Below are 72089 nucleotides of genomic sequence, written 5' to 3' on the forward strand. Positions count from 1 at the left end.
TTAGTAAAGATGGAAAAGGATCTGAGGATGGGGTGAGACCAGAGGGCAGAGAGGGGAAGGAGAAATAAAAATGATCAAGGTCCAGTATGTCTATGTACCAGTTCCTTAGGATGAATGTAATTATTATGCATTGGAAACATATAATAAAGATTTTTTAAAAATTAAAAAACGAAATAAAAAAGACAGGATTTGTGGATATTTGGTGTAGCTCATTTACAGGTGCTGCATTGACCTCCCATGTATGTGCGTAGTGTGTGTAAGTGTGGATATGTATAGTGGAACATATATAGAAATGTGTGGCGAACCTGGAAAGACCCACTGCAGTAACTGCCCCCATGTATGCAAATGTCACCCCCACCAGGTGATGGTTAATCTGCGTATCAGTTTGACTGGCCGTGGGTGTCCAGCTGGGTGAGGGTTATTTCTGCATGTGTCTGTAAGGGCTTCAGAACTGGGGAATGGAATGATGCCTCCCTGATATGGGCGGGCATCATTCAGTCCCCCAAAGGCCTGAATAGCAGAAAAAGGCAGAGGAAGGTTGTGTTCATTTCTTTCCTGTTTGAGCTGGGACCTGGTTCTTCTCCTGCTTTTGGATGCTTGGGCTGTCAGGTGTGGATGGGAACTGTCACCGTGAGCTCACCTGTCAGCCCTTCACACTGCACCCTGGCTGTCTTGTGGCTCCAGCTTGCAGGTGCAGTGCAGAGCACAGGACGCCTCAGCCTCCTTAGCTGGAGACTCCAGACCTTATAATAAATGTGTTACAGGGCCAGGATTTGGCTCAGTGCTTCGGCCACCTGCCTTGCAAGCACAGGGTCCGGAGTTTGATCGCCGGTACCAAACAAAACAAAACAACCCCAAAACAAAACAAAAAAAAATGTGTTACATCAATGTGTGTCCCGTCAGTTCTGTTGCTCTGGTGAATCCTGACTGGTGCACATTGTTTTTGGATACACAGGCTGAACTTTGAATATCCAGAGGGTATTTGACTGCAGTCGAGTGATATAGACATTTGTGGACAGAGGCATCTTTTCAAGTAATTATGAACGACTTTGTAGCTAATTTAAATTGTTCCATTATCTATTTATTGTAATCTACTTGACTTGTAGGGTCAATTAGTATGGAAATTAGATTCTCAGAATGGAAATAATAAAGAAATAAAAAACTTTCTTGAGATCACACCGTTCCCTTCTGAATTAATTCCATCTTAAATTCTGTCTCATTCTGGTTAAGGCCCCATGCAGTACACAGGTGTTGGTTGCAAACTGTGCCCCTTCCTTAGAAAGGGCCCCGTCACCTTTCCCCTAGCAACCTCTGGCCCACTTAACCTGGCTCTCAGTCCACCTGTTGGTCACTGATTAACTCTTGGAAGAGACTTCCAGGAGAGCAGGTGAGTTCTCTCGGGTGCGGTGGGGAGGCTGAGGATCACTGAGTTCAGAGTTCAGAGTGTGCTTGTCCCCACAGAAAGTGGTGACTGCATTTGCAGGCTTTTTCTAGGTGTTTTTTCCCAGCCGATATAATTTAATCCAGTAATGCAAAGCCACAGACCATCTGGGTAGCAGAAAATGCCTTTGGACTCCCCACTCCCCTCTCTCTTAGATTCTCTCTTCAGGAACTGTAGCCCTCAGATCCCAGGGAGGTAACAGAGCGTGGTCTGGGTGTTCTGGCCATGCATGCCATGGGCAGCTTCCCTCTTTATGGCCTGACATCGGCTCCTCTGAGGCTTCTTCCTCCTCCCCTAGACAGCTGTCTGGAGGTTGGTGTGCACATTGGCCTTGGTTTCCTCATCTCCCTTCACTGTGTGCACTCTTAGCCAACCAGACTTCTGGCCTCTCTTCAAAATCAGATCTCACGGTCATTCCTCAGCTGTTATTCTCCAAGAGGGAATGTCTGTACTATGCCCATTGAGTTGTTTTACCCCTTATCTTTGTTTGTTTGTTTTTTAGAGACAGGGCCTCCTTATGTAGTCCAGGCTGGCCTTAAACTCCCAGCAATCCTCCTGCCTGAGCCTCCGGAGTGCTGGGATTACAGGGTGCACCACCACGACTGGCCCCCTTGTCTTTTAATACTCAAGTTTTTAATTTTCTTTGCTGCCTGGCCTTTCTCCCTTCCCTCGCCTCATTTCTCACTTTGTTGAGAATGAACTTATAAATGAGGAGCTTTGCTAGACTCAGCTCCCACAGCTGTATCTTCCTCATCTAGACTATTTGGAGAACATCAACCAAGTATTTTCTGATATGCAGAGTAGAACTCACAGGTTAGTAAAAGAAAAAAATGAGAGACAGTCTAGGCTGTAAAATAAAACAAACACTATAAACTAGGGTGCATATTTGTAATCCTAGCACTCTATGGAAGGCTGAGACAAGAAGATCCAAGTTTGAATCCAGCCGGGGCAACTTAGTGACTTAGTGAGACTCTGTCTCAAAATTAAAAATAAAAAAAGGCTCAATGTGGAGGCCCTGGGTTTAATCCCTAGTACCACAATAAAAATAAACAACTCTAGGAGTTTATTGTTTTGGAATCAGCTCCTGTCCTGGACCCCAACCAACCAAGCTAAACATCCAAATGGAATCACACTAAACTTGCATATCACCAAGTGGAAACTACACTGCTTATCTGACCCTCTGAGAAATCAGGACCAGAGAGATGACAACTCAAATTTCAAGTTTCAATTGGCCTGATAACAGACAGCTCTCTAATCTGTATACGTAGGAAGTAACTTGATACAATCTGATGTTAATCAAATAGTTTTTACTCTTCTGTCTCCCAGTCTCCACCTTGCAAGAAAAGTCACTTGAAAGTGACCAAGCCATTTTTTTGTTCTTTTGTTCTGCTTTCATCAGCCTTTCTCTGTCTATATATTTTTCTGCTCAGCCCACTGTAACACTTACTTTATTTTATGGAATTTTCCTTACCCATTTCTAGAATTAAAAATTAAGCTTTTGAAATTAAATTGAAATTTTGTTCTCTGGAAGAGGTAATGGGCCAATGTTTAGAGGTTACACTCAAAGTGTAAAAACCCTTTTATTATGTCTTACAGACAAAATATATACTTTCGACGTGAACAACTTCATCAACTGGATTAAGGTCAAGGAAAGCGTTGGCACCGAGTCACGGCCACTGAATATTAGTCCTCAGCTCATGTGTTTAGCGGTGATACAGAACTGCTGTCTCATATTTCATCTCACGCACAGGTGCACACGTACACTTGGCTCTTCAGAGTCCACCAGGGGATGGGCAGCAGATGGTGTGAACCCCACTGAGTCCTGGTTCTTGGCTCCATATCTCCAGTTTCAGATTCTCTCTGCTTGAATAGGACAAGATTTACTGCTGAGTTTCTTTTGGAGCTTGCTGCCAGGGCTGGAGTCATTGCTACTCTGGCAGCAGGGGCACACTAGGGTCAGGCTAGTGTGGGCCCCATCCCTTCTCTTTGCAGGGAGCTGTCCCTTTTCTACTCCAGAGGCACCAGCTCCATCCATGCAGACTGTTGGTGCCTCCTGCCTGTAGACCCAGCCAAGGACGCTCTACTGCAAGCAGTACAGTGTTTCATCTCAGCCTTGCTCTTGCCTGGTTCACACTAGAGGGGCCGGAAACACAGGGTCGGTGTGGTGGTAGCACATGGGGGAAGGAAGTGTTCCCCGATCCTGTGACACAGTATCAGTGTCCTATTGAGCCTGTGCAGGTCTTAGACCCACCTTCCGGAGCACCTCCAGGTAAGTTTCTTCTGTCCTTAGGGCGGGGACAAGGCAGAGGGTGTCAGAGCTGGGGTTTACCTTCCCCTTTGTCAAGTTAGAGGAGTTAGCATTGATGTTTCCCTAGCTCCTGTCCAACAGGCTCAGGTAAAATGCCTTCCCTCAAGGGCAGGCTCTGCCTTGGGCACAGTTCAAAATGAGCTCACTTCCCCTCTGCCTGCAAGAAACACAAGGGGATTTACAGCCTGATTTGAGTCCATTTGGCCAGAGAACATGTTGGTACACCAGGAGGGCAAGCTCACAAGAGTGTGAGGGTCCCCTTACCTTAATGGAGTTTTAAGTCTCGAGATTGTTCACCTGAGGTTCCAATGGTTCATCGAGTGCAAGTCAAGTGATCCTTACCAGGGTCCTGGTTTCAGCACGAGGCTCTGCCCCTGTGAGATTTATCCTCTGTATTTGCCTGTCTTCTACTCTGAGAATGACAGCTTCTGTGAGTTCGAATTGATATAGGGGAAATATAATTCTCAACCTGTTAGATGTCAAGTGTGCTGAGGTTGTGGTCCCACAACATCAAGGAATGAAATCAGGAACCAAAAGAAGTTAGGAGGGTTTTACTGAACATAGGGAGAGAAGAACAGCTCCTGGATTTGGTACCCGAATGGGGTGGCCACCAAGGCCCTTTGGCAAGGATAATTTATACAGCAAAGTCACAACGTGGGTACAACATGGGTCAAACTACAGTAAACCTGTACGATGACAAGTATAGCTGCTTAGCTAGTATTGATCCGATAGGGAAATGAGTTACATAGCAAGGATACATAGAAAAATAGATGTTTTGGGGAAGGGATGGGACCAGATGCTCTGGTCACTCACCTGGGCCACTGATGCCTATCTGGGCTTACTGGACCAGGTGGTGCTAATTACAGAATAATTTGAGGTTACTGTTTATCCCTTGGGGAAGCATGTAGGCCTGGCCATTGCATTTTTATCTTGAGGCCTGGTCTTCAACAGATGAGCCTCCAGCCACGATTCTGATATTTTTATTTCTTTTCTGCTGACTTCCTCCAGTCAGTCAGTCCCTTTCTATCTAACTTAGCTGCCTATAATAAATCACACATGCTAATCTATGTTGAAAATCTAAGACACATGAGTTACAAAAGTTCATATATTGAAATCCGGTGCCTCGGAATGTGATGTTCTTTGGAAATAGCGTTGTTTGTGATTTGATTAGTTAAGGTGAGGTCATACTGGAGTTGGGTGAGCACTAAATCTAATCACTGTTTTCCTCATAAAAAGGGAGAATTTGGACACTTAAGATACAGGGAAAACACCTGCTGAAGAATAGGAAGCTAGCCACGTGTGAGCCCAAGAGGCAGGCCCAGACCCATTTCCTTAACGAGGAACCAACCCTGCTGGAACCTTCCACCTTCGCACTTCTAGAACAATACCTGTTTTTTTGGTACCCAGATCCAACTCAGCACCTTGTGCTTTTGAGGCAGGCGGCAGCACCACTGAGCTAAATCCCTGGCCCCAGAACAATACATTTTTGTTGTTTACACCACCAAGTTCCTGGAACTTTGCTAGGTAGCTCCTACAAAGCTAACACCCACACATTTCCTGAGTTCCGCCCCCCCCCCCCAGATCATCTTAGCAGGAAAAGGGACTTGTGTTGTTTCAAAATAGTATGAGGACATGACATTTTCTGAAAGTTAGCTTTTTCTGTTCTGTTTTCTCACTACGTAGTTCAGGCTGACCTCAAATCCACAGTGATCCTCCTGCCTCGGCATCCCAAGGGCTTGGATTACAGCGATGTGATTGATCTGTCACCACGCCAGGCTGAAGATTAGCTTTTGTAATTTATCTGTAAGAGCCTAAATTCTGGAAGTCATGTGACTCAGTGTGCTTTCTTTGTACAAATAGCAACACATGTCCTGGTTTTCAGCAGTCTTTGGTTTTCAGCATGATTCCTTCTCAGTTGCCGGTTTCTGCAGCATTTTCGGTTTTCTGTGTCATAAAAGTCAGCTCCCTGGATACTTTTATAGCAGCTGTTTATGAGACACCTAACACCGCTGTCTCCTGAAGAGGCGTTGGCATTGATGAATCGGAACCTGGATCTTCTGGAAGGAGCAATCGAATCAGCAGCCAGGCAGGTGGCATCTCTCCTATCTCTCCAGTGCTAAATTCTTTGGGAAAGATGGCGAGTCGGGGAACAGGGTCCTGGTGAGGGTCAGTAACATTTTTGGATGGTATATATGTATCAGGACAGCCAAGATCTTTGGTTACGATTAGAATCCAACTTTCTACTCACACTGTTATTAGAGCAAGGACACTGGTCTGCTGCCCTAACAGTGAGAACATGGTTAAGAGAAGAACATTTTGGTCAGCACTGAGAAGCAGCAGAACCTTGAGGAACTCACTGTCAACTCAGCATCGCTGGGAGGGTAGGGGACCAATGGGGCAGGGACCCGGTGCTGTTCTTGGAGTTTTAGTGGCCTGGTGTACTCTTGGCATCCTAAGAGTTGGTAGGTTTTCAGGTAAATTGACAAGTTGGGAACTATTACACCCAAGTTGCAAGTTACTTACTAGTGTGTATTATATACTTCATATTTGATTCTAATTACAAGATAAAAGTGTATATGTTAATTTATGGTAAGACCTTGAGTTGAATGATTAAGTTTAAAGCAAATCATACAGTCTAGGTGAGTGGTTTGGACAGCTATTATTTAAATAACAGTTGTAGATCAGGGATAAAACAGGGATGTAGAAGTGTGACAAAACTCATAGGTAGGTATGTGTGTCTGTATACATGTATGTATGTATGTATGTATTTACAGTACTGAGGCTTGCAGGGTTGAGCCCAGGTAGCACTGAGCTATACCCTAGCCCTTTTTAAAATTTTACTTTGAGACAAAGTCTCATCTAACTTGCAACCCTCATGCCTCAGCCTCCTTAGTAGCTGGAGTTACAAGTGTGCACAGCCACACACAATGAATATTCAATATATTGTCGTGCATATTAAAATTTAAAAGGTTACCAGGAGTTCTGAAGTTCTTTTTCATGTTTTGTCCAACTGTTTGCTTAAAGGCTACAGCAGCTTGTCAAGGTGGCTCTTCTAATCCGGAAGTACTTGTAGGTCAGGCAACCCATGAGAAGCCCTCCTTGTGAGGAGCAGGAATCATGTTTTCAGGGTACAGTGGCAGGGAAGCTGGGGTAGAAGAGGAAGTTAATAGAGCACTTGAGTTACAAATCACTCCTGACACAGCCAGGCACAATGACTGGTCAAAGTTCAAGAACAGGACAGGTCTGGGGAAGAGCTGGGCACACAGTTAATGATTGCAATGGCTGCCGGAGCCGTATGTGTCCTGGAAAACTGTCCATGTCTATGAAAGAAAGAAACAGTCATATAGAAACTACAGTGGCAGGATTAGACACTTAAAGTGTTTGGGAAAGGACAGGGAGTTATAAAAATACAGAAAACAAATGGTTAAGAGTTGTTGGCCTCCCAGTTTTTCCTGCAGCACCTGCCTCCTTTGATTTTTGTGTATTTGAGAAAAGTGTTCATTAGCTATGTATTTGACAGGGTGCACATATTATTGTGACTCCAGAAGATGGTATTTATGGCATCAATTTAACCAGGGAATTCATCTATCCATACTTGGAGGATATCCCAGACCCTCAAGTGAATTGGATCTCCTGTGATAATCCTAACAGATAAAGAAATAAAACATGAAAATTTCCATCATAATCATCACATTGTTTTATCTGGGAAAATGTTGTGATGGCCATTGTGCAGGTCCTGTGTTAGCTTTCTATCACTGAAATTTAAAGATAAGGAGGGGCTTCCTTGTGTCATTTTACCATTTGCTTTCTATGTGCCTCGTACCTGTTTGTCTCTCATTCTCTGCATTACTGTTTTCTTTTGTATTTAGTTGATTGGTTTTGTAGTGAGACATTTCGATTTGCCTTCTCATTTGCTTTTCTGTATATTATTTTATGAATGCAATAACTTTATTTACTTTTTCTATGTACACTAATTAGATTTTTAAAATTTTTTTCAGAACCGTAAATATATTTTAAATTCAACGGTGCATTTTAGATATACATAACGATCACATTTATTATAGGGAATCTGTACCTGTACATGAAATATCTTGCTTCTCCTTTTTTCTCATGCCCTTCCCCTCCTTTCAACCCCTTTCCCCTCCTTCTTTACAGAAGGTTTGTTTCCATTTTTCTTTCTATTCTCTTTTTCTCTTGTCCCTGGTCTATCTTTGTTTTGCCTTGTCATCCTCCTCACCTCCCCCTCCTTTGTTCCCCTTTCTATTTGAACACATTCTTCCCATTTCCCAATATCTATTTTACATTTTGGTCTTTATTTACACTTTTGGTTTCTTGCACCAGAGAAAGTGTATATTTAAACATGTGTAAGATGTATTTCCCTTAAGAGTGTGGTCTCAAGGTGCATCCATTTAGCTAGAAATGTCTCAAGCTTATTCTTTTTTATGGCAGAGTAGTACTTCATTATATAAAAAAACCTCATCTTCTTTATCCTCTCACCATCCGTTGATGGGCATTTGGGCTGTTTCCAAGATTTAGCTATTACAAACTGTGCCGCTATAAACATGGGTGTGCATATATCACTGTGGTATGATGCTTTTAATTCTTTTGGGAAGATAATAGAAAGGGAACAGCTGGGTCAAATCAAACCTCTAGTTTTAGGACTTTCTAGTTTAGGTTTCTCCATACTGATTTCCACAGTGGTTGCACCAGTCTACACTCCCTCCAACAGTGAAGAAGGGTTCCTTTTCTCCCACAGCTCCTCTAGCATTTGTTATTTGTTGATTTCTTGATAGCAGCCATTCTTTCTGAAGTAAGGTGGAATCTCAGCGTTGTTTTCATCTGCATCTCTAGAATGACCACTGAAGTTGAACATTTTTTTCATGTTTGTCATTTCTACTTCTTCATCTGAGAAATGTCTATTCATTTCAGATGCCCATTTTTGGACTGGGTCTTTAAATTTGGGGGTTCTGATTTTTTTGAGTTTTATATATTCTAGATATTAGTCCTTTGTCTGAGAAACAGCTGGCAAACATTTTTAACACAATGTGGGTTGTTTCTTCACTTGGTGCTTTCTTTTGCTGTGCAAAAGCTTTTTAATGAGATCCCAGGTGTTGATTTTTTGTAATAGTTCCTGTGCAATTGAGGTTTTAGTCATAAAGCCTTTGCCTACACCAATGTCTTTAAGAGTTCTTCCTATTCTATCTTCCTGCAGATTTAGTGTTTCTGTTTTAATATTTAGATCTTTGACCCATTTTGATTTTAGTTTAGTGCATGGTGAAAGATATGGGTCTAGTCTTAGTCTTCAGCATGTGGAAAACCAGTTTTTCTAGCACCATTTATTAAAGAGGCTATCTTTCCTCCAGCGAAGGTATTTGGCGCCTCTGTCAAAGATAAAGTGGTTGAGTGTGTCTGGAGTTGTTTCTGCATCCTCTAGCCTGTTCCATTGATCCTTGGGTCTGTTTTGTTTTGGTTTTTTGCTGTTTTTTTTAATCACAGTAGCTTTGTAGTATAATTTCAAGTCAGGTATTGTGATGTCCCCTACCTTGCTTTTGTTGCCCAGAATTGTCTTTGGTATTCTAGGTCCCTTCTGACTCCAAGTGAATTTTAGGATTGTTTTCTCTAATTCTGTGATATATGCTATTGGTATTTTGATTGGGATTGCATTAAGTCTGTATAACAATTTTGGAAGTATGGCCATTTTCACTGTTTTGGTTTTTTCCTACCCAAGAACAAATGGTATTTTTCCATTTTCTGATATCTTCTTAGATGCCCCTTTTCAGAATACTATAGTTTTCAATGTAGAGGTCTTTTACTTTCTTTGCTAGATTGATTCCTAAGTATTTCATTTTTTTTTTGGATGGTATTGTGAAAGGTGTTGTTTGCCTAATTTCTGTTTGTTATTTGTGTACAGTAATGCTATTGATTTTTTCATGTGGGTTATTTATTATACTAGAACTTGAAAATGAGTTGGCAGATGTCTGTAATCCCAGCATTCTAGGAGGCTGAGGCAGGAGGATTGAAAGCTGGGGCCTAGCCTGGGCAATTTAAGGAGAACCTGCCTCAAAAACTTAAAAGGGCGGATGGCCTAGCTCGGTGTGGAGCCCTGTAGTCCCTGCACCCAGGAAGCTAACCTGGGCTACCTGGTGAGACTCTCTTGAAAAAACAAAAAGAGAAAAATTTATAGCACGAAAAATGCACACAACGCACTCGTTAGGAGCGCCTTGGTAGCAATGTTCAGTCTATCTTCAGGAAAACTCCACCGGCGTTCTTAAGAGAATTACAATCACAAAGGCAAATCCTACCTTGTTAGAAAAGCCTGGATCTCAAGTTGTCCCTGCCACAGTCTCGGGGCAGAGACCATGCTTGGAGAATCGCTCTAGCCCGGATCCATGCTTGCCCGCCCTCGTCCCTGGTGCTGGACCCCTGTCTACCTCTCCAGCCCAGCTGCCGACCCGGCCGTGTCCTTCCTCTCCCGTGCCTCGCCTTCCCTGGGGCGCAGACCCAGCGGGCCTCGCCTCTCCCCTGTCTGCCGCGCGTCCTCCCGGGCTCACCACTGTCTCACTTAAGCGATCCTGCGCCACACCATCAAATGCTCGTCTCCCCTCGCGCCCGTGTTCTCGGCGGAACGTTTCGCTCCAGGTCAAGGCAGCGCCCGCCCGGCGCCGATTACTCGCAGAGCGCGGCCGGAAGCGGCAGGTCGTGAGGGAGTAAAGTTGTGGTCCAGTGCTTCCAAGCGGGTTTCTCTTTCATTCTACCCCTTCCTAAGCACAACGAATCTCTGGTCATCTCTGCTCCCTTCCCGTTACCCCGTCTCCCACACGTCTCAGGGACGGCGAGTCCCGTCGGAGCATCCCGCAGAGAGAGAGAGAGACCAAGGCTATGGATTTTTTGAGTGCTGACTTTGTATCCAGCTTGGCCACTGAATTTGGTTATCAAATCTAGCAGACTTTTGGTGGAGTTTTGGGAGTCTTCTATGTAGAGTATCATGTCATCTGTAAATAACGATACTTTAACTTCTTCCTTTCCTGTCCTTATTTTTTTAAAATTTCTTTCCTTCTCTTATCTAATTCCTCTGTCTAATGTTTGCAGAACTATATTGAATGAGAGTGATGATAGTGGGCATCCTTGTCTTGTTCCAGATTTTAGAGTGAAAGCCTTCAGTTTTTGCCCTTTTAATATGATGTTGGCTGTTGGTTTGTCACAGATGACTTTTATCACATTGAGATAAAGACCACCTATTCCAGTTTTCTATGAGGTTTTTTTTTTTTTTAATCATGAATGGGTATTGGACTTTGTGAATGCTTTTCCTGCATCTATTGAAATGATCATATGTTTTTTGTCTTTAGCTCTCTTAATATAGTGTATTACATTTATTGATTTGCATATGCTGAACCATCCTTGGATCCCTGGGATGAATTCTACTTGGTCATGCTATATAACCTTGATGATTTGCTGCATTGTTTTTGCCAGTTATCTTATTGAGGATTTTCACATCTATGTTCATTAGGGAGATTGGCCTGGTAGTTCTCTTTTTTGGTTGGATCCTTCTCTGGTTTTGGTATTAGGGTAGTGCTTGCTTTCAGGAATGAATTTGAGAGTATTGCTTCCCTTTCAATTTCATTAAAGAATTTGAGGAGTAGTGGTAATAAGTTTCCACATTTCTTGTAGAGTTCAGGAGTGAGTTCATCAGGACCTGGGGTTTTCTTTGTTGGTAGGTTAATTACATCTTCAATTTCATTAACTGACATTGGTTTATTTAGAATTTTTGAATCTTCTTGATTTCGCTTTGATAATTCATATGTATCTAGAAAACTGTCCATTTCTTCTGTGTTTTCCATCTTATTGGAATACAAGTTCTCACAGTAGGTATTGATGATCTGGATTTCTGCAGGATCTGTTTTGATTTCACCCTTTTCATTCCTAATTGCATGGATTTGAGTCTTTTCTTTCCTCTTTTTGATAATGTTGGCTAAGGGTTTGTCAATTTTATTTAGTCTTTCAAAGAACCAACTCTTTGATTAATTGATTCTTTGTATTGTTTTCTTAGTCTCCATTGCATTAATTTCTGTTCTGATTTTTATAATTTCCTCCCTGGTATGAGCTTTGGGCTTGACTTGCTCTTCTTTTTCTAGAAGACTTTGACGTTCAACATTAGGTTGTTTATTTGAGCTTGCTCTGATTTTCCAATATGGGAAATCACTGCTATAAATTTCCCTCGTAAGGCTGCTTTCATTTTATCCCATAAATTCCAGTATGTCATATTGGCATTATCATTTAATTGTAGAAACTGTCTAATTTCTTCTTTACTTTCACTTGTGACCCATTGGTTGTTCCGGAGGATGATATTTAATTTCCATATGTTTATGAAGTTTTTGTGGTTTCTTTTGCCATTGATTTTGAATTTCATTGCACTATGGTCTGATAATACGTATGGGATAATTTCAATTCCTTACTTTTCTGTACATTCTGTAACTATTTGCACCACAGTTCCTGTGACAATCAAAGTGGATTGAAGGATTAGTAAGACAGTTCTGGGTGTGTCTAGGTAGAGCATTGACGTGTGACCATGGGTTAGGGCTAGGATCAAGTTTAGGTTTTAACTTGAATAACATCAATTGTTTATATATGTCTCCTTTCAGTTATTAATTTCACAGTTTACATCTTCATTCATTGTATGCCCCAAAATATATAAATAATTGTAATGAACTGATCTCTTAAATTATATAGGAAACAAATTGTGGGGTACAATTGTAGTTGTAAGCTAATCATTTTTTCTTAAGATAGTATACTCTTTGTAAAAAACAAAAACTAGAGTTACAAATGGAAGTTACAAGTGTACTTGACTGTGTATCTGCTTATGTATACACCTTTACTGAGATTATTATTTCTTTAAACAGCTTTACTCTCTAATCACCTTTCATTTTACCCCAAAGAATTCCATTGCCCATTTCTTATAGAACAGGTTTAGTGGTAAAAAATTCCCTAGTTTTTATTTATCTGGAAATATCTTAATGCCACCCTCACTTTTAAAAGAGAGATTTTCTGGATATAGGATTCTTGGTTGGCAGTTACTTTTTTCCTTCAGCACATTAACTTTATATATACATTTGCTGCTTTCTCCAAAAGTTTCCAAAGTTTCTGATGAGAAATTTCCAGTAATCTTATTGAAGATTATGAGCATGTTATGAGTCATTTTTTTTCTTGCTGCTTTTGATATTCTCATTGTGTTTTTGGCTTTCAATTGAGTGTGGTACATTTCAGTGTGGATCTTTTGTGCTCATCCTGCTTGGAGGGTTGTAAGCTTGTTGGATTATTCATGTCCTCTTCAAATTGGGGAAGTTTTTGACCATTATCTTTTCAAATAATTACTGTTGTTTCTAGAACTCCCACAATGGATATTTTTGGTTCATTTGGTGTTCCACAGGTCGCTAAGGCTCTATTTCCATTTCCTCAATTTTGTTGTTGTTGTTATTTCTCAGACTTAATAATTTTACTTATCCTGTCTTCGTGACCATTGATTCTTTTGTCTGCCAAATCTTTGAATTCCTCTTATTTTGGACTTCAGTGGTAGTGATTTTTCAGCTCCAAAATTTCCTTTTGGTTTTCTTAGGCTTTTCTTTATTGATGTTTCTTTTTTCCTTTTTTTCAGTACCGGAGATCGAACTCAAGACCTTGTGCTTGCGAGGCAAGCATGGTGCCACTGAGCTAAATCCCAGGCCCGATATTTCAATTTTATTCACACATCCTTTTCTTGACTTTGTCCACATGTTCCTTGAGCATTTTTAAGACTGTTATTTTAAAGTCTGACTTGCAGAGCTACCTCTGGTCTTTCTCAGGAATAGTTTCTGATGGTTTGTGTTCCTCCTTCGTTGTTGTCGTCGTCGTTGTCCTCCTCCTCCTCCCCCCCTCCCTCTTTCCCCTCCTCTCCCCGTATTCTCTTCCCCCTTCCTCTTCCTCTTCCTCTTCCTCCTCCTCCTCCTCCTCGTCCACCTGGGAATTGAACCCAGCGCCTTCACACAGAGCTACATTCCCAGATGTTTTAAAATTTTAAATTTGGAGTCAGAATCTCTCTGGGTTACTAAGTTGCCCAGGCTGGGCTGAAACTTGTGATCTGCCTGCCTCAGCCTCCCCCAGCACTGGCATTATAAACATGTGCCAGTCTGCCCAGAGCGCTTCTCATCTTAATCTTTCTCTTCTACCTATTGTTATTTAGAATTTTGGGTAGTTTTTTTTTTTCTTTTTTGGTACCAGGAATCGAACTCAGGGTGTTGCACTTGCCAGGCAGGTGCTGTGCCCTAAACTACACCCCCAGCCCTGTTATTTAGAATGTATTTTTGTATATAGGAAAAAATCGGTTCAGGCCGTTATCATTCTGAATTAAGTTAAGAGCTAAGCTTGATTGAAAATGTTTGTCTTCCAATAAAATATACCAGATTTGGCCACACCCCGGTACAAGAAAGTTTCGGCTGCCTGGCCAAGGACAATGGTATCTATGTGGTGGCAAATATAGGGGACAAGAAGCCGTGCAATGCCAGTGACCCCCAGTGTCCTCCCGACGGGACGGCCATTACCAGTACAACACCAAGGTGGTGTTCGATTCTCAGGGAAAGCTGGTGGCCCGCTACCATAAGGTAAAAGGAGCGCACAATCAACAGGTGTTTGAAGGCTTAATGAGTTAGTGGGCAGGAGGGGAAAATTGTTATAATTGGTAATAAGGATGCTTTAGAAACAGAGCAGGAACAAAACACGAAAAGAAACGAGGAGGTGTGGTAAGACTCTTAGAGTGGGTGCCTAGGAACTCATTTACCAGCCTGGCTTGGCCTTGAGGCAAGAGAAGCACAGAAAGTTCTCTGCTTACAAGAAACAGTTAAGTATCCTGGGCAACAGAGGTTATGTGTTTCACTCCTTTATCTTTAAAGTTCCAGATGGTCTGTAGAGATAAGGGTGCCATGTGCATATCGGCAGGGTGCAGATTGAACTACAGGCTCCATCTGACTGTAGGGGCCTTTGGCTCCCCGTTTCCCTGTGAAGACAGGATTGTAGGTGAAACTGGCACTGCCTACCATTCATGAGCATCCACTCTTCCAGGCACAGTGATATCTAAATCAGCATCTTAAAAGGGTTTCTTTTCCTTTAATCTTCTGTTTATCCCAGCAAAACCTTTTCATGGGTGAAGAACAGTTCAATACACCCAGGGAGGTTGAGATGGTGACTTTTGATGCTGCCTTTGGAAAGCTTGGCATTTTCACGTGCTTTGATATTCTCTTCCATGGTCCTGCTGTCGCACTGGTGAAAGATTTCCATGTGAACACTGTACTGTTCCCCATGGCTTGGATGAATGTTCTGCCACATTTGTCAGCCATCGAATTCCATTCGGCCTGAGCTATGGGCATTGGGGTCAATTTCCTTGCCTCCAATTTACATAACCCTTTGAGGAGAATGACAGGTAAAGTGTGGCCTTTAAGACTCAGTTTTTAAAAATCATCTTTTAATGACTAACATGTACTCCTCAATACAATCACTTCTGACTTTTCTGACATTTTTTGTACTAGGGATTAAACCCCACCCTTTGCACTGAGCTACATCTGCAGGCACCCCCACCTTTGGAGTTTTTTTGTTATTGGTACATGCTTAATGATCATATTCATCATAGGGAATTTGTACCTGTACACAATATATTTTCTTTTTTCCCATTCCCCTCCCCTCCCTTCAACCTTTCTTTCCTTTCCCATTTACAAAAGCCTTGTTTCCATTTTTCCTCCCATTCGCTTTTTAAAATAATTTTCCCTTCCTTCCTTTTCCCCTTCCCTTGTGAAAATGTGATTTACATACAATGGAGTACTGCCTAAAGATGGATAAGCTTGAGACATTTCTAAGTAAATGGATGCACCTCAAGACCATAATTTTAAGTGCAAAATATTGGACACACAAGTTTAAATATTGCATTGTTTCTCTCGTGTGAGAAACCCAATGGATAAATAAGAAGCAAAATGGAGGATAGCTATTGGGAAGTAGAAAGAACATCCACAGCCCTTTATAAATTTTATTTTGAGTCAGGGACTTGCTAAATTGCCCAAGCTGGGCTCAAACTTATGATTCTCCTCCCTCAGCTCCTGGCGAGTTGAGATCGTAGTCATGTAGCTTTCTATCTAACTCTTGATTTTTAAACATCTAGCAAGTGACATGCTGTAGAATTAATCGCAATCTAAATTATTGTGTAGATTTAGTTTTATTCAACTTGAGTGTATACTCCTTTTCTGTTTTTACAGAAAACTTTTTCTTCCTGGAGTCATATTTTATTGGATTTTGTCTCATCTCTCTGACTCCTTATCAGCATATTTTACTAAAATTAATAAAATATATGGCTTATAGGAAATGAAATGATAATTTGAGTTTACAATAACAATAACAACTGTGAAGTACCTTTCACTCAGTACTTCCAACTGTTTACTTCCAGGAAGTGGCATCTATGCACCAGATTTTCCAAGAACATTTCATTACGATATGAAGACCCAGGAGGGAAAACTCCTGTCCCAGCTGGATTCCCATCCATACCGCCCCATAGTGAATTGGACTTCTTATGCCAGCAGTATAGAAGCCCTCTGGACAGGGAACCGGGAATTTAAAGGAACTGTCTTTTTTGACGAATACATCTTTGTGGAGCTGAAAGGAATCACAGGAAATTACACAGTTTGCCAGAAAGATCTTTGCTGTCATCTAAGCTACCAGATGTCTGAGAAGAGGTCAGATGAAGTTTATGCCTTAGGAGCATTTGATGGGCTGCATACTGCTGAAGGACGCTATCTACAGGTAATGTTTGGGGTCAGAAGAGTTAGGACATAAAATACAGATGCTTAGGTAAATTGGAATGTTGGATAAACAATGAATGCTTTTAGTGCACTATAAGTATGTCCCACTTTAGGGAATATATCTGTACTATTTTTTTTTCTTTATTTGAAACTTAAATTTAGCTGGGCAGCTTGTATTTTTATTTGCTAAATATTGCAATTCTAGATGTCAGTCCAATTTTAAACTGGTTGGAAAAAAGGCATAACACTCATTTGCAGTATCAACATTAAAAGTTATTCAAGTTACAGATGATTTTGATGGATAATTAAGTACTTACTCCTTGCCTAAAATTTAGACATTTTCTTTCTTCACTAATGCTGCTCTTGCTGTATAAAGAGCTTGACTCTAAATATGTACTGGAGACAGCTGGAGTTGCGTCTGGGGTTGTTCACTAGAACAGTTTATGGCTGCAGATCCTGATGTCTTGTAGCCTTGACATAGAGAGCGAGCTACCATAGTGTGGTGAGACAGGTCTTTGTTCTTCCTTGCCCTGTCCCCATCCTTTCTCACTCAGATAATTGCAGTACCCACCTAACAGAGTTCCTAGGGTCAGCTCAGCTCCAGCCACCTCATGCCCTGCACTATTATTACAAAAATCATGCAAAGCTACTTCTGATTATATCACTTTCTTACAATTCTTCACTGACTAATTGACAAGTCAAGTTCCCAAACCTAAAAGACTCACAAAGGCTTGATGTGTGGTCCCCTCTTCCTCTCTATCCCCTTCTTTCCTCTCCATTCATACTTGTCCTGGCTTGTGCCACATCGATGCATTTGTCTGTCTCCAGTTTGCCAGCATCTGCAAAGTGTGTGGATGTTTGCATGGTTTTTTTCATAATGATACTCAGTTATTATCCTCACTGTGACACTTCTGCAGCACCACTGCCCCCTCCACCTGGGTTGAGCACTTTGCCTGTGTGTTCCCAGAACATCATATGCTTAGTTTCATCAAACTTGTTTTATGTCACATTACTCACATAATTGTTTGAGATCGAGTGCCTTTGAATGCTGGAGATACTGACTGCGTAACACTGTGCTTGGTTTATGGTGAGCACTCTAGCAATGCTTGTCTGTTTTTACAAACATTTATTGAGTACCGACTATGCTCCAGGAAGATGTTCAGTGGCAATGATAGGAAGATGAGTAAACATTTCATGCCTAGTATAGTAGAAAAACCTTCCAATGGAGAATTTCAGTAAAGGCTGACAAGTGATAAGACATAGTAGGCACATTTTGCTGTAAGAGGAATAAGGACTGAACTGAGTCTAATTTGAGGATTCAGGGCAGTTTCTGGAACTGACGCTATTATCTGGGTAAAAGAGAGTGGAGGGAATTCTAGTGTGGGCTGGGAAGATGAACAAGGATGTGGATGTGTGGAAGACCCAGGCGTGCAGGAAGAGCAAGTTGTTCAGTGTTGCTTGGGCATAACGTGAAAAGCAAGGGCTGGAGGAGGATTAGCCTGGCCCCAGCTTCATATCCCCTACGCTCCTACCTGGTGTAGTTAAGATCTGTACTTCATTCCACTGTTGGCGGTCAGCTGTTGAGAGGTATTTGACAAGGGAATGGTATGGTTGGATCTGCTTTTGAACAGACCATTTTGACACACTGCATAATTTGAAACTAAGATTAAAGAAAAACTAGATAGAGTAATAAAATGGTCCTATTAGGCTGTGGACCAAGATGATGTTAGTAGGAATTAAATGTAGGATATAATGTAAAGAAATATTTAGGAAACTGAACTCAGTGGCTAATTTGATATGAGACCAGAAAGTAGAATGAAGGGTCTAGAATATGCCGGGTTCCTGGTAAGAGTAGCCAGGTGGATGAGATGCCTCTGAGAGATCTGGATGCTAGGGGAGTGAATCAGGTGCAAGATGCTGAGTTTATTTTGGGACTAGCTAATTTTGAAACATTTACAGGACATTCAAATGGAGCCACTCAATAGGCTATTTATTTTTTTCCAGTTCCAGGAATTGACTTTAGGCTATTGAATACATGAATTTAATGCTCAAGGGAGATTGGACCAGGAAATACTCTTTTGAGAATCAGCAGGATACAGGTGATGATTAAATCTCCAAAAATGAATGGCTTTGCAGAGGAGGCTACCCTGTTTCCCCCAAAATAAGACCTAACCAGAAAATAATTAGCTTTGAAAACTGGAGATCGAAAATCGCAGCCCCAGTCACCTCGCTTCACCTGCCTTTACAGAGTAGCCGCCGATCAAGACAAGAGTGAGGTATAATGTTCTGCATGACACTGACCATCGCCATCATAATGATCAGCCCTTATTTCCCAGTTAGGTCTTATTTTGGGGAATCACGAGTATGTGGACAATGAAAAATCATAGTAGAAGCGGAGCCTTTAGGAACTCCAGTGTTTGGGACAGGAAATAGAAGAATAGGAATGTGCAAATATGATTGAAAAATAAAAGAGTTTACAAAGAGAACTTTTGTGGACTCCCAAAATTGTAGATACTCTCAGGTGGAGAAGTTGGGAGGCATGTTTATGAAATATGTTCAGCATTATTGGCATTAATGGGTACAGTCCTGGTGGAATATCATCAGCTCCCTGAGTGAAACACAGGTGATAGTGTTTGAGAAATGAAGTTATTGAGAGAATGAGTGAATTTTTCCCCCAAAATACTTTGAGACAAGAAAAAGGGTAACAAGACAGCACTAGACAGAGACTTGTAGAGGTTTTGTTCCTTTCCAACAGATGACAGAGCCTTGATTATCTGTTTAGGCCTAAGGGAAGGCGCAGCAAAAGAAGAAAGGACACAGACAATAAGAGGAATCAATACTCTAAGGCATCAGAGGAAAGAGAAAAAATAGTATCACCAACCAAGTACAAAATTGAAAATTTGTTAAAATTATGTTGTCAAACAATATTTTTTACCATATAAATATCATCATGTATTATAATGGCATGTTATATTTTACATTAGATCTGTGTATATATGGTATTTTATTATTACCATCTAAATTTTAAAAAATAAAAAATAGGTGATTTTTTGTGATTATATTTTTAATATTTATTTATTTATTTTATTTTTTTGAGGTACCAGGGATCGAACTCTGGACCTTGTGCTTGCGAGGCAGGTGCAGCTCCACTGAGCTAAATCCCTGATTATATTTTTAAGTAAAAATAAAAGCTATCAAGTGACATAGCAGTTTCTTGAGTCCTCCTCTTTCCTTTCTCTCAGTATTGCCCTATTTGTCTGCCCCCTTTCCCCAGTCATGGGCCCCATGGAGGAGAGCTCAGAAGTCCCTTTTTGGTGGTGGGAAAGAGGGCCTCTCTGCTGGGTAAAAGCAAGCCTTCTGAGGTTATTTCTGGGCAGTGACCTCCACTGGCACCACACATATCATAGAATCTGGAATTTTCTAATTTTAGAAGAATTTTGACATTAATATTACCAGCAGAGTCTGGGGCAACACCCAGGATAAAACACATAAGTCTGTCTATTGGAAAACATGGAAATATTCACCCAAAATATCTTAAATAAATACATTACAGCCTCATGTTTATTCCACCTTGATTTTAATGTCAAATGGTTTAGAAATATCCTTTGTTTTCAGGAAAGTTTAGATGTTGGTCTTGAGGATAAGGGATTTTGTTATTGAATAATATTGATACTCTTTCAAAGTCTAATTATGATCCTATGTTAAGAAAGCAAATACTATTATCATAAAAGCTACTTCTTAACTGAAGGAAAGAAGAGAAAGAAAAAGAAGTAAAGATGAAATAAACCCCTGCCTTGTGTCACAGGTTTTCTAAGTGTTGCATGGGTACAGGATTTTGTAAGAGTTTTAACGATGTGGTGAAGGAAGGAAGGTGTGGCATTTTCTATAGAGTAGGGAGTGGTAAAAGTTGGGTAAACCAGACTGGAGAGCTTGAAGGAAGTGAAGATTTAGAGCAATTTCTATAGCAGTGTGGGAGATGGAACAGACTGAATAGTTTAAGGAATTATAGAGTAAATCAAAGCAAAAAAAATAATAGAAAAAGAAGTCAATTATTTTTACCAAATACACTTAGAGGTCTTATAGATTACTACTCTTTGGTCTCTCTGTGTCCTTTCCCTAAGGTCAAAGTCCTCTAAATGACCAGTCTATGGGGTTTTGGAATATAAAATTTGTTCCCCAATGATACAAGAAATTAGTGATAAAACATCTGCTAAAAAACACAATTCAAATTCAGGGACTTGAGTAATATGTTAACAAGATGGATTCTGCTATCAGAAAATCCTGGGCAAGTCTTTGTTTCCCCATGTACTAGCACCCTGGCCTTGGTCCAATCTCTGACCTCTTTAACTCTCTACTTATCTTCATCTATACCATGTGGATCAATTCTCATTTACCAAGTATTTATGTAACGCCTGTCATATACAGGCACTTGACACAGGCTGGAGGCGGCAAGATGGGTAGGAGAGATGTGATCATTGCCTTATAGAGCTTGTGTCTAAAGGGAGTATTGGTAATTATTGAATAGGAAGTTAAGACGTTGCTATTTAATTTTGGTTGTGACAGATGCGTCAAAGGAAAAGTACCATATAAAATTAGAGCCTATCACTGAAGGACCTAACTAGTCCTGGAGAACGGGTAATAATAACACCCTCTGGATTTGCCCCTTTCTTGCCTCTCAGTACCTTATGCCTTGGCTCCTCATACTCAGGGTTTCTCTGAATCAATTCTTTCTAGGGTTTTGCGGAACTTTGATTTAATAAGTACATTTAGTGTTAAGCACTGTGATTGGCATGAGGGGTCCTCAGTAAATGTTAACTTTTCATATTAGGTAGTTAAAAATAAACATAATCTTTTAATCACCATCCCTATGTCACCAGGTTTCACTCAGGTCAACACTGGCTATATTCAAAATAACTGCTTATTCAATTCTTTTCGTGCTTTAGTCCTTCTTAAATGTCCACTGTCTTCTCCCTTCTTGCCATCTGGATTAGTTCTATCCCTTCCAGCCTCATTCATTTTAAATCAAAGTAATCACAGACATAATTAAGAAGAAAAACAGCATTAGAGACCTATAAACCACTAGTTCTCTGTCTAATCTGCCCCATTCTCCTTTCTGGAGGCAAGCAAACTATTTTGAATCATGTGTGTGTGCGTGTGTGTGTGTGTGTGTGTGTGTGTGTGTGTGTTTGTGTGTGTTACTGGTCATCACAGTCAGAGATTCTGTACCACTGAGGTACATCCTCAACTCTGTAGTTTTTGTTTTGAGACAAGGTCTCCCTAAGTTGCTCAGGCTGGCTTCAAACTTGTGATCCTCTTGGATCAGCCTCTAAGCACCTGGAATTATAGGCATGCACCACTGGCCAACTGCAGTTTTGAATCTTTTAGAGGTTGTTTTTCTGGAATTTATTCTATATTTCTAAATAATACAGCTATGTTTTATTCATAAATTTTAGTTCTACAATTCCTTTATTCTTTCATTTCTCTTTACATGCAAGACTCTCAACCTTTTATTGCCTGGATTTGTTCTAAGTAATTCATGTACATAGTTCATAACATAAAATAGCACAAAAAATGTAACAGTTGTACTGTTTCCGGTCCTTCTAATTCTCCTTTCTAGGGGCACTTCTGCTTCTTCCTTTTTCCAATTGCAATTCATTTTACCTAATAATAATTCCATTTTTTAAAATGCACCATTTTTGGTCATTATGTTTCATTTTTTGCCTGCATAGAGGAACATTTAACTCTGCTATATTGTTCTGTCTGCATCCCCTCTGCCATTCTTTCAATATAACCTTTATGTATTCAATATGTACTATTTATATTGTTATGACTACATAAATATCATTTCAAGTAGCATGTGAGTGTTGTATATTCCTTTTCTCTTTGTTTTTTCTAAAGTTATTAATTGCCTTGCCTTTACAATTTACTTAATTTTCTTTGACTTTTTTGCTTTAAACTCCCTGTACCTTCCAGTAGTATCTCAGAACAATTTTCCTCCAAGGGTGTTTTTACCAGGTAATCCTAAATTAAAAATAATTGAATTTTGTCTGCTTTTCTTTTATTCTTTCTGTAAATGGTTATCTTGCAACTTCTTTTCCTATCTCCCTAGGAATTGTCTCTTTCCTTTTTTTCTGAGTTCAGAGTCCCCGTTTCTTCCTCCCAGCCTCACTCGCTCCTTTCTCCAATCCTCCAACACGCTGTCTTCTTCAGTCTACTGCTCCATTCTGACCCGGCTGCCCCCTATGCCTTATCCTGGACTCTCCCTTTTCCTGGGGAAGATTCTCCTTACCATTCCTCTGTGTGAGTTTCCTGTTCCCTGCCTTTCTTGGTTTTGGTTCATGCGCTCTTCGTTTTACTAAATTTCCTCAAAAAGCACGATTGGGAGGTAAGTTTTTTGACACTGAAGTGTCTGAAAATATCTTTCTCTTAAGTTCAGGTAAGTGCCTGGTTATGGACTAAAGTAGTTATAATTTTCCTTCTGTTTTGCTGTATGTCTACTGAGAATTCTGAAGTTAGCCTGCTTCCTGATTTATATGTATATATCTTTTTCTTATGTACTCTCCAGAATGCTTGCAGAATTTCCTTCTCTTTTTCATTTTTCTGAAATTTCCTCATTTTGGAAATCTAAATGCTCTCGTAGATTTGTCCTCCAATTTTCGTATCTTTTTTTTTCTTTCTTTCTTAAAAAAACAATTTTTTTTCTTTCATGGATGCAGTGTTTTCTCTTTTATCTCTGAGGCTATTGAGAAAGAAATTTCCTGATAGCCAGGTGTGGTAGTGCACATCTATAATCCCAGCATTCTGGGAGGCTATGGCAGGGGCATTATAAATTCCAGTTCATTTTGGGGAATTTAACGACTTAGAGAGATCTGGTATCAAAATTAAATACAGAAAAAGGGTGGGGGATGAGTGTGAAGGCTCTGGGTTCAAGCCACAGTAACACAGAAAATGAAAAAAAATTCTTGACATGACTTTCCTCTAAATAATCTGTATTTCTTTCCTTCCTTCCTCCTCCCTCCCTCTCTCCTTCTCTTTCTTTTCTTTCTTTCCTGACAAAACAATGTATAGTTAGAATTAGCCAGCTAAACTCAATTTAGATGATCTCAGTTCTCTTGCCAAAATCCAGTCATCGTGATCAGGAGTCAGTAGAACATATGCTTTCTTCTCTCCACCAGGGCTGGTCAGAGTATTGACCTTGGCCACATCAGTGTGGTACAGCTTCTTCACAGCTTGTTTGATCTGATGCTTGTTGGCCTTGACATCCACAATGAATGCAAGCATGGTTGTGTCCTCTGTCGTCTTCGGAGCTGACTCTGTGGCCCAGGGAAACTTGATAATGGTGTAGTGATCAGGCTTATTTCTTTTGGATGTGTTCTTCTGAGGGTATTTGGGCTGCCTTGCAAACCTCAGTGGCTTGAGTAGCTGGAAGGTTGGTGACCTTCAGATCTTTCTCTGGTTGTGGACACCTTTCAACACTGCCTTCTGGGTCTTCAAAGCCTTTGCTTTGGCTTCAGCTTTTGGGAAGAGCTTCCTTCTTGGTTTTTGGCCCCATCTTTGTAAACAGGTGTCTCTGGTTCCTTTGTCTTTATTTGCTTCTTTTGCTCTCTCTTTCATGTTATAAGTTTTCATCAGATACTAGTAATGCCTGAGGACTTACCACAACCCAACTGAAAGTTCTGAGTGTGTGGCTACTACATACTTGCCAACCAATCTTGAGCTTCACGGTAGGGTGATCTAGCTGTATCTTTTGTTAGGTCAATCCCTGAGGTAAGCACTTTTAGAAACTTCCTCTTGGGATTAAGTTTCAGGTTTCAGGATCCTTCTAATTTTCTTCCTGTACAGGGTTCTTAATTAAAGTAGAAACACAGGAGGCACAGGTAAAATTGGAGTTCAGATAAACAACTTTTTAAATATAAGTATATCCCATTCAATATTTAGGATGTACCTATGCTAAAAAATGATTCGCTGCACTACAAATTTCATTTTTGGTGATGGAGATTGAACCCAGGGCTTTTCACAGGCTAGGCAAGGGCTCTACCACTGAAGTATATCCCCAGATCTGAACTTACCTGACTGTCCCATCCTGTATTTTATCTGGTATCTCTACTGCTGAAAGATAAATCTACTATATTTAAGCATTTATAGAGTCAGCCTGGAGAAATGGCCTTGCAGGGTGCTTGTAGGGGATAATGGAGGGAAATATTTTTAACATTCAATATGATTTTATTCATGTAATGCCCATCAACTGTGTCATTCATATTTCCACCTAAAGACCACCTGCTTTCCTCCCTGGAATAAATTATGTCTTTTATTGGCATGTAGGAGTGTCATGGGCTCATTTGTCATGGAGGACTTAGTATCTAAGGCATTCTTGCAACTTTCCACTAATTTCTCTTACTTTAGCCACCATAATGTTATTCCCAGCTCTGAGGTGCCAAGTGGTCCAGTGATGGCATTGTCTGGACACCCTGCGGTGTGGGTGGGGTTGATTCTTGGCCTTCCCCACCTCCAGTTTAGGATTGGGTTTCTTAGGTCTGCTGAGTCAGTTACTGTTTTTTTACATCAACTCCTCAACTTCTGAAACTGCTGCGGTCTGTCCTATTGTCCTACCCTGTGGGTTTATATCTTTTTTTAAAGCTAGTGTTGCATTTTGTAGGTTAATAAGGGAATAAAATTGAAGCATATATTACTTCTTAGAAGTTACTTAGAAGTTATTTTTCTCTCATCTGAACACTGTTGCCCTGAAGTGCCTGCCTACCATCTGCAAACGTGCAGGGAGCAGATGAGCTAGATGCTAAAACTTTAGTCTGACAAGAGGTGAAGGTGAATTGGAAGATGCTATTCAGGTCTAGTTGAGTAAATGCGGGTCTTGCTTCTGGAACCTTTCCATCTGTATAGTAAGATGACTTCCTTAGTTAAATTTTATATAGAAATACCTAAATAGTGTAGTGAAAGAAAAACTTAATTGACTTTTTCAGTCTTTGCTCATATACAAATATGTGACTTTTTAAAATACAGGGTATTTCAATTGCTTTTCTTATGACTTTTTTTTAAAGAGCAGCTAGCATTAAATTAATTAATTAATTAAAAAATTTCACCACAGCTTTATTGAGATGAGATTAACAGGAATGGTATGGAGGATATGATACTTTGATATATACATTGTGAAATGACTAGATAAAGCTAATTACATGTACATGACTTTCTCTGACTTTTTGATGCTTTACTTCTCTAGATTTGCACCCCGCTGAAGTGTAAAACCCCTGATATACAGAGCTGTGGTGGCTCAGTTGACACCGCTGCTACCAGGTTCGAGATGTTCTCCCTCAGTGGTACTTATGGGACCCAGTATGTCTTTCCTGAGGTTTTGCTGAGCAAAGTTCAGCTTGCACCCAGAGAATTTCAGGTAAGTCTTTTCTTGATATGACAAATTAATTTCATAAAAGTAGAAGCACTTCTTGACATCAAAACCTCACCCAAGTGCTTCCAAGTATTGTAAAAATCTCCAATTGGAAAGGATCAGATTATCTTTGTGGATGAGGAAGAACACTGAGCAGGCTAAACTTCTTGCCTAGAAGTCACTAATATGATAGTGTGTCCTTGGATATAAAGAAATGAATCTTATTTAAGCCGTAGGGAGGAGGTTGAGCTGCTCATGGTCTATCAAGTAGGAAGAAGATTTGAGGCTAGTTCAGGACCAGTCTCTGCAGAGAATCCTATTAGAACCATGAGGGGGAGGCAGGTGGCCTGGAGAAGATAAAGGGATCCCTTTCCTCATGTGGGTGGAGGCCCCATGTGACCATAGGGGAAAAGGAGAGAAGGAGGAGCTGAAGGAGAGAATTCGATAGTAGCTGGTGTTGACAAGAAAACACAAACTGTAAACCCCAGAAGTAAACGCTTGTCTCACGCGGGCTCTTCCCAGCCACATCCTTCCACTGAGCTCTGCAGATTCTGCTCCCATTCCTCTTCTCTGTCAGAAACCACTGCCGGGCCTGGGGACCATGGGAAGCCTGGGAGGCGAGCAGTGAGTGACAGGAGGAGGCAACAGATGCTCAGTTCAGACCACCCCTCCATCATTCACTTCTGGTCATTTGGCGGAGACTAAAAAATAATTTATCTGAAAGAGTTAGATTTCTGGAATATCAGTTACAAGCATTTCTGTACTAATCAATCAATGCCAGTCCCATAACTTCAGTTTTTCAAAGTATGCTCTGTGTTTTTCAAGTATTTCTAAAATTGCTGTGTATGGTGTGTGTGTGTGTGTGTGTGTGTGTGTGTGTGTGTGTGTGTGTGTGTGTGTGTGGTGCTGGGCATGGAATCCAGGCTTTGTGCTTGCTTGGCAAGCACTGAGCTACAGCTACAGCCCTTCAAATATTTCTAACAGGTCAGAATTTGGCCAGCATTTGTCACTGGCTTTTCTTCATCTTACAAGGACAGTGTCATCGGACTGTGTATCTTAAAGGTCCACTTCTCTGTGTCGCACTTAAGTGATGAGTGATGAGTGCTTGCTGAGCCTGCAGCCAACATCCAGACCTGTCTTGACAGTCACACTGTTTGGGAGGTTGTATGACAAGGACGGGGCCTCAAATGCCTCACCCAACCTCGCAGCCCACTCACTAAGAGTACTGTTAATACTGATAATACCCATTGTATATTCATTATGTTGGTAGGATATTTACATTTATCTTTTATTTGGGATAATTTAAAAATGATAGATGAGTAAAGGATTAGTCTGGGCTTTTGCTAATAATAAACTCTAATATAAATGAATGATTAATACACATTTCTCTTTATGTAGATAAACAGACATGGCAGCAATATAAGCTTAATATAATATATATTAAGGTAAATTTTTAAAACTGTGGTAGAGAATTTGTCTTGGAACTGAGGTATTTGTACCAATTGAGTATCAAACATGTATTATGCAGAAGAAATAAAAATTTCAGTTAAAAAGCACATCAAAAATTACCATAATATACTTACAAGAAGCCTAAATCCATTATCACTTTTATTTGCTCTCTTATTCAGTTCTGCTTAAGATTTCCAGAGACCATTTCCTCTGTTAATGATTTACCTGAACAATACATTTCAATCCTCTTATGGGCCAAATAGTGTCCCCTGGATTAGTTAGTTGAAAGCCTTAGCTCCCAGTACCTCCGAATGTGACTGATTTGCAGAGTATTTGAAGAGATAAAATGAGGTCACGAGGGTGATCCTAAGTCAGTGTGACTGATGTCCTCATGAGAAGAGGGAATTCAGACGCCATGTACAGAATGGAGACTGCATAATCCCATAGAGGAGACTGCTGGCTACAAGCCAAGGAGAGACATCTTAGGAGAATCCAAACCTAGCAACCTGTGGATCTTGAACTTCTAGCCCCCAGAATCACGAGACAATAAATTTCTGTTGTCCAAGTTATTGGATCAGTGGCACTTTGTTAAGGCAGTCGTGGCAAACTAATACGAAGTTCTGTCTTCCCTTCCTGCTTGTCTTTCACCGTCCTCCACCATAGCCAAACGCTTGCTTAGTAGGAACATCCAGCTCGCCCGAGTGTCCATGACTCCAACAGAGACTTCCGGGGGAGAACTGCTGAAGCCTTGATAGTGAAACCACCAGAGCACTGGATGTCCTTAGGAGTTAGGAACTGGAAAGTCACAGTGTTGATAGTAAGTATTAAATGGAGCATCACATGTCCTTTTTCAGTAACAGCAGAATCTCTCGGCGTTGTGCAGCTTAGTGAAATATCCTTGGCATCATACATCCCTCAACTGATACTACCCCCGTGGCACAGATGTCTGTCACACCCTCTATGCAACGTGCCTTTCTCCAAGAGCAGTAGGGTACTTCAGAGTGACCTGTATCACCAGCCCACTGTTTGGCAAGACATGCCTTTTGTGGCAGACACAGTTGTTGATAATGCTATCTCATCCAAAACATATTTAAGTAAAGGCCATCTTGTGCTTTTGTGTGGCATTAACTAATTTTCTAAGAAAATAAGAAAGGCCACTAGGTGTATAGAAAAAGAGTTACTCAGGGCCAGGGATTTAGCTCAGCAGTGCCGCAGCTGCCTGGCAAGTGCAAGGTCCTGAGTTCGATTTCTGGTACTGGGAAAAGAAAAAAAAAGAGTTAATCAGGGTAAGCCTTAGTAATGTCATCTAATATTAATTAAAAACAGAAAACATGCTGATTGTCAATGATAGGCTTAAAATATTAAGAGCTTCAAATAATCAAGTGCTTCTTTTCTATCCAACATCAGCTGTATTTGTCACCCACTGTGGCAAAATAAATTACTCTCACATTGTTATCTTAAAACAATAACAGTAGGATCTGGAAGGGGCTCATCTGGGTTTCTCTGGCTCAGGGTGCCTTGGAAGCCACAGTTGAGCTGTGACCAGGGCTGCCGCCATCTCGAGGTTCTGCTGGGGCTGGAGAATCTGCTGTAACCTCACTCACATGGTGATGGTGGCCCCAGGTCCTTGCTGCAAGTTGGCCACTGGTCTCTCTCCCTTCCATATGGGCCTCCCTGTAAGTTGCTGGAAGGTTTTCACAGAACGGTAGCTGGCTTCTCCCAGAGTGGAGAGAGAGAGAGCAAGAAGGAGAGAGACTGGGTGGAAGTCACAGTGTTTTATAACCCAATCACAGACGTGACGTCACTTCTGACCTTTGCCAGTGGTCACGCAGGCCAGCCAGGAAACAGTGTGAGAGAGAATGATGCAAAGGTGAGGAGGCTCAGGGAGGTGGAGTCCCTGTGGGCTGTCACACTGCCAGCTCCTACAGTGAATGCGTGACTTTGTTTATATATGTCTGTATCTACTACATAATTTTAAAAGATGCAGTTCTTTCCCTTTTCTTTTTGCTATGCACTGTATATCTCAAAATATACTAACATTTGTATCCTAAAAGTACTATGCCAAAGAACTTTCTGGGATTACATTAGATAATTAAATTAGATAATTAACGATCTGTACTTTTGACCCATAGTAAAATTTTAAGTTCCAGAATCAATTCATAAAATGTTATCACTGGAGAAAAGGGCCCTAAAAACCTTATCATATTTACTGAATTGGCTGAGTTTTTTTTAAAGTAAGATTTTCTCCAGAACAATCTCTAAAATATATATTTTTAAAAATTAAAAAATGGCTCAAATGATTGCAGTGTTCTGGATATCAAAAAGAATACTGAAAAAATTCAATTAAAAAATCATGTCAATGCCAAGAGCTGCCCTAAAATACCTCTCTTGGTGCTTATATGAAGACTCACAGCTCATCCCTCACATTGTATCTGTTTCTCTAATCTGTGGATGTTCTGGGCATTTTCCTTATTCTCTGCCTCACTTTCATGTGTGTTTCTGGAAAGACTGTGAAATTCTTAGATGAGGAATATATCCTGCATCTATTACTAATTCTGAGGCAGCACGCACTAGTATAGCGTAGGATTATTGCTTGGAGTACTGAGAGTGCAAAAATAAATCTGTGTTTAATAATATTCATACCTGTATGCAAGTGGTATAATTAAAGTGAAATTGAGAAAAATAGTAAGTATAGGACATGGTAACTCTAAAGAGTACTTACATATGATGACAAATATCACTGGAACTTAAAATACAAGGAAGGCAACCTATAAATCAATAGCAGTGTAATGCAGTTATTACATACACCATTTTTATCATGGTAATTTATAGATTAAAACTAACCAAAATCTTATAATCTGGAAAAATGAGACTATTTATACAAAATCCTATAGCCTTTAAAACTGAGATCTACTATTTTACCACAGTTCTTGGTGAATCTAAGGAGAGGAACATAGGAAAGCAAATAAGGCTTAACAGGAAACAATGCTGAAAAGCAAGGTATAAAGAAAAAATGCAGGGGAAGAAGCCTACGAGTACACTCCATAATCCAGTAAAACATGGCATCTGTTTAAAGGCTAAGAGACAAAGTTTCTTAAAACAGTAATGCAAAAGATGTGTGCTTCCTGACACACATGCACACACATGCATGTTTATACCCTGGCGACCACACGCACAGGCCAAAGCACAAGTGGGGAGACACACTTGGACACACATACAGGTAAAAACAGCTGTGCTTATACTTTTAGAAAAGTGTTTGTGATAGAAAGTTTGCTTGGGTGTGGTTCTATAGGAGAGAAAACAAACCATAGATCATTTCAAAAGCCCCACTCAGCCTTCTGACAGGAAAATGGGCCTGGCTGGTATGTGAAGGGCAGGCAGGGTCCTCCCGAGCAACAGGAAGCCAGTGGTACTCACTCTTCTCCAGCCTCCTGCATCTTGGGAGCACTTGGTGTTCTTTCCGTGTTCTGGGATTGGCTCACCTTCTCTGCCCTAGGAGCTTGGGATGGTGGTGGGGGAGCTTCCTTCCGGGTTCTGGCATTAATCCTTTCAAAGGCTCATCTTGGAAATCACCTGCCTGGGCAGCCATCTGTAATCCCTCAGATCACGCAGAAGTCTTTCTCTGAATTCCTAACACATCCCACACAGTACTTGGCAGTGGTCTCACTGCTTATGTCACAATGCCCTCTGTCCCCGGACTACTGTGAATTCAGAAGGTAGAGGCTGTGCTTTGCTCATCTTTGTACTCTTATTCTTACCACTCATTCTTTAGGTAATAAATGAATGAAGGATGAAAATATATCTTAGGGAAAGCAGCTAATAAATGGTAGAGACAGGACTTGACTCCATTTTTATCAAGCTACAGACTTTGCTCTCTTTCCATCCCAAAAAGTTGGGCCAATTATAGAAAATCTGTGTGGAATTCATAGTTTTATCCCCAGCCGCATGTGCCAGTATAGGTACAATTTTGGCAATAAAAAAGTAGTTTCTATATTTTCAGAAAAAAGTTTTCAACGTTAAGTTCTAAAAACATATACTCTGAAACTACTAACTAGAGTTAGCTTATTACCTTCTCCTGAGTTGGGAGTCCTCACCACACTGAAAATACTTGGGATGATGAGGCTGAAGCTTGGAAAACTGCAATTTCAACTAGTGACTCAGTTTTTTTGGAAGGAATACATTTCTTCTAAGAATCTAGGCATTTAGATCTCTAAGAAAAAGGAATTCTAAATTTTTCAGTGTAGAGAGTAGGGTGAATATTTAGATGAGCAATGAAGTCTACAGCATACTTGAAAATGAGCTCCTAAGCCCTGGCTTTGAGCCCTCACACACAGCCTTCTAGGGTAGCATCCCAGGAACAAGGAAGGCAGACAGGAATGGAAACTGACTAGAGCACAACATGGTTAACCCAGTAAAGACAAATTATTTCTACACTTATTTCTTGAAACTCAGATATTTTAATATTTTCTGAAACTAATGGTACCATGAGAGCCTAAATCAGAATTCCCACTTCCTCCTAGATTGAGGACTCATCTTGACTGTGACCACCTTTTTGCAGGTTGCTGTAGAGTGAGAAGATAAACATAAGGTAGAGAGTTTTCAGACTGCAGAACTCATTCAATAGGCTATCCTGCCTTTTTTTTCCCTAAAATTATGTCTTTGCTAAATTTCCTAGACTAGGATGTTCTTTTCTTTTATGAAAATATAGTAATAATAGAAGGTTTTGAAAATGATTTTACTTGACAAACTATGAACACCTCATTCTCTCTCAATTTCAAAGAAGTTTTATTTATGAAATCCCCAGGTCCACTCTTTCAGCCTGTGAGTATTGTTAATAGCAAGAAAAGTAGTTATGCCAACAGGGTCTTCTGGTAAGTTTGGAAAGTTCCAGGGAGGTGTCTGGTCAGCTCCAGTCATTGAAATGAGTGGAGATAAGGACTGTTAAAAACTCATAGTTACAATAAAGACAATAGCCATACAACAGCAAAACAACTCTTGCTATTAAAAAAAGTGGGCCTGTACTTATTTTCTCCCTTTTGATACAGAGGCTTGATTTATTTGGTATATATTTGATTCACACACACACACACACACACACACACACACACATAATTTTTTTTGTAGCAGGGATGGAACTCCAGACCTTGCACTTTTGAGGCAGGTGGTGGCACCACTGAGCTAAACCCCGGCCCTTTACTTATAATTTTTAAATTTAAAACTACCCATTAAGGGACCAAGTAAAATGAGGCTGGTTGTGGTGGCGTAATCTCAGTGCTTGGGAGACTGAGGCAGGAGGATCATGTGGCCTGGGCCACATGGCCAGTCCAAGGCCAGCCTGGATTGAGTAGTGAGATTCTGTCTGTAGAAAAAAAACCTGAGTATTTCATTAAAGGCGTTTTTGTATCAACCAACTGGGGATATCAGTTGAATGTTTTCCTTGAGATTTGTGTTTTTGTGTCATGATGCTGACTCTAAATATGTTTGTGTGAAATGAGAAGGTAGACTAAGGCATAAGTCCCCGTGTTCCTCCTCTTGCATCAGCTAAAGTTTTCTTTCTCAGATTTGCCTTGACTTTTGCTTAATAGTTTGAGAATTCTCCCAAGCATGTGGCTCCTCAAAGTTCTGCAGTAAAAGTTTTCCTATCTCCACAAGGGCAACTGCTTCCCCAGTGATGTATAATGTGAAATCACTTTCCATCATTTAGAAGAATTTAGAAGCAGTCAGTTCTTCAAAATTTTGAGGCTCTAGATTTCTGAACCATGCTCTCTCCCTTTCATTTCTGCCTGCAGACTGACCAATTCTTTCCACAGCTCCCCACTTCTCAGTAATGCCCTGCTAACCGGAGAAGGTAGGAGCCATGACACACTACTAGTGTGGTTACTTGTGAGTGCTGGAGCTACAGCAGGCACTTGCCTTTCAAATTACTGCAGGAAACAAATTGAACAAAAGATTTGGCACTCTGTAACATGGCTTTCCATCTCCTCGGCTTCTAATATTAACTTTCTCACTACCTACTAAGCCAGTGTCACATTCCTTTAAGTTTTTTGATGGGGAAAGATCCACTCCAAGTTCCTGATTTTTAATCGATTAGGGTAATAAACAACTTGCTGGTTTTTAAAATTTATATATTAATCGGTACATTTTAGGTATACAGTGCATTTACATTTATCATTGGGTGTTTGTACCTGAACATGATGTATGTTAGTTCTTATTTTTTACCCCATTACCTATGCACCCTTCACCTCCACCACCATTCCCTATTTACATAGACTTTGTTTCCATTTTTTTTTCTTTCTCATAATTTTTCCTTTCCTTTCTTCCCTTTCCCTTCCCCTTCCACCATTCCTATCCCTTTGGACCTTTTCCTATTTCAAATTATCAATTATTCATTTTAATCATTTTCATCCTTATTTACACTTTCAGTTTCTCACACTAGAGATACTACTTGGTATTTACACATATGTGTCCTGTTTATTTCACTTAAGAGTATGGCCTTGATATGCATCCATTTAGCTATAAGTGACTCTAGTTTCTCCTTCTTTATGGCTGAGTAGTACTCCATTTTATAAAAAAACCACATCTTCTTTATCCAGTTTCCAGTTGATGGGCACTTGGGCTGTTTCCAAACTTTAGCTTTTACAAACTGTCCCACTATAAATGTAGGTGCACATATATCGCTATGGTATGATTCTTTTAATTCTTTAGGGAAGATACCCAGTAGGGGAATAGCTGGGTCAAATAGGACCTCTAGTCCTAGCTCTTTGAGGTATCTCCATATGGATTTCCACAGTGGTTGCACCAGTCTGCACTCCCACCAACAATGGAGAAGAGTTCCTTTCTCTCCACACCCCTGCCAGCATTTGTTATTGCTTGATTTCTTGATAGCAGCCATTCTTTCTGGGGTGAGGTGGAGTCTCAGTGTTGTTTTCATCTGCATCTCTCGAATGACCAGTGATACTGAACATTTTTTCATATATTTATTTGCTCTTTTTACTTCTTTGTCTGAGAAATGTCTGTTCATTTTGGATGCCCATTTTGGAATTGGGTCTTTGAATTTGGGGGGGGTCTGTTTTTTTCAATTCTTTAGGTATTCTAGACAGTAGACCTTTCTTTGAGGTACAGCTGCTAAAAATTTCTTCCCATATTGTAGGTTGTCTCTTAGCTCTGTTGGTAGTTTCTCTTGCAGTGCAGAAGCTTTTTAAAAAGATGAGATCCCAGTTGTTGATTCTTTGTGTTAGCTCCCGTGCTACTGAAGTTTTGTTCATAAAGTCTTTTCCTATGCCAATGTCATTGAGAGTTCTACCTAACTGATCTTCCAGCAGGTTTATTGTTTCTGTCTTGATATTTAGCTCTTTAATCCACTTTGATCTTAGTTTAGTGCATGGTGATAGGTATGGGTCTAGTTTTAATATTTGGCAGGTTGAAATCCAGTTTTTCCAACACCATTTATTGAACAGGTTATCTTTTCTCCAATGAGGGTGATTGGCTCCTTTGTCAAAGATGAGGTGGCTGAGCATGTCTGGAGTTGTTTCTGCATCTTCTAATCTATTTCACTGATCTTTGGGTCTATTTCTTTGCCAGTACCACACTGTTTTTATCACAGTAGCTTTGTAGTATAGTTTCAAGTTGTGGATTGTGATACCCCCAGCCATGTCTCTGTTACCTAGAATTGCTTTTGCTATTCTAGATTTCTTCTGCTTCCCAATGAGTTTTTGGATTGTTTTCTCTAGTTCTGTGAAATATATTGTTGGAATTTCAATGGGTATTGCATTAAATCTATATAATAGCTTTGGAAGTATGGCCATTTTCACTATATTGGTTCGTCCTACCCAGGAACAAGGGATACCTTTCCATTTTCTTATATCCTCTTCGGTCTCCTCCTTCAGAGTGCTGTAGTTTTCAGTGTAGAAGTCTTTTGCTTCCTTTGTTAGGTTGATTCTTAGATATTTCATTTTTTTTAGATGCTATTGTAAATGGAATTATTTCCCAAATTTCTCTCTCAATGGGTCTGCTATTTGTGTATAAGAAGGCTATTGGTTTTTTTTGTATTAAATTCTTTTATTGGTATATTGTAGGTATACAACACAATTACATTTCTAATTGGGAATTGTACCTTTATATAATGCATCTTGGTTCTTATTTTTTCCCCATTCCTAGCCCTCCCTTCACTCCCTCCACCCTTCCCTATTTACAAAGACTTTATTTCCATTTTTTCCATTTCTCAGCATTTTTCCTTTCCCTTCTTTCCTTTCCCCTGCCCCTCCCACTACCCCTACCCATTTGGACCTTTTCTTCCTATTTTACATTATCGATTATTCATTCTAATCATTGGTACATTTTAGGTATACAATATAATGACATTCATCATTGGAAATTTGCACCTTTACATAGTCTCTCTTGGTTCTTATTTTTCACCCTTGCCCAGCCCTCCCTTCAACCCCTCCAGTCCTCCCTATTTACAAAGATTTTGTTCCTATTTTTCCATTTTCTCCTATTATTCCCATTCCCTTCTATCCTTTCCCCTAGCCCTCCCACTTCCTTCCCCTTTGCCCCTTTTCTTCCTATTTCACATTACCTATTATACATTTAGTCTTATTTACACTTTCAGTTTCTCACACCAGAGAAACTATTCGGTATTTACACATGTGTGTCCTATTTATTTCACTTAAGAGTATCGCCTCCATGTGCATTCACTTAGCTATAAATGTCTCTAATTTCTCATTTTTTATGGCTGAGTAGTACTCCATTTTATTAAAAAACCACATTTTCTTTATCCAGTCTCCAGTTGATGGGCATTTGGGATGTTTCCAAGTTTTAACTATTACAAACTGCACTGATATGAACGTGGGTGCACATATATCACTGTGGTATGATTCTTTTAATTCTTTGGGGAAGATCCCCAGCAGTGGAATAGTGGGGTCAAATGGGACTTTCAGTCCTAGTTCTTTGAGGTATCTCCATAGTGATTTCCACAGTGTTTGCACCAGTCTACACTCCCACCAGCAGTGGAGCAGGGTTCCTCTTTCCCCACAGCCCCGCCAGCATTTGTTATTGGTTGATTTCATGATAGCAGCCATTCTTTCTGGAGTGAAGTGGAATCTCAGTGTTGTTTTCATTTGCATCTCTCGAATGACCAGTGAGGTTGAACATTTTTTCATGTATTTATTTGCTATTTCTACTTCTTTGTCTGAGAAATGTCTGTTCATTTCAGATGCCCATTTTTGGATTGGGTCTTTAAATTTGGGAGGTCTGATCTTTTTAAGTTCTTTATAGATTTGAGATAGTAGACCTTTGTCTGAGGAAGAGCAGGTGAAGATTTTTTCCCACATTGTGGATTGTCTCTTCACACTGCTGGTGGTTTCTCTTGCTGTGAAGAAGCTTTTTAATAAGAAGAGATCCCATTTGTTGATTGTTTGTGCTAGTTCACAGGCAACTGAGGTTTTGTTCATAAAATCTTTTCCTACACCAATGTCTTCAAGGGTTCTACCTAACCTCTGTTCCAACTGGTTCAGAGTTTCTATTTTAATATTTAGATCTTTAATCCATTTTGATTTTAGTTTAGTGCATGCTGAGAGATATAGGTCTAGTTTTAATCTTTGGCAAGTTGAAGCCCAATTTTTCCAGCACCATTTATTAAAGAGGCTATCTTTCCTCCAGTGAGGGTGTTTGGCTCCTTTACCAAAGATGAGATGGCTGAGTGTGTCTGGCGTTGTTTCTGCATCTTCTAATCTGTTGCACTGGTCCTCAAGTCTGTTTCTTTGCCAGTACCATGCTGTTTTTATCACAGTAGCTTTGTAGTATAGTTGCAGGTTGGGGATTGTGATATCCCCTGCCATGTCTCTGTTACCTAGAATTGCTTTTGCTATTCTGGGTCTCTTCTTGTTCCAAATGAATTTTTGGATTGTTTTCTCTAGGTTCGTGAAGTATGGTGCTGAGATCTCAATTGGAATTCCATTAAATCTATATAGCAGTTTTGGAAGTATGGCCATTTTCACTCTATTAATCCTTCCTACCCAGGAGCAGGGGATGTCTGTCCATTTTCTATCATCCTCAATCTCTCTTTTCAGAGTGCCATAGTTTTCAGAGAAGAGGTGTTTGATTTCTTTTGTTAGGATGATTCCTAGGTATTTCAGTTTTTTGGATGCTATTTTGAAAGGAATTATTTGCCCTATTTCTCTCTCAGTGAGTCTGTCATTGGTGTAGAGGAAAGCTATTGATTTTTGTGTGTTGACCTTGTAACCAGCTACTTGACTGAATTTGGTTATTAAGTCTAGAAGACTTTTGGTGGAGTTCTTGGGGTCTTCTATAAAGAGTATCATGTCATCTGCAAATAATGACAATTTGACTTTTTCATTACCTATCTTTATTCCTTTTATTTCTTTCTCTTGTCTAATTGACGTGGCTAATGTTTCCAGAACTATATTGAACCAGAGTGGTGATAGTGGACATCCTTGTCTTGTTCCTGAATTTAGTGTGAAGAATTTCAGGTTTTGACCATTTAGTGTGATAGTCACTGTTGGTTTTTCATAGGTGGCTTCTATCGGTTTGAGGTAGAGACCATGTATTCCCATTTTTTTAGGGTTTTTATCATAAATGCATGTTGGATTTTGTCAAATGCTTTTTCTGCATCTATGGAGATAATCATATGGTTTTTGTCCTTGGCTCTATTGATATAGTGTATTACATTCATTGATTTTCGTATATTGAACCATCCCTGCATCCCTGGGATGAATCCCACTTGATCAGGGTGTATGATCTTTTTGATGATCTTCTGCATTCTGTTTACCAGTATCTTATTAAGGATTTTTGCATCTATGTTCATTAGTGAGATTGGCCTATAGTTCTCTTTCTCAGTTGGGTCTTTCTCTGCTTTGGGGATCAAGGTGATGCTTGCTTCCAGGAATGAATTTGGAGTATTGCTTCCCTTTCAATTTCATTGAGGAGTTTAAACAGTAGTGGCAGCAGTTCCTCTCTAGATGTCTTGTAGAATTCAGCAGTGAAGCCATCAGGGCCCGGGCTTTTCTTAGGTGATAAGTTTTTAATTACCTTTTCAATTTCATTTGTTGATATAGGGTTGTTCAGAATTTTTAGGTCTTCTTCGTTCAACTTTGGTAATTCATATGCATCTAGGAATCTGTCCATTTCTTCTGTGTTGTCGATCTTATTGGCGTATAGGTTCTGGAAGTAGGTATTGATGATCCTCTGGATTTGTGCTGGGTCTGTTTTCATTTCACCCTTTTCATTCCTAATTGCATGGATTTGGGCCTTTTCTTTCCTTTTTCTGACAAGGTTGGCTAAAGGTTTGTCGATTTTGTTGATTCTTTCGGAGAACCAGCTCTTGGCTTCATTGATTTTTTAGTATTGTTCTCTTAGTCTCCATTGTATTGATTTCTCCTCTGATCTTTATAATTTCCTCCCTTGTATGAGCTTTGGGGTTGTCCTGTTCTTCTTTTTCTAGAAGCTTGAGGTTCAGCATCAGGTTGTTTAATTGGGCTCTCTCTGTTTTCCTAATATGCGTATTCACTGCTATGAATTTCCCTCGTAAGACTGCTTTCATTGTGTCCCATAGCTTTTGATATGTTGTCTTGTCATTGTCATTTAATTGAAGGAACTGTCTGATTTCTTCTTTAATTTCCTCTGTGACCCATTGGTTATTCAGAAGTGTGTTGTTCAATTTCCACCTGTTTATGAAATTTTTTGAGTTTCTTTTGCTATGGATCTCCAATTTCATCGCACTATGGTCTGATAATATACAGGGGATAACTTCAATTCCTTTGCACTTACTTAAACATGTTCTATGTGTGAGTAGGTGGTCTATTTTGGAGAATGACCCATGTGCATCTGAGAAGAATGTGTATTCTGATTTTGTGGGGTGGAAGACTCTGTAAACATCTGTTAAGTTCATTTGTTCAAGAGTTCGATTGAGTTCTACTATTTCATTACTTATTTTTAGTCTAGTTGATCTATCTATTTGTGACAGTGGAGTGTTGAGGTCCCCCACTACAATTGTATTAGTGCATATATGACTTTTCATGTCCGTTAGTATTTGTTTTATATAGTTGGGTGCACTAGTGTTTGGTGCATAGATATTTATGATTGTCATCTCTTCCTCTTGGATTCTTCCCTTTACAAGGATATAGTGTCCTTCTTTGTCTCTCTTAATCAGTGTTGGTTTGAAATCTACTTGATCTGCCAAGAGGATAGCTACTCCTGCTTTTTTTCGGGTTCCTGTCGCATGCAGTATTGTTTTCCACCCTTTAACTTTCAGTCTATGAGTTTCCTTTTGAATGAAGTGTGTTTCTTGTATGCAACATATTGTTGGATTTTGCTTCTTGACCCATTCTGCCAGTCTATTTCTTTTGATTGGTGAATTGAGACCATTAACATTGATGGTTATAACTGAAACGTATTGACTTGTCATTGCCATGACTTTTTCTTTTTGTTTTGTTCTCCCCCTTTACATTTAATTTCTTATCATGCCAGATGGGTTCATTCTGCTTTGCTTCCTGGGGTTGTGATCCTCAATGTCTGTTCCTAGGATATTGTGTAAAATGCTTTGGATTGCTGGTTTGCTATGCATGAAGTTTCTAAGGTGTTCTTTGTCATGAAAGTATCTTATTTCTCCATCCATTTTGAAAGATAGTTTTGCAGGGTATATCAATCTGGGTTGGAGGCTGTTTTCTTTTAGGGCTTGGAATAGGTCACTCCAAGCTTTTCTTGCCTTGATGGTTTGTGTTGAGAAGTCTGCTGTGATTCTGATGGGCTTTCCTTTGTATGTGATTTATTTCTTTTCTCTGACTGCTTGGAGAACTTTGTTCTTCTGTTGTGTTTCTAGAATCTTAACAATTATATGCCTATGTGTAGATTTTTTTTGCTCAAGGCTATTTGGAGTCCTATATGCCTCACTTATCTGTATGTCAAGCTCTTTCCCCCTGCTTGGGAAGTTTTCTGCCATTATTTCTGTGAAGAGATTTTTTTTATGTCATCTGCACTCTCTCCTGTTTCTTCATTGAGCCCAGTCAGTCTTACGTTATTCTTCTTTGCATCGTCTAGCAGCTGCTGGATTGATTTCTCATGTTCCCTTATAATTTTGAAGCAATTTTTCTTTTCCTGGTCACTAATTGCAATCTTATCTTGTAGATCTGAAATTCTGTCCTCACATTGACTCATTCTGCTGTGTAGACTTTCAATGGAGTTTTTCATGTCCTGGAAATCTATTTGCATCTGTTTTATGGATTCCATTTGTTTCTTATGTTGGGATTCCATCATGTTCCTGAGCTCCTCTCTAGATTTATTAATCATATCTTGCACTAGGGGCACAATTTCTCCTGTTATCTGAGAAATTATTTCTGATTTCCTTTTTTCCAGATCCCCTTTTGTTGCCAGTTCAGTGGGTCCAGGTGGTTGAGTATCAGAGTGTTCCATCTCCTTTCCCTTTGGGGTTGCTGTAGGTGATCTGGAAGTCTGGTTTTGAGACTTATTTATGTGTTTTCTCGTTTCGACTGGGGCGGGGGGCTGTTAGCGCCTGCACGGATTACCTCTTCTGAGCTGGGTGAGGTGGGACAGGGGCCGGGAGCAGCGGTAGGGATGGTGACCCAAATGCCCTTTCCTGTGGGCTGGGAGCAGCCAGAGGAATGGTGGACGGGAAACCCCTTCCTCTGGACCAGGAGCAGTGGGATGGTGGCTCAGAAGCCCCTCCCTCTGGGCTGGGAGCAGTGGGAGGGATGGTGACTGGGAAGCCCCTTCCTCTGGACCAGGAGCAGTGGGACTCAGTACCTTGGTCCGGTGGTCTGGTGTCCTCTGCATCTTTGTAGTGTGGAATCACGTGGCTGCCTGTCTGCAGCGGGGTGATTCGGTGTCTTCCGCACGACTCAGGACCTTGGTAGGGCATGCACAGACCTACTTGTCTGCAGCGGGCTAATTCGGCATCTGTTCCATGCAACTGGGGACCTCGGTAGGGTGGGCAGACCTGCCCGTCTGCAGCAGGGTGATTCAGCGTCTTCCCCACGACTCAGGACCTCGGTAGGGCGTGCACAGACCTGTCTCAAAGCTCTTGTTTTTCAGTGTTGACCTTATATCCAGCTACTCTACTGAATCTGTCAATTAAGTCCAGAAGTCTTTTGGTAGAGTTTTTTGGGTCTTCTATATAAAGTATCATATCATCAGCAAATAATGACAGTTTCACTTTTTCCTTTCCTATCTTTATTCCTTTTAGTTCTTTTTCTTGTCTAATTGCTATGGCTAATGTTTCCAGAACAATATTGAACAGGAGTGGTGATAGTGGGGATCCTTGTCTTGTTCCTGATTTTTGCATGAAAGTTTTCAGTTTTTGACTGTTTAGTATGATGTTGGCTGTTGGTTTTTCATAGATAGCCTTAATCTGGTTGAGATAAAGACCTTCTATTCCAATTTTCTGTAGCATTTTTATCATGAATGGGTGCTGGATTTTGTCAAATGCCTTTTCTACATTTATTGAGATGATCGTATTTTTTTTGTTCTTGACTCTGTTAATATAGTGTATTGCATTTATTAATTTATGGATGGTGAACCATCCTTGTATCCCTGGGATAAATCAGACTTGGTCAGGGTGTATGATCTTCTTGATGACCCCCTGTATTCTGTTTGCCAGTATCTTGTTGAGGATTTTTGCATCTATGTTCATTAGGGAGATTGGTCTGTAGTTCTGTTTTGGGGTTGGGTATTTCCCTTGTTTTGGAATCAGAGTAACACTTGCTTCCAGGAAAGAATTTGGAAGCCTTGCTTCCCTTTCAATTTCCTTGATGAGTTTAAAGAGTAATGCCATTAGTTCTTCTTTAAATGTCTTGTAAAATTCAGCAGTGAACCCATCAGGACCTGGGCTTTTCTTTGTTGGTAAATTTTTTTATTACATCTTCAATTTCCCTCATTGTTATTGGGGTGTTTAGAATTTCTATATCTTCTTCATTTAACTTTGGTTATGTGTGTGTATCTAGGAATCTGTCCATTTCTTCTGTGTTTTCCATTTTATTAGAGTAGAGGTTCTCAAAGTAGGTATTGATGATCCTCTGAATTTCTGCTGGATCTGTTGTGGCTTCACCTTTTTCATTCTTAATTGCATGCATCTGAGCCTTTTCTTTCCTTTTTTGATAAGGTTGGTTAAAGGTTTTTCGATTTTATTTATTCTTTCAAAAAACCAGCTCTTCGATTCATTGATTTTTTTGTATCGTTCTCTTAGTCTCCATTGCATTGATTTCTGCTCAGATCTTTATAATTTCCTTTCTTGTACAAGCTTTGGGTTTGTTATGCTCTTCTTTTTCTAGGAGCTTGAGGTTCTGGATTAGGTTAACTGAGTTCTCTCTGTTGTCCTAATATGGGCATTCACTGCTATGAATTTCCCACGTAGAACTGCTTTCATTGTGTCCCAAGATCCTGTATGTTGTACTGGCATTATCATTTGCTTGTAGAAACTGTCTAATTTCTTCTTTAATTTCCTCTGTCACCCATTGGTTGATCAAGAGGGTGTTGTTCAATTTCCATGTGTTTTTGGGAGTTTTGCAGTTTCTTATGTTATTGATCTCCAATTATATTGCACTATGGTCTGATAATATACAGGGGATAACTTCAATTCTTTTACATTTACTTAAATTTGCCCTATGAGCTAGCATGTGATCTATTTTGGAGAATGACCTGTGTGCAGCTGAAGAGAATGTGTATTCTGATTTTGTGGAGTGGAACACTCTATAAACATCTATTAAGTCCATTTGTTCAATAGCTTGGTTCAGTTCTAGCATTTCATTGTTAATTTTTTTCCTAGATGATCTGTCTATTTGTGATAGAGAGGTGTTGAGGTCCCCCAGTACAATTATGTTATTGTTTATTTGGTTTTTCATGTCCATTAATATTTGTTTTGTATAGTTGGGGGCATTTGTATTTGGTGCATAAATATTTAGGATTGTCATCTCTTCCTCTTGGATTGTTCCCTTCACAAGGATTTAGTGACCATCTTTGTCTCTCTTAATTAGTTTTGGTTTGAAATCTACTTTGTCTGCAAATAAGACTGCTACCCCTGCTTTTTTCTGGGTTCCTGTCATGTGGAGAACTGTTTTCCATCCTTTTTCTTTCAGTCTATGAAGTCTCCTTTTGAGTTAGGTGTGTTTCTTGTATAGAGCACATTGCTGGGTTTTGCTTCTTAATCCATTCTGTCAGTCTGTTTCTTTTGATTGGTGAATTGAGGCCATTAACATTGATAGTTATAATTGAGAGATATTGACTCATTCTTGTCATGATTGTTGGCTCTTTTCTTATTTTTCCCTCTTTCCATTTAGTGCCTTACCTTGCATGGTGTCTTCTCTCTGTTGGGCCTCATGGAGTTGTGACCTTCATTGTCTTTTTCTAGGATATTGCATGAAATTGTTTGGAGTGCTCATTTGGTGTTCATGAAATTTCTCAGGTGTTCATTGTCATGAAAGTATCTAATTTCCCCATTGATTTTGAAAGATAATTTTGCTGGATACAACAGTCTAGGTTGGAAGTTGTTTTCTTTTAGGGCTTGAAATACTTCACTCCAGGCTCTCCTTGATTTGCGGGTTTGTGTTGAGAAATCTGCCATGATTCTGATGGGCGTTCCTTTGTAGGTGATTTGTTTCTTTTCTCTAACTGCCTGTAGAATTTTGTTCTTCTGTTGGGATTCTGGGATCTTGACTATTATGTCTAGGTGTACATTTTTTTTTTTATTGTGGCTGGTTGGAGTTCTATATGCCTCACTTACCTGTGTGTCCAGTTCTCCACCTCTGTCTGGGAAGTTTTCTATTATTACTTCTGTGAACAATTTTTTTATGTCAATTGTACTTTCTCCTGTTTTTTCGTGGATTCCTATCAGTTGTATGTTATTCTTCTTTGCATCATCTAGCAGCTGTTGGATTGATTTCTCATGGTCCCTTACTATCTTTAAGAAATTTCTGTTTTCATAGCCCTTAACTGCGATACTGTCTTCTATATCTGATATTCTGTCTTCAGATTCTCTTAGTCTGCTCTGCATGTTTTCAGTGGAGTTTTTAATCTCCTGAATATCTGTTTGAATCTGTTTCATGGATTCCATCTCTTTCTTTTGTTGGGCAATCATGGTTTCCATTTCTTTCTTATGCTGGGCATTCATAGCTTCCATCATGTTTCTGATCTCATCTATTTTTTATCTGTTTCTGCTCTAGAGCCTCTAATCATGTCTTTCACTCTACTCACCATCTCTGTATTTATCTGGGAGATTATTTCTGCTTTGAATTTTTCTAGAGCCTCATGTATCTGCTTTGTTACTTCCTGTGCTATCAGTTCAGGGTGTCCAAGTGGTTTATTATCTGACTTTTCCACCTCATTTCCCCCCAGAATTTCCTTTTTGTGGCATGGAAGCCTGTGTCTGTGCCTTGCTTAAATGTCTTCTCATTTTTGTTTTTGGTGCTATCCTTGGTTTGATTCCTGGGTTGATATTTCAAAATTGCTTAATGCAAGTATCTTTGTTGCTTGTGTTTAAAACCCTTGTGGAATGATTACTTTTCAGAGGTGTCTTCCAGATATGGCTTGTGTTTAGGTTTTGAGGCTCTAATGATTCTGAGACTATTTTATTTTCTTTATACCAGGAAGGAAAACTGATAAGATCAATCACAACATGTTAGGCCAAATGTTAAAATCAGCAATAATACAGCATCAAGTGCAGCTTAGAAATGACAATTTGTGGTAGTTATTAATCTATCACATTTAACTATGTGAAGTATAATCCCCTGTGCCTCTGTAGTGTGGGACCAGGTAGCAGAAGAGCCAGAAGGTGGAGGGTAGGGGTTGGAATTGGGCCTTGCAGGTGCCTGAGTGGCTAAGCAGAGCACCAGATGAAGGCAGGGCTCCAAGCTGCTCCTGGGACCTCACCGTGCCATGGGCAGGAACCAGAACACAGCCAAGGAGCTTCATGCTGCTTGGCTGAACCTCAGAGAGGAGAACAGGATGAAGGCGGGAGCCAAGAAGCTTGTAGAGGTTTCAGTTCACAGTCAGCTGGTTCAGGGCAACATAGCAGAGGGGCATCACACAGGAGAAACAATCCATGGCAGGGCAGGAAGGAAGCAGCAAGCAGCCAACTTGCTGCTTTGATAACAAACCCCAAATACATATTGGGTCATTTTCACTCACGCAGGATCCAAACTGGGTATTTCTTGTGAGCCGGGGCCTCTGACTAGAGCATTCAGACTCTGCAAGTCCTCTTGCTGGGTGTAGTCAGTGTGTTTCATCCAAGGAGCTCTCTGTCTCCTTTGAGCCATGAAAAGGAAAAGAGTATGGGGATCAGGTGCATGATGCTCTCGGGGCCAGGCCTGGAACTGTGCTCAGGCTTCTGCTTACCTGTCGCTGGCTATAATAGCACTCCTAACTGCAAGGAGACTAGATAACAAAGTGCACCTCTACATGGTGTGATAGAAAGATGCAGAGTCTTGTTATTAATTTATTACAGTAAAGACACATTGCCATTAATCCCTCTCAAAATACTCCCCTCACTTTAAAAACACTTAGCCCATCATTCTTGTCACTTTCTGGAGCAGGTCTGGTAGTCTTCTTTTGTGAGCATCTCTAGTTGCACCATCATGGCTACCTCCATGTCCCAAATCAATTTTTAAAAATTACCTTCCATGGTCATTTTGACTTGGAAAATGAGCCAGAAATCACACTGTGCCATTTGGCAAGTAAAGTGCATGAAGACACCCTGCAATGGTTTTATTTGACAGAAATTACAATAAACATTTGATAAGTGAGGGATGATTGTAAAATACAGTGTATATTTAAATACATAATTATTTCAATAAAAGATTGCCTTTAACCCTACTCAAAATACTTCCCCTTGCTTCATATGCACAGTATCTGGCAATGTGTCTTTTACTGTAATGAGTTTTTTTAAATTTACACATCTTTCTATCCATATCTTCCACCACTCCTTTCTATACTTGAGCCCGAGAAGAAGCAATAGATTTGTGATACCCAATTAGCCTATAAGATCCAGCTCTGTTTAAATCTGAAGTTTCCCCAAGGCTCCTGTGCTGAAGGTTTGGATGGTGCTATTGGGATGGGGTGGAAACTTTAGCAGGAGGTTAAGTCTCTGGGGATGTGCTCTTGAAGGGGGGATTGGGACACTGGCCTCTCAATTTCTATTTTTTTTTTCCTACGTCCTTCATAAGGTGAGCAGGCTTCTTTGCCATGACACCCTGCCATGATTTATTGCTTTGCAGCAGGCCCAAACCAACAAGGCCAACTGATCATGGACTGCAACATTCAATACTATGATTCAAAATGAACTTCCTCTTTTTAAATTATCTCAGATATTTTGTCACAATAATTAAAGCTGGTTAACACAGATACTTTGTGATTTTCAACAATTTATTTGACCTCTCTATGCTTCCATTTTCTCAGTTAGTGATAATGGGTTGTTATGATTTTATTTCATTCATTCATTCAGCCATTCATTCATTCATTCCTTTTTAAGTACTGGGAATTGAACCCAGGGCCTTCATACTGAACTACATCCCTAGACATTTTTAATTTTTTAAATTTTGAGACAAGATCTCATTAAGTTGCCCAGATTGCCCTTGAAATGTTGGTCCTCCTGCCTCAGTCTCCAAAGTTTCTAAGATTACAGACATGTGCCACCATACCCAGCATGACTTGAAATACTTTAACATGTGTAAAGTATTTAGAAGAGTGCCTGGCATGTCCTATGTACTTCTCTAATTTGACTGAATCACCCTGCAGAGAAGGGTAGGAGAATACATACTGTTATAGACTCAGTGTTCCATGACCAAATGGCTGGTTCTGGAACCTAGTTTCTGCTTCTGTCTCCTTTCTAAAACTGCATGATATTCCAAAGGAATGATTTTTATTTGAATCCTATAATTGGGTGGGAGAATTTTCACTCAAAGAAAATGCTAATTTTCTGATTTAATTAAGTAATTACATGGATGTTTTATTTACTTCTCTGTATATGTATTTATGGTTTTTTTTAATGCCCCACTAAATGTATCCCTTCTTTAAACTCTCCACTCAGGAGGATACCCTAATGCTCATCTGAAAATCAAAGAGCCCTCTGCCGTCTTCCAATTCTCGGATTTAATTCTTAGGTATGGCTCAAGGTTAAGGAGTATCTGTTTCCGTTGCTTTCCAACAGGGTTCCTAAAAAGTTCTGTTTTGTCCACAGGATTCTTTTCTTCCTTATTTACTAAATATATTTGAGCTATGACCAGTAGGTGGTGGTGTTTCTATGCTTTTCTCTTGTTATGGATTCTTGGAATGAGATCAACACAGAGTGGATTCCGGGGTTTGGAACAGTATCAAGGGAGCCCCTAAAAAGAACAGTATCCAGGATTATTTACTTTGGTTCATTGAGAACTAGTAACCTTTTCATTTTTATTATTAAACTTGTTTATTTTTATTTGAGACAATCTCACATTTACATAAAAGTTGCAATTACAGTACAAGAACCTTAGTTTTTTCAAAGTCACTTGGTAGTAAGTCCTGATGCCACCAAATATTTTATGTGTATTTGCAGCAAGGATATTCTCCTACAGAGCCGCCATATAGCTGTCAACATCAGGAAATTAATGTTGACAGTACTGTCCTGTAATCCTGTAACTGAGGTATCACTCAAGTTTCATCAATTGTCTCAGTAACGCTCTTTATAGCAAAATGTTCCAGTTTGGAATTATCCACCGTGTTTAGGTATAATATCTCCTGTAACCTTCAGGTTGAACACTTGGTTTCCATGACCTTTATACTTTTGGAATTACACATAATTCTGATTTTATAAAATGTATCTCCATTTGAGATTGACCAAGATTTCTTGTATTAGACTAAAGTTATGGATGCTTGGAAGGAATGTCATCGTGCTCTCTTAGGTGGCACAAAATTTCAATTTGTCTCATTACTGGCAATGCCAACTTTGATTACTTGATCACGGTGCTGTCTGCCACCCTTCTCCATTAAAAGATATTCTTTTCTCCTTTGTGAACTAAGGAAACTTTTGTAAGGAGGTACTTTGGGAATAGACAAGTGTTATAGTTTAAATATAAAATGTCCCCCCAAAATCTCATATGTTCAGAGGTGAGACCTGGTCGTAAGAAGAGGGTCCCTGAAGGTGTGACTTGGAAGGGTATATTCTTGTCCTGGCTCTTTCCTTCTCTGTGTGCTTCTTGGCTGCCATGAAATGAGTAGTTATTCTCCACCAGGCCCTTCTACCCTCCCATTTCTGCCTTGGATTCGGCCACCATGGACAAAACCACAAAAACTGTGAGCCAAAATAAACTTCTCCTCCTTTAAGTTGTGGGTGTGGAATATTTTGTCCCATACTTATTATCAAACTTTCAAATTTTTCATTCATTATTAGTGCTGAATCCCATCTTATTTAGTGGGTACATTAGTTAGCTTTTTGTTTCTATAATAACAGGATACTTATGAATGAAAAGAGGTTAATTTTGGTATAGTTTTGGAGTCTGGGCATCCAAACAGTATAGCATAGATTCAGTGAGGGGTACCCCTTGCTGCATGACCTCATGGCTGATGGTGATGGTGGGAGGCCATATAGGAGCCAGGGGTCCCATCTTGATAAGAAAAGCAGAGAGAACATGTTGGGGCCAGGCTCAGGCTTGTATAATAACTCGCTCTACTGAGAACCCACTCCAGGAGACTAATATTCCCTTCTGAGGATATGTTTCCAATGACCCAAGGCCCTCCTGCTAGGCCCTGCCAACCTAAGGACCAAGGCTTTAATCACGTGGACCTTGGGGTAGGGACATAATTGATCCATAATTACATGACAGCAATGGGTTACTCATTTTGTAGTAATGGGTTATTTTAATGCTCAAGTGGTATTGGGCTTAATCAGAGACATCCTCTTTAAGATGTCTTCTACGTCCTTTTGATATGCTCTATCATCAGTTTCTGGCAACATATATTCAAAGCTCAGATTATATTTTTCTTGCCCCAACATAAAGCATTGTACCTCAGAGTCCTGGGTGCTGGTAGTATAGCTTGGTAGTTAGAGATGAAGAGCTGGATGCCCATGAGTGCATTGTCACTGGTGAGTTACTGATCCCACGTGTTTTTGATGAATAGTGCATGTGTGTGTGCATATCTACATATATAGATACATAGACAATTATAGATATGTATTTCTGTATCTATATATACTGAAAACCATGAATTTACACTAGGGACAGGTACATAGCTTATGGAGCTCAATGCCAAATGAAACTGTGGTGTCCCTTAATTCAAAAATCAAAGAAAAAATGGAGATTAAGGCACAGACATGTAAGGTTTTCCTATCTCTCACATTCTCTATCAAAATGTCACAGTGCCTTTCTTTCCTTAACACTCTTTTAAAATGAGAATAAAGTTTTAAATCACACAAAAATTAAGTTATCAGCATGAATTTTACCATTCATCTTTATACTGGGCAATGGTGGTCTTAGTACAAACATAAAGGTGCTTAACTGATACATGGCATCACAATAATGACGCAGTTTGTATGTTGTAGATTGTTCAGACATTAGGGTCTTGTTCTTACCAGAATGGTGGGACCACTGCACGTATTTAACAACTGTTTCTCCTTCACCTCCTCCTAGGCACAAATACTGCCACAATTGTACCTTTGGAATATTGACAAATAAGGAAAAGGAACAGCGAGCTGCTTACTCTTTGTCCTTCAGTGTCAACATTTCTATGTAACTGACTGACTAATATGAGTAACAGAGGATGCAATAGGGTTCCGTGGTCTTTCATGTTTCTTTCTTTACATTGGAAGCAAGTTTTAGTTCAGGGAGAATGTTGGCTCTTAGAGTTGTCTGTGTCTGTTACTCAGTGGCAGAGGTAACTCACGTATCTTGTGTTTGCTTGAGCCTTACTGACTGCCACACATCATGGGGTCATGGGGGTTCCATGATCTTGGGCATCTCAAATGCTATGGATATGATACCAGGAACCTAGGGACATGTGTATGATGCGGGGGAGGGAAAAGGGAGGCAATCCCTTGTTGACCTCTGGAAGGCTTTTGCTTTGAATGAGATAGGAGCTGCAGTGGGTTAGATATAGCTTGAGTATACATATGGTAGAACCTTGGTCCTTGGCACGCCAGGCTTGGAAGGTGGCATGGAACCTTTAGAGGTGAGTTCTTTTATTTTTTTTTCTCATTAACTTTATTGGTACATTTTAGGTATAAAATACAGTTACATTCATCATTGGGATCTTGTACCATTACATGAGTTTCTTGGTTCTTATATTTTTCCCCTTCCTCTGCCCTCCCTTCACCCCTTCCACCCTTCCCTATATTCAAAGACCTTGTTTCCATTTTTTTCTCTTCTCATATTTTTTCCTTTCCCTTTTTTCCCTTCCACTACCCCTCCTAATTACCCTGCTCTTTTACACATTTCTTCCTGTTACACAATATCAGTTATACATTTTTTAAATTACAATATCAAGATCTAGGAGACGTTACCACAGATTTTACAGAATTAAAAAATATATAGAAAGCATATTACAAAAATCTGTTTTGAAATAAATTTGACAACTTCTAAGAAGTACCTTGGAAGACAGATTAATGAAACTAACTCTGGAGGAAATATAAAATTTGAATGGCACCTATTAAAGAAAGTATATTCCTAGCTTGAAAACCTACCTATATGACAACAGCAGGCTCCTAAACATTTTAACTGATACATTATATCAAACAATTAAAGCAGAAAAAAGAAGGAACACTTCTCCCCTCATTTTTGGAACTCAACATTGTGCTAATCCTAAAACTGGATAAAGATAATAGAAGAAAAAAGGATGAACTAGATAGAAATTTGTTTAACAAAACAAACTCTTAGAAGTCAGATCTGGCAGTATGTAGAAAGTGGTTTTGTTATAGGGATGGCAGTGTTGGTTCAGCATTGGAAGATCCACCCCCAAAAGTCATCATTTTAACAGAGGAAAGGAAAAAGCCATATGATCCTGTCACTAGTTGGAGAAAAGGTTTTGGACTAAATTCTACAGCTGTTCATGGTAAAAGCTATCAAGAGACTAGAAGTAGAACAGGACCTTCTCAACAGATTAAAGACATGTACTCCATACTTCCAGCTAGAATGCCTTATATGAATGGAGAAGATACAATGCTTTCTCCTTAAGGTGGGGAACAAGGGCAGATATGCTTACTCCTTATCTCTCCATTAAACTTTGAAACCTAGGCCCCACCAAAATAGTCTGGCAATAAAATGACACAACTAGGATAGGATTGGCACGGCAGAAGCACAATCTTTATATGTAGATGAAATGATCCTCTGCAGAGAAAATACTAAGAAATCTCTAGGAGACCCTAGAACTTGTACTTGAATTTAGCAGGATTAGAAAACACAAGGTCTATATAAAAATTCAGGTCTGTGTATACTTGCTATAGATGAAGAATTGGATGTTGAAATTTAAAAGTTATGTAGGAGTACAAAGGACTTAGAAAAGTTAAAAACAAAAACAAAAACAAAAACAGTATTGGAAGACGTTTAGTACCTAATTTTAAGACTTCTTCTAAAGCTACAGTAATCAAGGCAGTGTTGGTGTAAGGAAAGACATATAGATCATTGGAATAAAACAGAGAATCTAGAAATAGAACCACACATATATGGTTCACTGAGTTTTGAAAGATTTTTAACATTAGAATTTTATAGAATATAAACTCAATTCAAGAGCCAAGGAAGAGAGAGTGTTTTCAGCAAATGGCACTAGAACACCTGGTATCCGTATATAAAAAATTAACCTCAACCCTTTTTTTCCATACATGAAAATAACTTGAAGGGATCTATGAACCTAAATAAGAAAGCCTAAAAGTATGAAACTTAAAGAAGAAATTATAAGGGAAAATATTTATAAATTCAGGGTAGGCAAGAACTACCTAGGATACAAAAAAAATGATGTATAAAAGAAAAAAAATGATAAATGAGATTCCATCAATATTTAGAACTTTAAATGACATCATTAAAATGAAAAGTAGTCCTTAAACAGACCGTATTTACAATGCATATAACCTATGAGCAGAATATATAAAGAATTCTTAGAGCTCATTAATAGACAACCCAATTAAAATGTAGACATAAGAAGATGATAAATAGCCAGTATAGCACAAGGAATGGTGTGCAACTCTAGAATCAGAAAAATACTAATCAGCACAATAACAAGATTGAATTATACACTCATTAGGGAGATGAAGTTAAAAGTTTTTTAAAAGCCTTGTCATGACTTTTTCTTTTTGTTGGATTCTCCCTCTTTGCATTTAATTTGTCACACCCAATGGATTCATTCTCCTGGGTTTCCTGGGGTTGTGATCCTCATTGTCTTTTCCTAAGGTATTGTCTAAAATTTTTTGGAGTGCCGGTTTGGTATTCATGAAGTTCCTGAGGTGAAAGTATTTTATTTCTCCATCAATTTTGAAAGATAGTTTTGCAAGGTACATCAATCTGGGTTGGAGGCTGTTTTCCTTTAGGGCTTGAAATACATCACTCCAAGCTCATCTTGCCTTGAGGGTTTGCATTGAGAAGTCTGCTGTGATTCTGATGGGCTTTTCTTTGTAGGTGATTTGTTTCTTTTCTCTCACTGCTTGTAGAATTTTGTTCTTCTGTTGGATTTCTGGAATCCTAACTATTATATGCCTATGTGTAGATTTTTTTTGATTAAGGCTAGCTGGAGTCCTATATGCCTCACTTATCTGTATGTCAAGTTGTTTTCCCCTCCTTGGGAAGTTTTCTGCCATCACTTCTGTGAACAGTTTTTTTATGTCATCTGCACTCTCTCCTGTTTCTTCATTGACTCCAATCAGTCTTATGTTATTCTTCTTTGCATCGTCTAGCAGCTGCTGGATTGATTTCTCGTGTTCCCTTACAATTTGATAGCAATTTTTCTTTTCCTCCTCACTAATTGCAATCTTATCTTCTATATGTGAAATTCTATCCTCACATTGGTTCATTCTGCTGTGCAGACTTTTGATGGAGTTTTTAATCTCTTGGAAATCTGTTTGTATCTGTTTTATGGATTCCATTTGTTTCCTATGTTGGGATTCCACCATGTTCCTCAGATCCTCTATTTTTTTAATCTGTGTCCTCTCTAGATTTATTAATCATGTCTTGCACCATGAGCAAAATCTTTGCTGTTATCTGAGTAATTATTTCTGATTTCATTTTTCCCAGATCCTCTTTTGTTGCCAGTTCAGAGAGTCCAGGTGGTTGAGTATCAGAGTGTTCCATCTCATTTCCCTTTGGGGGGTTGCTGTAGGTGATCTGGAAGTCTGTTTTTGAGGCTTGTTTTTGTATTTTCTCATTTCCACAGGGGAGGGTGTGCTTCTGGCACCCACAAGGCTCACCTTCTCTGCCCTAGGAGCTTGGGATGGCAGTGGGGGAGCTTCCTTCCGGGTGCTGGGACCAGCTGAGCTTCTCTGCCCTAGGAGCCTGGGATGGAGGTGGGGAGCTCCCTCAGAAGACATGTTCTTGTCTTGAAAATCAGTATAGTGCCCCCATAACTTGTTACATCTTCCTGCACACTGATAAATTCATGATTAAATAAGTTTTGCTGTTTGTATCCTCGTTATTGTCATAATGCCAGAGCTGTACGTTATGAAACCTCTCTTCAGAGCATCATAGGCAAACACATTACTGGATGAAAATTTATGTAAGAATATGTTCTAAGACTGCATTTTGTGCCAGCAAAATGTGGATCATGGGGCCTAGTTTTTATTATGATTTGGCAGTTATATGAAATGTTCTCTTTTGCCAATATTTTGTAAAGTCAGAAAAGATTTCAGAGGAATGTTAACTTCCAACTAGAAAATCCAATTGTATGTGTATGTGTGTGTGTGCGCATGCAGTTATGTGTTTGTGTTTGTGTGTGTAGGACAGAAGGTTCAGGAGACTCAGATAACTTGTTTTAATCTTAAATGTTTTTGTTATATTTAATATGAATATATTAAAATATAAACCTATATGAAACCTGTAACGTATATGACTATAAAATAAAATTAATATGTAATACAAACAAAATTATGAAACTGATACAATTCAAAGAGGCAACATCAGTGACACTAAGCTGGGCCTAATCAGGCCCCAATCCTCCCATCCACCCTCCTTCCTTGCAGTTTTCTTGGTCAGATTTCCCCACTCTGTCCCTTGAGGGGACACCGTTTTCCTAGCACTTTCCTATGCTCATAATATTGCAAAGCATAATTTACCTCTGCTGGGTTAAAAACAACCCTTCTTTGGCTAAGTCCATTCATGCTCAGTGCACCAAACTTAAAGTAGTATCACTTGATGACCACATAGACAATAAACACAAAGGATCCTCAGATCCAAAGCAAGCACCCAAATTTCTGACAAACTGCTGACACTAAAAAATTTCAGATAACTATTAAAATGAAAATTTAATAGCTAGAGTAGAAAAGTTTGACATTTCCTCAAAATATACCAGAGATATATAGCTTAAAATATTATGCTGAATATTATTTACTGCCTACTTATTAAGAATCAAATTCCAAATAATCAAGTTTTTTCTTTATGTATGTGCTTAAATGTGGGGTGTGTGTATGTGTATGCATGTGAACTTGTGCACAGACAGAAGAGAGACAGAAGTGGAGGACAAAGAAGGAGTAAAGAGTTATTCTTTAAATATAATTGTTTAAGCTGATTCTTACGTTTTGATGGATAGATAATCCCTTGTGGAAATTTTTGAGGAGAATCAGGGAGTGTGTTAGACATTGGTTATTTCCAACATTAAGTTGAAATTCTTGAGATGAAAGTTTCTATGTAGATCCAATAAATAAATACAGGAATTCAAGACTGGATATCTGGGGAAAATGCCAGGACTATTGCTTTTTAAATTTTCCACTCAAGTTAAATACGTTAAAATTTTGTTTGGAGATGGTGTTTACCATTTTGTTCTATTCTAGACTATTCATAACATAGATTATTTGAAATTTAGTAGTGTTTATTCACCTATAATAAATAAGTTAATTATCTGATTTTGTTTCACAATTGCCATGAGATAGACTTCACTTAAAATGCCAAGTTACTCTTTTCCTTGACCTTACATAAATACTTTCTGAAGTGTTCTGTGAATTCTGTAAAAAAAATGCAGTATAAATTTGCTACTGCCAGGAAAAATATATTTCTTCAATTTGAGGTTTTACACTTTAATATCTGAGAACATTTAAAATAAATTTGTTTCAAAATTAGTAGTGAAAATAATGTGGCATTCTCATCTCAAAAATGTACAAGAGTCTGAATATTTAGATGACCATTTAAGAGTTCTTCAAATTCATGTTTTCTTTTCTAGTTCAATTGTATGGAGTGGTGTACAAATAGAATATGTTAGCCCTTTGTCAGCAAAACATGTAAATGTTAAAATTTAGTTTTAAAAATTTAACTCGCACCAGATGTAGTGGCACACACCTGTAATCCCAGCACTCTGCAAGGCTGAGGAAGGAGGATTGCAAATTTGAGCCAAGGTTGGGCAATTTAGCGACTTAGACCCCGTCTCAAAATGAAAAAGAGGCTGGGTATACAGTGTGGTACAAAAGTCCTGGGTTTATTTCCTAGTACCAAAAACCAAAAAATTAAATCTGACATTGATAAAGAATAAAACTGTATTAGGTCATTAAATGAAAATGTAACATGTATAATTCTCTTTCATATTCTAAATCCATGACTCTTTGGAGACACCCACTGATTATTTTCAGCTTACAACCAGATGTTTGGCATTATGTAGACCTGACCACGAAATAGCCTGGCTAATAGACACATGTACTCCTGTGGAATATTTGCCAGTGTGATATCCTTGGTATTATGGCTGTTGCCTCAAGTCTTCCTCATTATTTTTATTAGCATTCCATTGCCGACTGAGTGTAATCTTTAGGAGGAAAGAAAATCAATGTTTGGGAGAGATAAATGTATTTTTGTGTATGTGCATTCACTTGCAAATATATGTTTATTGCATATGTAACTATTTAACGTGTTGAAATATTTTAAATTTAATTTTACAGTAAATTTGAATTAGCTTGGAAATTTCAATTTTCTTTTTTCCAAGTGTTTACACATGTGTACAGATAAGCACTCACACTTAGCTGAATATTTTGTGACAAACTTGTTGAGCCAGAAGCTGAAGTTTGGTCCAAATTGATAGTGTGTCAGTCAAGGTGTTTTAATTTCAAAGAAAAAGAATCTCAACCCAAACTGCTTAACTGAGAGAACTGAATGGCTCACCTAGCAGAAATCCAGGGATGTGACAGACTCCCAAACTGGGTGGTCTAGTGACTCTATGGTTTTTGAAAATCCAGGTATCTTCAGTCTGTGTTCTCTGACATCTGCAATATCGGTTGTATCCAAAGGCTGGCTTCCTGAGTCTTTGTGGCTTGGCTGCACCTTCTCTACTTACATCAAGTAGGAGAGAGGTTTTGTATTTTGTGGTTCTCTGAAAAGCAAAATCTTACTCTGCTTTCTATTGCTATGTCGAAATACCTGAGAAATCTACCTACACAATTTATAAAGAATAAAGGTTTATTTTGGCTTGTTGTTCCAGATGCTGTGAAATAAAAAAACATGGTGCCAACCTCGTCTTAGCTTCTGATGAGCATTTATCACTGCACTGTTTTCTAATGTGGCAGAAGTTGGAATGACAAGCAGATGTGAATGGCAGAGAGAAAAGAGGGCCTGAACTCCTGCAATAGCTAATTGTGAAAGGCTAATGCCCCATGAACCAAACACTTATCACTAGGCCCTTTCTCCTAACACTGCTTCATTAGGGACCAAGACTCAATATGAGTTTTGACAAGGACAACCCATATTCAAACAATAGCAAGCCAAAATCCATAAACCTAAACTTCTTCTTTGCATGACTTGAATTGATCCACATCCCCATTTCTGAATTAGTCTGTTCTCTAACTGACTTAGTCCTAGGTTCTTAAAATCACTCTCTACTGAGAAGGTCAGAGTACAATTGTTTGGTGTAGAGTTCATCCCTGGAGAAGTTATCAACACCCGCCCCCGCAAACTATGCTTTTGAAACACAATAGGGATGTCAAGTGTTAGTATTTGCTACAGGATAAAGAAGGAAAGAAGGAAAGTTAGAATTTTACTCATTAGCCAAAAATACAGACCCAATCTAAGACTCAGGCTTTCTTTTCTGAAGGTGAGACAAGGTTTGAGCAAATATATGAAAAGCCTGATCATGGGCTGAGTTTCCGAGGCAACAACCTAGTCACTATGGCTGGGAGAACCACAGTGTGGGGTGAGGGATTTTATTCCAGAAAGTGATGGGGGAAAAAAGTTGGTGGATAGCAGGATGTCTGAGATAGGAAGACCAAAAAAGGTAGGCGCTCTGTTTCGGAAAGCTGAGGATACTAAAGATCAGCAAGAAGATGGACTGGATGTGGAGCTGGTGGAGTTGGCTCTTCCTGTCTTCCTGCTGAGCTCTAGAATGGCTTCCAGAGGAGGGCTGAAGATACTGATGGAGTTACATGGCCAAACTATAAAAGCAAGAAAGAAGGTTAAAGCATGACAGTGTAATAAATGTGGCATAGCATAGGGGTTATTCTGACTTGAATACACTGATTAAATAAGAGATAATGATGAAATGGGATAGGTTGAATTGAATATAATAGGTGCACTGGATGGAAATAAATACATACCAGAGGATGTTAAAGAAAAATTTTAATCTCACTTCAGCAGAACTTTCAAAAGCCAAAACCAAAATAGAAGTTCTCTGTAAATCTCTGACTTCCTAGAGTCTCCACTAAACTTTTGATTTCATGCTCACACATTGCACCTTTAAGGGTACACTGCCTGGCTGCTCATGTTTTGAAGTGAGGTACAGACTGCACATGTAAGGCTTGCAAAGGAAGTGGCCCTAAATCAGGTCTGTATTGGCCCATTACACAACTCCAGCCTAGATCACACTTGAGGTGCAAATGAAGATGAGCCTGTTTCTGCAGACCACACCTGGCATAGTGGGATATTTCCCCTCATTTGGGAAGATGTAGTGATAATCTTCCCTCTCCTCAAATTGGATGATAAAGGGAGTATGTGATATTCCTAGGGCTTCCATAACAATATACCACACACTGAAGGCTTAAAACAGCAAATTCATTGTTCCACCATTATAGAGGGTATAAATCTGAAGTTAAGGTAGGAGCAGAGCCAACTTCTTTCAAAATGTTTTGGAGGAGCATTCTTCCTTGACTCTTTTTAGCTTCTAGTTGCCAGGAATGTTTGGTGTTTGTGTTGGTCACTTTCTCATCCCTGGGACAAAATACCTAATAACACAACTTAAAAGAGAAGAGATTTATTTTGGTTCATGGTTTAATCCACATTTGGCCAAATCCAAGGCAGAAACAACATGGTGGAAAAACGTGGACAGAAGGCAGCTGCTCATCTATGGTAGCCAGGAAGCAGAGAGAGAAGGGAGGAGCTGGGAAGGGAGGTATATCCTCCAAAGTTACACCCCCAGTGATCCACCTCCTTCAACCAGGCCCTACTTCCCAAAAATATGTAAACTATTAACTCATCAATGGATTAATCTACTGATGAGTATACTACCCATCACGATCTAATCACCTACCAAACACCTCTGAACACACAAGATTTTGGGGAACATTCTTCATCTAAACCGGAACCTTCCACCCCTCTCCCCCAAGACTCATGTCAATCTCATTGTGCAAAACCCATTTAGCCCATCTTTAAAATTTTTACAGGACCAGGAATTTAGCTCAGTGGTTCTGCAACCTGTGTCACAAACTCAAGGTCCTGAGTTTGATCTTTGGTACAAAAAAAAAAAAAAAATTTACAAAAAACTTTTTCGCTAAAATTTTTACAAATTTTTTTGCTAAAATTTTTACAAAAAAGTTTTTGCATTTTTTTTTTACAATTCCAGCACTGATGAAAAGTTCAAGTGGAAAGTTTCCTCTGAGACTCAAGGCAAACTCTTAGCTGTGAAGCCCTGTAAATACCCAAAAGAAAGTTAAGTACTTCCAACATACAATGGCACAGCGTAAACATGGCCATTCCAAATGGGAGAAAAAGGGGAAAGAAAGGAATGAGGTCAAAGTAAGACTAACAACCAGCAAGGCAGACATTACATTCTATAGCTCTGTGTCTAGTACCCAGGGCAAGTTAAGGCAAGATGTGAGCTCTAAAGGTCTCAAAGGGCCCTGGCCCAAAGGGGTTGCCAGTAGCAGCACTTGTGGCCTTTCTTCTCACAGTTGTGAGAATGAGACAGAGAGTTCAGAGGCACACTGCCTGGCCTCCCAGGCCTTCCTTTGAAATCTTAATGGCAGTCTCCATGGCCCCAGATAACTCTTGAATTCTGCAGGCCTGTAAAACTGTCAGCCTGTGAAGGATGGGGTCTGTCTGATTCCTGAGATGCCCCTCAGTATCTTTTCTATTGTCCCGATGCACAGTGCTTTATTTCTGTTTAAAGCCTCATGATTTTAGTCTATGGGTGGCTGCCTCCAAGGCAGAAATGGCATGGTAGAAGGGTCTGGGTGGAGGATAGCTTTTGATCCCAGGACACTCACTCAGGAAGCAGGAGGAATTAGGGAGGGAGATATACTGTCCAAAGTCATGCTGTCAGTGATCCACCTCCTCCATCCAGGACCCACCACTCAAAAGCATGTTTAGCTATTTCTTGATTTGTATAGGGCCCCCTCCATGATTCAATAACTTTTCCAAAGCCCCATCTGTGAACACATAAGGCTTTGTGGGAGACATTCTACATCTAAATTATAACAACATAGTAGGTACGTTGCTCCAGGCTCTGCCTCATTTTACATGTTTTTCTCCCTGTGTGTGTGTGTGTCTTGCTCCTTCTCTTCTTTTGAAGAACATCTATACACTAGATTCAATTTGGGCCCAACTCCACTCCCATATGAGCCTCGCCTTATCTTGATTATGCCCCCAAAGACCCTATTTCCAAATTAAGTCACATTCGTGGGTATTGAGGCTTAGGACTTGAATTTATCCTTTTAAGGGATGCAGTCCAACCCACAACAAGGAGCTCTGAGAGAATCTCTTGGAGAATTTGATATGTATCCTTGAAGTATAGGGGCATTTGATATAATGTCTGATTCTTTATAAGAGAAGTCTAAAGATGAGAGAATGTGACATTTACTTGTGCAAATTCGTAGCACTGGGCTGAGTGCTGTTCCTCAGTCAAGAGGAGGCCAAAGGTATGTGTTTTCAGAAACCAGACTTGGAACCTGCCAAAGGACTTAACCTAGAGTCTTCTTAAAAGATATGTGTGACTCCAAGAGGCCATCGTCCACCAAAGGAAAGTTAGAAATTGTAGACAGGACTGCAGCTGGTGCCAGGCACATGACCTTCTCCTTCTGTTGTCGACTGATTAAATAAAACAGTAAGTGAATAGATAAATTTGCTACTTTATCAGTTGACCAACTTATAGACTTACATTGCTTAGTGTCTAAGCATGTAAAGATGATGAGATTCCCTGTGAGCACAGTCTCTCCTGCAAGATGGGAAGCCAGGTGAGAATGGAAGTTATCAAGAGTCCAAGGAGCCAAGGAAGTAGGCACAGGGGAAGAAGAGGGTGCCTGGCAGTCCAGTGCCACCAGCAAGGGTTTCGTGTACTGCCAAAGCTGGGTGACTGTCCCTAGCAGGGAGCACCTCGTCATTTCAGTGCCTGAGGACAGGCTCTGCAGGGAATATCTTGTAGCTAATGTATTCACTCTCAAGGGAAGTGATCTCATCTCACGGGATGAGGGAAAAATCTGTCCTGGAAAGCAAAAAAATCTTATACATGATTATGGTTTATGGCTCTCCAAAGGGTCTCAACCCATGAACAGACATGTGCATCTGTGTATTAAAATTCTAGGGAGGGAGTGACTAGGAAAAAAATGTCTAAACAGATTTCTGGGGGAAATGGTAGCAATGATAAAGGTTGAGAAAGACAGGGGTAATAGATGGTCTGGAAGCAGAGACAAGGGATTCTGGCCAGGATTACCCTGGAAAATGAGACTTCTGCATGGCCCAGTGGCTCCTAGCTAGAAAGATGGGAAACTGAGATCAGCAGCTCTGTGACCCATGTGGCCTTGCCTTGCATGGTGTCCACCCTTAGGAGGCCTTTTGCATTTTGCATGTAGCAGACACTTTGCCCCTGGAGGCCTCGTCCTGGCTGTCATATGGCTGCTGCAGACTGTGGCCTAGCACATGGCCCTCTCCTTATGTTACTGACTGGTGAAATGAGGTAGTAAGTCAGAGGGTGAATTTTCTTATGAGGCTTAGTCATTAAGCATTCAAAGACTATGAGTTTCTCTGTGAGCAGAATTTAGTTCATATTGAAGTTTGATTATGGACAGGTCAGCCTGGCAGGGACCTGACTCATAGAGGGCACTGCTCGGTACAAGTAGTGTAACCTCAGGATGCATGAGTCCTGTCCTTGCAGATCCAGTGATCTAGTTGCCCCAGCTGCAGGAAGCCCCTTATGAAACCTGCCTACCTCCCCTGCTTTTAGTTACTAGGTTTGGTTAGCTTTAAAATTCCTAATTCTGGAGGTCACACAGCTGAGTAATATAGTATTAGTCTCCCACTTTGCTATAGATGACACCTCTGACATGTAAGTCCTGACAATAACAGTTCCCTAGGTCACTTTTCTGGGGCTTGAAGTCTACTTTTGTTGAAATCACTCATTCTTGTTGCCAGGTAACCTTTTGACATCAGGAGGCCCAAAACTCCATCCTCAGATCATTTTCTGAGCATATTTCTTATGAAGAGCCATGAAGATTCCTTGTGTGTGGGCACTGATGATGTCACCTCCATCCATCTGCTTCTTTATCCCATAAATATCTCAAAGACCCCAGGATGCAGATCTGAGGCTGGGGTATGCATCTCCATGCTTGGCTACTTTGCAAATAAACTCTGTTTTGCAGAACTTAGTGGTTTCAGTGGTTAGCATCCTACACTCTGGGCAAAATGGGCCTGGTTGCAACACAACACCAACCCTTCCCTGTGTTTTGTCATGTGTGAGAGGCCTGGAGATTAGCAATTGAAAATGAGAACCAAGAGAGATTATGTAAAAGTGCACATTTCCAATGATGAATGTCATTATATTTTATACCCAAAATGTACCAATAAAATTAATTTAAAAATAAAAGAAATTTTTAAAAAAGAAAGTCAACACCAGCCGATATTCTGATGCCCAGCATTGTCCTAATTAGTTCTGGTATCCTCAGTGGAAATTCTTTTGTTTGCCCCCTGGAATTATCTAATTCTGAAAGCCCCCAGGAAAACTGAATACAGAAAAAAAAAAAAACTGTAGGAAAGTAGAGACGTTGCTGGATGTGGTGTGTAGCTGTAATCCCTGGTAACTGGGAGGCTGAGCAAGGAGAACCCTTAAGCCTGGGAGTTCCAGGCCAACTTGAGCAACATAGCCAAGACCCCATCTCAAAGAAAAAAAAGTGGGAAACTTGCCAGTTTATTTTGTCCCAACAAACAGACTCTGCTTTGGCCCGTGGGAAATGAATTAGTAATGTACATGTTTATATGTACACGTCTATTATTAGAATCTCAATCTAATGTTTTTGGCCCTTTAGCTGTGCTGTTGTAGTGGCCACAGTATTCTGAATCAATTCAAAACATTTGCCTTTCATGGTCACTTTGATCTGGGGAATGATCCAGAGGTCTCACAGTGCCAGATTTGGTAAGTAAGGTGGAAGAAGATGGACTGTAATGTTTTTACAACACTGCTTTTCCACTGGATGGTACTCAGCATCAGCATTCACCTTATGTTTTCCTTTTTAAAATAACCTTCTTTTATTTTTTTTATTAACATGTGTTTGATATATAATGATTACATATATCTTGGTGAACTGGTATCTATAATCACTTCTGATCACATCTTGTGAAGACACTCATGAAAGGGGACTTCCAAGATCACTTCACAATGTGGCAAGAACAAGGTGATAAATGTGTTCCAAGAGAGGGAAGTCTCCTGAGGGGGTTTAATGGGAATGGGTTTTTTACTGTAGTAAATTTTTTAAAAAGTAAATATTCACTATATTTTTGATCACTCCTTGTACATATGAAATAGGTATTTAAAAAGAGTCTATTTCAGATGCTCTGTGTGAGGTAAAATTGGTAATTCTATGTTGTGAATTACAGCACGGTAAATATGTGGACTGGGCTCCTTGGCAGTGTGTGGCCGTGGTATGGTGCGGGTTGAGGTCAGAGCTGTGGGCTTTGCTCTGCTCTGCCTCACACACACACATCAAGGCCACCACGTGAAGATGTGGGTGTGCCTGACAGGGAAACAAGGCCACGCTTTCAGTGTAATGAGGGTGGATCAGTGACATCAGCTTCACATGAGGCCATAGTATGTGATACCACACACTGACAAAATTGTCTTTTGCTGCTTTCTACAAATGGAAAAGATTGGATTGTTTATTTTCTTGTGGGAAGGGTGTTTAGCTCTGCCGGTGAGGACAGAAACTGTCTCTCATATATTTACCCAAGTAGACATGGTGCTTTGGCTCGAGATTTATACCCCTCAGGGTCAGTATGTGCCCTATTGTTAGCAGGGCAGAATGGTGTGCAGCCACCAGGGGGCAGAGAATGGCAGGAAAAGAGAAGGGCCTAGGAAGGTCTTGATTCTGGGGGAAATGTAGGTAAGCTAACAGGAGAAGTCAGAATGAAAAGAAAATGACCATTCATGTCCATTAGCTCCTGTACACCCAGACCCTGCCTGCCTCCTCTCTTAGCACAGTGGCAAAGTGCACTCCTGTAATTTGGAATTGGGAAGACACCAGCCTAGACCACTAGGGGCCACAGATGCTGCAAACTCACTTGAGAGTCATTATTTCTCTTGTGTTTGGAAGCTTTGGGGCCACCACAACTCCCCACCCCCAAATAAGATTGCTAAATTGTGAGGCAAACATTTTCAGCATTACTAGGTAGTGCCAAATTGCACTTTAATGCAGGTGTTCATAATTTACACCCAGAATTGTATGAGCATTCTCATTTCCAACTGTTGAGAGTTTCACATCCTAAATTCCTCCTATTCTCATGGGTGATTTGTGTGCTCCCATTTACCAGAGGAGCAGAGCCTTTTTTTTTTTTTTTTGTATTGAGTATTTTCATTCCTCCAGAGGACTAAACCTATTTATTGCCTTTGCATACTTTTTGTAGGGTGTTTGTCATAGTCATATTGATTTATAAAGTTTTTACTTTGGTGGTATTTGGTTTGAACACAGGGCCTTTGCACTGAAATACGTCCCTAGTCTTTTTTTTAAAAAAATTATATATTAAGAAAGGCTCTCACTAAGCCACATTAAACTTGAACTTACATTCCTTCTGCCTCATCCTTCCAGAGTATGAACCACCATGCCTAGTCTAACTTCTAAGTTTTTAAAAAATGTACATACTTAGACATTAATCCATAATTTGGTCTATGTAAGACAAAGATCTATTCCCAGTCATGGCTTCTTTTGATTCTGCTTCTGGTACCTTTTGAAAAGTTGAAAGTTTTTACATTTGATAGAGTCAAATTTACCAATAATTTCCTTTATCATTTCTACTTCCCGTGTCTTATTTAAGAAATCCTTATTTAGTCTGAAGTCATAAATGTAATCTTTTGTATTTTTTACTAAAATTTTAATGTTTTTCTTCTTTCTAAATTTGTTTTTTTGATCAGCTTGGTGTTTATTTTAGAAATATACATCTATCCTTAAGTTTTCAAAATGAAAGGTCACGTGGCTTAATGGCACTTATTGAATAGTACATCCATTTTTCACTGGTTGGTAAGGCCATTTGTGTACTATACCAAATTTACACACACACACATTTCTAGGCTCAGTGTTCTCATTCACTGATCTTTTTTATCAATCCTTGTACCGACATTAAATTCTTATTTAATCAGGCTTACTGAGGCATATTTTGTTAATGATGTATTACATATATTATATAATTTTTAGTTATCTTTTTTATTATTGACTATACTATATACTGCAAACATTTAGCTTACATAGTTTCACGTGTTTTGACTTATACATCAATGAAATCATCACTACACTTAAGGCAATGATGATGATGCCATCAACCCCATAGTTTCCTCACGCCCTTTAGTAATCTCATTCTTCTGGCCCTCCTATTCCCTCTTCCCCAGTCAACTGCCAATTTTCTTCATTGCTATAGATTTGCTTGCATTACAGTGATGGGGAACATTTTAGAGCTTTCAATAATAGAAACAGCCCACTGTGACATGCGTGCCATTGGTTCACCACCACTGATCTAGAATGCCAATGAAATCCTGTAGTAGGCATTCTTTGTTTTTCACATAATTTATTTTACTTGGAGTAGTTATTTTGAGATTTTTTCCATATTCTGTGTGTCTACTCCCTTACTTCAGTCCCAGGGTTTTCTGTAACTGTCAAAAAAACATAATTCTAATCTATTTAACAAACTTTATTTAAAATATAGAGAAGTCTAGAATAGTGCTATATAAGAATATAGTAAGTGCTTTATAAGTATTTACTATTATTTTGGGGGTACAAGGTGGATTTCACATGGTTACCTGAAAATAAAGCTACTAAGACCCAAATAATATGACAAATAGCAATATTTTAATATGAACAGGAATGCAGAAATATTACCTATCTTTAAAGCTAATAGAAAACATCTGAAAGCAATCAAAGAGAGTTAATTAAAAGCCATGGTATAAATTATCTTTGAACAATGGCCTAAGCAAATGCACCATTATAAAAAATACTGACTTCGGGTAGTAGATTCATTCACAAGGAGGAAAGGAGAAAGAGTGAATGGGAAGAAAAGGTAGAACAGAACAGGCCATTATGGATAAATTGGTTCTTATAGAACATGAGCCAATAGTATGACCTAAATGCTAGAAAAGCCCAAAGCCACATTTGGACAAGGTAACACACTCGTGCTGAACAGCAGAATGTGCTCCATTATTCCATTTCCTCTGCCTCTTGCTGGGCCTCAGTTAAAAAGGCTATTCAGACTTTCTTTTTGTTACATTGCCAAACTCACATATTGGAGAAAGTGGAAAGTAATACAGCAATCCTGACTTGGAGTGGAAATTAAAAAAAAAAAAGGATGGAAAGTTTAGTATAGGCACCCAGACCTGCTCAAGTCTGGCTTGAGGGCATGTAGCTAAGGTTTGGAGGAGAGGGATCTCCATTACTCCAGTTAGCCCAGAGCCTGGAAAGAGAGCCCATAACCTAAATTGCCCAAAGGCAGGGCTGGGTGGTGCTGGTGTTGGTGTCTACCTTGAATACCAGAATAACTTATTGTAAGGACAAAGCTGTGGGACAGTGGCCAAGGAGGGGCTACAGCAGTGGTGGGAAATTCATGGTGGGACAACTGCACCCCCAGCTGGCTATGGCATTAATGCGAGCTCAAAGTTGCCCTGCAGAAGTGGTGTGGCCAGCTAAGTCTAGCTCACTCGGACCAGTCCATCCTCACTTCTCTGGGTATAAATATCATTTACTGATCCCAAAGCCACCAACTGCTAGATGATCATAACTAGTTTGTAGGTGATTAAAACCAAACTCAGGATCATAGGTCAACAGACTGGGGTCATCTCATGCTGACCGATAGTGAAAATTCCATTCCCCGTGGTTTTCCCAAATGTGCAGTGGAAACCTCTGTACTTTTGCATGTTTTCATTGTGTCTCATGAGAAAAATCATTGAGGGGCTCCTTCCAGTGCCATTAATACCTGAGATGTAACAAACCAAGAAGAGACAGAAGGGTGGTGGAGGGCTAGAAACAAGATTTTGGCCAATGAAAATGGATGTCAGAATGGTCAGTACTGTCCAATGGTCAGACTAAAGGTCACCTTCCCAGAAATCTCTGATCACCCTTTCTAAAGTGGATTCTCCCTGCAGTATCAGAGGTGACATCTTCTCAAAGGCCACTTCAAAGATCCATCTGATCACTTCTCAATGGTCAGCCTTTCACAGGGAATGCAAAGTCTAGGAGATGAATGAACATTACCTAATACCCAGAGCACAGCCTAGCATTTAAGGACTTAAAATAAAATAAACTAGAGGCACTTCCCAAGGTAGGATCACTTTGGATAGCTAATCTCTTGTATCCATTTTGTTAGAAAACATGTCTACCCTGAATCTCTGTAAAGGAAGATGCAGGGAGGAAAGATCAAGAATATATGTCTACAGAAATATTATTTAAGAATTTTCTCATTTTGGCAGATTTCATCAAGGTATCTAGGAAAGCCTGGGTATCTGATTTGACTGGATATATATATAAAAGAGCAAGAGCATGAGATAAGATAAAAACTAATTAGAGTGCAAGGCTGAAGTTTCAGATCTGAACCTCCTCTCCCACTGAGAGAAAACTGTTATATTCCCATGGTGAGCCCTTGTACCTCATTGTCTGGGTCAGGCTTGGCTTACACCTGCTGCCCTGCATAATTCTAGATTGTGTTCCTTTACATCCTCTGGCTTATGTGATAAATGACATTGTTGGCCTATGTGTATGTGTAAGATTTCCTCCTCTTCCACTGTAGCCACAGCTTTGATTGAGATGAAGGTGGCATGCCTGGAAGACAGTATAAGAAGTGGTTGCTATTTCAGAGTTCATAAACTGTACAGAACACTCAAAAAATTTTATATTAAATGTTTTATTTAAAGGCTGTAAACATGAAAAAAAAAAGAACACATACAGATTACATTATGATGACCAAGGCAGTGTTCTACATGGCAAAATCAAAACAAAACAAATTTATACAGTAAATATACCAGCACTGAACACAGTACTTGAAATTTCTTGCTAGGTTCTCTTTTTTTTGGTACCAGGGATTGAACCCGGGTCCTTGTCCTTGTGCAGCAGGCAGCAAAACCACTGAGCTAAATCTCTGGCCCCAGTACGTGAAATTTAATCCAAGCTACATATGCATAAAATGATCTGACCACAGGGTTATGCAAAATAAATTTTTAGAACCCCAGAATGCCTACCATTCTGACTATAAACTGACTTATTCCCCTAAAAAGTATTTTGAAACAATTTCTATATGACATGAAAAGAACTGACATAACACTTAATTAAATACTACAAAAATAGATGAAAACATATTTGTAATGCAATTCTGTATAAAATATACAGTTAATCTTATTACTTAAATAATTTAAAAACAAAAGACCACACTGAATAATGGTTAATACCTCATCAAAGAAAAATGCTCATTGCTTGGATATCATTGGCAGAAAACTGATAAGATTTTATTGAGGGAAACAGAGAAGATATCTAATGAAGTCATTCATTTAAAACTTGTTCAAAAATGTTCATAAAGTTGTAAATTTCTGCTTGTACCATCTTTACACACTTTCTATGATTTAACAGGAGGAAAAAAGAATATCTTGAAGAAAGTGTTTCTCAAAATGAGGTTCAAAAGCCTCAAAGAATTCTAATGTGTGCTCAGAAATAAACATGTTAAACACCCTGGGAGATTATTCTACACTCTGAAATGCCCCATGGTAAAGAGCAACACAAAGAGAAAAAAAAAAAAAAAAAAAAAAAAAGGAAAAAGAAATTTCTAAGCACTACTTTTAATAAAAACAGTTGAAGAACTCTGCCCCTAAAGTAAATGTAACTATGTATTTCATGTCCTATCCTACTAAATAGAAAAAAAATTAAGGAGATAGAACTATAATATATGTGTTTTCTGCAAAAACTTAAAAAGATACAAGTATATGTGTTTTTATTCAGAATTGTTGATATTGTTTGGATTTCCCTGAAGACTACTTACATTGAGCCCCAAAAGTACAGGTAATGTGGTTGGAGAGAAACTAGCATAGGTAAGACATTCTACTTAAAAGACAAATTGTTTTCTGGTATCATAAGTAAAAAGAAAACTATTAGGCATTATGTCTCACTCAACAAATGGAATGTGTATACAAGTGTGGTTGACAAGCAACTGTCTCATTGTTATTTAAATCAGTTCATAAAAATCAAATCTATGAACAAAAAATTCTATATTCTTTACTATAGACTATAAGAATCAAGTATTACATCTAAATATCACTTCAAAACAATAAATTAAAATTAGCTTCTAGACAATTCTGAAATGGTTAATTCTATCCAGGCTGGTAACAAGTTTTTCCAAGCATTACATGGCAACATAAGTAAAATGCATAGTTGAAAAATGAGGATCAGATCCATTCTTCTTCATGCATGGATAGAGGATTGATATACTCAAAACCTGCAAATTCACATCCATCAATCTCCCTCATGATGTCATCATCATCTGGGTGTGCTGGACAGGTTCATTAGTAAATTGAGGATCAAAGTTGCCCAAACTGAATCCCTCAGAAATATTCAGTTTAAAGGGAGGTACAGGTGGCGCGGAACACACCGAATCAGCCCGCTGCAGACTGGCAGGTCTGCAGACACCCTACCGAGGTCCCAAGTCAGGCAGAACATGCTAAATCAGCCCACACCCCGGCAACAATCCACTGGACCCCCCCACCCCGCTCCTCTGTACAGCCACCTGGTTCCACACTACAAAGACGCAGAGGACACCGGACCACCAGGCCACGGTACTGAGTCCCGCTGCTCCCAGCCCAGAGGTAGGGGCTTCTGAGCCACTGTCCCACTGCTCCTGGCCCAGAGGAAGTGGCTTCCAGGCCACCACCCCTCCCACCACTCCCGGCCCAGAGGTAGGGGCTTCTGAGTTGCCATCCTACTGTTCCTGGACCAGAAGAAGGGGCTTCATGGCCACCATCCCTCTGGCTGCTCCCAGCCCACAGAAAAGGGTTTTTGGGCCACCATCCCTACTGCTGCTCCTGGCCCCTGTCCCACCTCTCCCAGATCAGAGGAGGTAATCTGTGCAGGTGCCAACAGCCCCCCCCCCGTCGAAATGAGAAAACATGTAAATGTCTCAAAACCAGACTTTCAGATCACCTACATCAACTCCAAAGGGAAATGAGATGGAACACTCTGATACACAACCACCTGGACCCACTGAACTGGCAACAAAAGGGGATCTGGAAAAAAGGAAATCAGAAATAATTTCTCAGATAACAGGAGAAATTGTGCCCCTAGTGAAAGACATAATTAATAAATCTAGAGAGGAGCTCAGGAACATGATGGAATCCCAACATAAGAAACAAATGGAATCCATAAAACAGATGCAAATAGATTTCCAGGACATGAAAAACTCCATTGAAAGTCTACACAGCAGAATGAGCCAAAGTGAGGACAGAATTTCAGATCTAGAAGATAAGATTGCAATTAGTGACCAGGAAAAGAAAAATTGCTTCAAAATTATAAAGGAACATGAGAAATTAATCCAGCAGCTGCTAGACGATCAAAGAAGAATAACACCAGACTGATTGGAGTCAATGAAGAAACAGGAGAGAGTGCAGATGACATAAAAAAATCTCTTCACAGAAATAATGGCAGAAAACTTCCCAAGCAGGGAACAAGAGCTTGACATACAGATAAGTGAGGCATATAGGACTCCAAATAGCCTTGATAAAAAAAAAAATCTACACACAGGCATATAATTGTTAAGATTCCAGAAACTCAACAGAAGAACAAAGTTCTCCAAGCAGTCAGAGAAAAGAAGCAAATCACATACAAAGGAAAGCCCATCAGAATCACAGCAGACTTCTCAACACAAACCATCAAAGCAAGAAGAACTTGGAGTGACATATTCCAAGCCCTAAAAGAAAACAGCCTTCAATCCAAATTGATGTACCCTGCAAAACTATCTTTCAAAATGGATGGAGAAATAAGATACTTTCATGACAAAGAACACCTTAGGAACTTCGTGAATACCAAAGCAGCACTCCAAAGAATTTTACACAATAGCCTAGGAACAGACATTGAGGATCACAACCCCAGGAAGCAAAGCAGAATGAACCCATCTGGCATGACAAGAAATTAAATGTAAAGGGGGAGAACCCAACAAAAAGAAAAAGTTATGGCAATGACAAGTCAATACGTTTCAGTTATAACCATCAATGTTAATGGTCTCAATTCACCAATCAAAAGAAATAGACTGGCAGAATGGGTCAAGAAGCAAAATCCAACAATATGCTGCATACAAGAAACACACTTAATTCAAAAGGAAACTCATAGACTGAAAGTTAAAGGGTGGAAAACAATACTGCAAGCGACAGGAACCTCAAAAAAAGCAGGAGTAGCTATCCTCTTGGCAGATCAAGTAGATTTCAAACCAACACTGATTAAGAGAGACAAAGAAGGACACTATATCCTTGTAAAGGGAAGAATCCAAGAGGAAGAGATGACAATCATAAATATCTATGCACCAAACACTAGTGCACCCAACTATATAAAACAAATACTAATGGATATGAAAAGTCATATATGCATTAACACAATTGTAGTGGGGGACCTCAACACCCTACTGCCACAAATATATAGATCAACTAGACTAAAAATAAGTAATGAAATACTAGAACTCAATTGAACTCTTGAACAAATGAACTTAACAGATGTTTACAGAGTCTTCCACCCCACAAAATCAGAATACACATTCTTCTCAGCTGCACATGGGTCATTCTCAAAAATAGACCATGGGCTGTGGGGAAAGAGGAACCTTGCTCCACTGCTGGTGGGAGTGTAGACTGGTGCAACCACTGTGGAAATCAGTATGGAGATACCTCAAAGAA

At 39.6% G+C, this 72089-nt stretch overlaps 1 protein-coding gene and 2 long non-coding RNA genes across 5 annotated transcripts; 1 reads left to right on the forward strand and 2 right to left on the reverse strand.

Annotated features, from left to right (window-relative positions):
• Window positions 1-396: 396 nt before the first annotated feature.
• On the reverse strand, window positions 397-10361 carry LOC110347422 (uncharacterized). Of its 3 annotated transcripts, XR_015441480.1 has the most exons (3): window positions 10181-10361; window positions 4014-4123; window positions 397-3906 (listed from the first exon to the last, which is right to left on the reverse strand). It is a non-coding gene; the product is annotated as an uncharacterized LOC110347422 (long non-coding RNA). The 3 variants fall into 3 exon arrangements; XR_002392055.2 differs by having other exon boundaries at window positions 397-4123; XR_015441479.1 differs by having other exon boundaries at window positions 397-6894.
• LOC101697901 (pantetheinase-like) lies at window positions 5650-27501 on the forward strand. Its single transcript, XM_087187895.1, is given in 10 exon segments — window positions 5650-5744; window positions 5746-5839; window positions 7270-7397; window positions 14180-14300; window positions 14303-14380; window positions 14904-15195; window positions 16207-16559; window positions 25794-25968; window positions 26297-26300; window positions 27054-27501. Coding segments are annotated over 10 exon segments (1515 nt in total). The 3' UTR covers window positions 27229-27501.
• A 52-nt stretch (window positions 27502-27553) lies between these two features.
• LOC110347423 (uncharacterized) lies at window positions 27554-29158 on the reverse strand. The gene is made up of 2 exons (XR_015441481.1): window positions 29012-29158; window positions 27554-28662 (listed from the first exon to the last, which is right to left on the reverse strand). It is a non-coding gene; the product is annotated as an uncharacterized LOC110347423 (long non-coding RNA).
• Window positions 29159-72089: the final 42931 nt, after the last annotated feature.

Source organism: Heterocephalus glaber, unplaced genomic scaffold (genome assembly GCF_053883595.1).
Source record: "Heterocephalus glaber isolate CG9 unplaced genomic scaffold, H.glaber_assembly_v1.0 deba00001523, whole genome shotgun sequence".
Lineage (NCBI taxonomy): Eukaryota > Metazoa > Chordata > Mammalia > Rodentia > Bathyergidae > Heterocephalus > Heterocephalus glaber.